Source organism: Jatropha curcas, chromosome 10 (assembly GCF_041381405.1).
Source record: "Jatropha curcas cultivar XTBG-Jc1 chromosome 10, XTBG_Jcur_1.0, whole genome shotgun sequence".
NCBI classification, from domain to species: Eukaryota; Viridiplantae; Streptophyta; class Magnoliopsida; order Malpighiales; family Euphorbiaceae; genus Jatropha; species Jatropha curcas.
Window position 1 is genome coordinate 15,219,415 of NC_143160.1, and position 72,089 is coordinate 15,291,503.

General features: G+C 34.4%; 3 protein-coding genes and 1 pseudogene across 5 annotated transcripts; 2 read left to right on the forward strand and 2 right to left on the reverse strand.

Moving 5' to 3' along the window:
• Positions 1-5,875: 5,875 nt before the first annotated feature.
• On the reverse strand, positions 5,876-12,810 carry LOC149493171 (uncharacterized; annotated as a pseudogene).
• Positions 12,811-26,504: 13,694 nt separating this feature from the next.
• Positions 26,505-37,601, forward strand: LOC105643930 (uncharacterized). Of its 2 annotated transcripts, none has more exons than XM_089715713.1 (4): positions 26,505-26,833; positions 34,703-35,011; positions 35,309-35,351; positions 37,000-37,601. In XM_089715713.1, the coding sequence occupies exons 2-4, from the start codon at positions 34,736-34,738 to the stop codon at positions 37,128-37,130; spliced, it is 450 nt and encodes a 149-aa protein (XP_089571839.1). In that variant the 5' UTR covers positions 26,505-26,833; positions 34,703-34,735; the 3' UTR covers positions 37,131-37,601. The 2 variants fall into 2 exon arrangements, with proteins under 2 accessions (XP_089571839.1, XP_089571838.1); XM_089715712.1 differs by having other exon boundaries at positions 26,509-26,833; positions 34,693-35,011.
• LOC149493172 (uncharacterized) lies at positions 31,472-33,526 on the reverse strand. The gene has a single exon (XM_089715428.1). The coding sequence runs from the start codon at positions 33,524-33,526 to the stop codon at positions 31,472-31,474; it is 2,055 nt and encodes a 684-aa protein (XP_089571554.1).
• Positions 37,602-50,889: 13,288 nt separating the features above from the next.
• Positions 50,890-57,982, forward strand: RAN1 (copper-exporting ATPase / responsive-to-antagonist 1 / copper-transporting ATPase (RAN1)). Of its 2 annotated transcripts, none has more exons than XM_012229174.3 (9): positions 50,890-51,384; positions 52,550-53,164; positions 53,603-54,032; positions 54,135-54,460; positions 55,232-55,290; positions 55,398-55,740; positions 56,113-56,313; positions 56,415-56,672; positions 57,267-57,982. In XM_012229174.3, exons 1-9 carry the CDS (start codon positions 51,058-51,060, stop codon positions 57,741-57,743), a joined length of 3,036 nt encoding a protein of 1,011 aa, XP_012084564.1. In that variant the 5' UTR covers positions 50,890-51,057; the 3' UTR covers positions 57,744-57,982. The 2 variants fall into 2 exon arrangements, with proteins under 2 accessions (XP_012084564.1, XP_012084565.1); XM_012229175.4 differs by having other exon boundaries at positions 51,213-51,394.
• The last annotated feature ends 14,107 nt before the right edge of the window (positions 57,983-72,089 follow it).

Consider the following 72,089-nt stretch of genomic DNA (forward strand, 5'->3'; position numbering starts at 1 on the left):
AGACCTTCCACTGCAGCCACATTCAGATCCTCCTGTGCGTTAATGGTTACCACGTCTGTACCCCACGGGATTTTTACTTTTCTATGCAGAGTGGATGGAACCGCACCTAGAGGATGGAGCCACGGCCTTCCTAACAAAAGAGCATAGTTGGCTAGGATGTCCAGCACAATCACGTCTACCCAACTTTCCACTGCCCCGGTGGATATCTTTGCTTTGAAGGTCCCTTTTGCATTCCGCATAGTGTTATCATAAGCCTTGACCACCATAATTGATGGCTCAAGCTTTGATTCTTCAATTTTAAACTTTGACAGCATTTTCAACGGACATACACACAGTGCGGACCCATTATCCACCATCACATTCCTAGTATCTCGTCCATTGACGGCAATTTGAATATACAGTGGCTTACAGTGGTTTTTTCCCTCTGGTGGGAGGTCTGAGTCAAAGAAAGTGACTTCGCCTATTCTTCGCTGTAGCACATTGATCATATCAACACTTTGAATTCGAGCCGGCACTCTGACGAAAGTCATGGCTTCAAGTAAAGCTTCTCTATGCTCCTTAGATGCTATCAGCAAATCCCATATCGAAATGTCTGCCCTGGTTCTCTGTAATTGACTCAGCACCGAACTGGCAGTGACCCCATTAAGCGTCTTATTCTGACTGGTTTCTCCTACTTCGCCAGCCTTCTTTTGCCCTTTCATTACCTCCTCCTCGTTCTTTTTCTCCTTCGGATTCTCCCCGCCTTTCTCCGTCACTTTCTTCTTTATCCCCTCAACAACAATCTCTTTTCCCTTAGCCTGCATATTATTCTCAGGATTGTACACTCGCCCGCTGCGGGTCAAGCTCTGAACACCTACCTCATTCACTTCTTCCTCACTACTGTAATACCATTGTTCTTCTTGATCGACCAAATTCTTTTGAATGGCCAGCTGGAGTTGCTCATCTTCATCTTCCGGTACGTCGCCTACCTTCACAGTGATACTTTTCTCAATTTCAATTTTCAGTGGCACCTTCTCTTCCTCATCACTGCTACAATCGTCCCATATGTTCAACATAGCGCACATCCGCTCTTCCCATTCCGCTTCGGCTAATACCACTTCTTCTGGTAATCCGCTCCCGATCGCGTTGACCGATCCACTCGACTGAGACTTACGAGGCGGGTAATTGTACTGATATTGGGGAAGCGAATTGTTCTTAGTGCTTGGCTTATTCTTTTCTGAAGGCTTGGTAATTTTTCCACTGTCAATCAAATCTTGAATGTCGTGCCTTAGTTTGAAACATTTGTCAGTTGAATGCCCTTTGCACTGATGGTAATCACAGTTTCGGTCCATATGCCTCCCTCGCACGGGCTTAGTCGGATCGACTGGTAGCTTTGACAACACCCCGTTCTTGATGCAAGATCTTAGTACTGTGCTCAAAGGTCTTCCTAAGTCAGTGAACTCTCTCCTAGTTCTCTCATTAACTGCACCTATCACGGCATTACTGGCTCCTGACTGATTCTGATTACTGCTTCCGGCACCTCTGTCACCATAAGAAGTCCGGTAATTACCAAACCCTCTGTTCTTCTTCTTTTCTTCCTTGTACAATTCCTCGATGTTTAGACCAGCACTTTGAACCAAAGAAAAATCAGTGAGCGGCTGAGTCAGCATCCTTTCTTTGAAGAAGGGCAATAAGCTCCTGCTAAAGATTCTGATCAGCTCTTTGTCCTTTGGCCTTGTCTGAACTCTATACAGCTTAGTCCTCCACCTTCTGTAGCAATCAGAAAAGCTTTCATCCTTCCCTTGTCTCAAACTCTCCAGATCACGCAGACTGAACTCATCACTCTCTTCAGTCTTGAAATGTTTGAGAAAGGCGGTCTGCAGTTTGATCCAATTCTTCTGAACCTCCTCGTCTAAACCGTCATACCACCTCCGATAATCCTTATGTAGTGTTTGCGGGAATGCTCGCAAAACATCTTCTTCGTTATACCGGTTCATTTGGGATACTCGGAGAAATTCAGACAAGTGAGAACAAGGATCATTATCTCCTTCAAATATGGAATGCTTGAAGGTTTTGAAAGAAGCCGAGTTGGTCGGGTGCAGGACATACTCAGTTATGTGAAAATGGTGGTCGGGTCTTTCTCCTTTACTGCCGCCATCTTGTCGAACCTTTCTTTCAGATCGGGGAGTTGCTTGAGCATATCATTTTCAACCGGGATAGTGTTTCCGACAGAAGCCTGATTACTTGACACAGGTTCCGGGATTGGTCTTTCTTCAGCCACAGGTTGGCTACCTGAAGGAGGAGTATTCTGGTTTTGGGCCCTGTCTTGAGCAAGAGCCGCAGCCACAATCTGGGCAATGGTCCTTATCTGAGCTTCAGAAAATCCGGTCTCATTTTTTGTGTTATCCGCCATTTCTGCTGGATCTGAATCGGGTTCTGAATCTGATGAACTGGACTGATTCACGGAGTTGACTGGAGCGAATTCGGGGATTGGGGATGTTCTGATTAAACGCTGACCAGGATGCCGATTCCAAACTCTCAAAGTGGTTTCCCGGGAAGGATCAATTCTGACAAGAAAAATTCTGAGTTACAGAGGGTCCTGCATGTATGCATGTGAAAATGAGAGCACATAGGATGGAGAATGCGTTTCTAATGCGCTAAAGCCGATATGGAGATAAGATCTCGATTTCAACGACCGGATCAAAAATTCGGTATGAATAATGCATCAACAACTTATTTTGTATTTAAACATTTCAAGCATTATCTGTCGTCAATCGTTCCTTTTGGATTTACGGTTGACTATTTTCTCTCGAATCCCTAACTTTTGCCTCGGAATGAAAGAATTTCCGAACGGGATTTTACTTTTTGTTGTTTATTATTTTTTTTTTTTTGTATCCTTACTTTTTGCCTTGGAACATATGGTCCCAAGCAGGATTTTCTGTTATTTTGTTACAGAATTTTATAATCTCTCACTTATTTTCAGATAATACGAGAAATGTTGAAATACAAAAGAACTGCAACCCCCTTATAACTCCCCTTTCTTTTGGGTATTAATTCACTATAAGTGATTGCATTATATTATTCATAATGAATTCGAGATCCGGTCTCAAAATCAAGATCAAATGTCCATACCGAGCATTAGCTCTTATTAATGCATGGCTGAAAAGGAAAGTGTTACATGGTGCATGAATGTCACAACATATGTACAGTTTATATCAAACAGGGGAATGGGAGTTGGGAAATGCATGCCTTCCAACCTTATTTCTCCCACACACGGATTCCATTGGTATAAATTCTGACATCTGTTTCCTAGGTATTGGTCTAATCTCGACAACCAACAGGGGGTTTTGAGATTGACGATATAAACTCTCGGAAATGAATGCGGCATTACAACAGCAAATAAAATCGGGTGCACCTTAGGGGAAGTAACTAAGGTTTTCAACTATATGCATTGGCTTTAGTCTTATTGGGCTTAACAAAGTCTGGGTTCCGCAAACAGGATTCGGGCTTTTGTTGGGCCTACTCCTTTCGACGCACCTTTAAGGTACTAGGCTTGCGGTTGGTAGTAATGTTAATCCTCGGATGGATGCACCTAAATCGCATGGTCTAGGCTAGATCCACCGTCAAACTTAACACCAGTACCGAAGGGTGATACGGGTAGAATGAGGTGAGAAGAGAGAAATGCAAGTGAATGCAAGGACCCTAAAAATGTAAGCAATTTAAAACATATACGGACGATTAATTATTTTCCATCGGCTTTTTCTAACCAATTTTTATTTAGAAATGATAGGCTTTCAGAGTCAATTCCTAATTGCAACCACTACATTGTTTATTAAAAACAACCGGGGATTAGTGGGTGCAAAATCCCCAGTGAAGTCGCCAAACTGATTTCCCCCCGGAGAAAATCGAAAAGGGTCTTTATATTTATTTTGGAAAAGGAGGTGACAAAACCTTTTTTTGGATATGCGATGCCGATAAATCGGTCTTACAAAACTTTTTAGTCGCCACCCATTATTTCGGCAATGGGACCGTTTTTCAATTTTATTTATTGAAAAAGTGACTCCATTTAACCCATTTTTATTCAAGGCCAAATTATTTAAAAGACTGGTCAAGCGAACCAATGCGGTTCTGGGTAAGGGAATTGGGTACGTCGGCCCGTTGGAAGCCGACGCCCGGAAAAACTGGCCTCTTTTAACCTACGATTTCTAATTTGATTTTATTTTAGAAAAGCCAATTATTTAAACCCAACCCGAATAAATCGAACCGAGTTCCTATGTGGAAAATTAATTAACCGTCCCAATTAATTCATCCATTGCATTCATCACAAATAAAGCATATTGTTCACCATCCATTCATAACACATACTAAAATAAAATAAAAGACCCGCTCTTGCCTTATGGTTAAAGGCGGGCCACAAACCGAATTCGATAATATGATAAATAATAAATAAAGAGAAATAAATCCTAAAACCTCATAATCATTAATAATTAATCAATTTGATTTGATTAAATCTTAATTTGCCCATATTTGATCACTTTCTGAGTTGAGATTAAAATCTGCTTAATAATATGAAATTAAGATGAAATAGGGAAAATATACTAAAATTTTAGGACAGTTGCGTCACGCGGGTGTTCCATGAGGAACAGTCGCGTGACGCAGCTCCCCTTATTCATGTTGTTGGAAATAGGCACAGTTGCGTCACGCAGCTGTTCTACGAAGAACAGTCGCGTGACGGAACTCCCAGCCGCGTGACGGAACTGTTCGTGATTTATTGGAATTCTTAGTTTTATTGATTATTCATCCAAAATATCACATTAAATATACAAGTATCCTGGGCATGCGAATAGCTGCGTCACGCAGGTGGTCCAGTCCGGATTAAAGACTTTTGGACATGAACAGTCGCGTCACTCAGGTGGGAGCTGCGTGACGCGGCTGCCCTGATAACTACCATTCAAATTGCTGTTTTTACGTGTTCTTTTTATCAATAGAGGTTTAATACAACTCAGAAACACTCAGAGATGGGCAAAATGTAGCTTAATCAAAACCAAACTAACTAAAATACTAAGAAAATGAGACTTTCATAAATAAGTATCAAAAATGCAAAAGAATGGTTTAGATGATTACCTAACCCTCAGATTTGAGGATTGCATACGATATGGTTGATCTAGGGATGAAGCTTCACGATTCCAGAAATGTTCAATACCCAATCTTAGCAATAAAACCTTTCTTTTTATCTTTTCCTCTCTTTTCTTTTTATGTCCTTTTTATATTTTTTTTTTAAGCTTTCAATCTATGTGCCTAATGGCTTGATCTTCCTCAAGGTTACTCACTGGAGTCTTTGAGGAAAACCCTAGCCGCAATCGTTTCCTTTTTGTCTAAAATGCCTTAGTCTTTTGAGAGAAAAAATGAGGAAAGTTTCAAAAGTCCCGTTTTTGCTGTGTAATGCAGTATTTATATGGCTAGGGCAACAGGGCAGTTGCGTCACGCAGGTAGGAGCTGCATGACGCACCCGCAAACCTGCGTGACGCGACTTACTTTTTGTACAGTTGCCGCGTATCCATACAAACAGTGCAGGCCGTTGCACGGGCGCGCGCCAGAGGTGTCAGTCCTGTTAGAGCTGCGTGACGCAGCTAAGAGTGCCGTCACGCAGGTACTACCTGCGTGACGCAGCCCTAACAAGGGTCAGGCTCCTTTGGGCGGTTTGATTCTATTTTTGGTTCAACCACTCCTGATTTATCGTGATACCCCATCCCTTGTCCTCATATCATCATTGGGTCAGGTGGAGGCATACAACCACGCGTCAACAACTAACTAGTTGCGTATGTCATTCTTCTTTGTCTTCTTCATATCCTTCTTCTTCTTCTTCTTCTTCTTCTTCTTCCGAAGTACCTAAGACCTAGGGCTCTGGTTCAACATCTTCTTCATCTGACATACCAATCTTAACATAAGTCTCATCTTCGTCGTCAAGTCTATTCGTTAAATCTTCAAATATTTGGATCGATACTTTAACCCCATCAACTCGAAATGGCTCAAACATTGATGTTAAGGCAGATTGTTTAGTCTGGACATCTTCTACAACTGATTTGGCTTTTATCTAGCACACCACCATCTAATCCTAGCGATCTCGCTTCATTGATGGGTATGGAACATAATAGACTTGAGCTGCTTGCAATGTAAGAATGAATAGTTCATACTTTGTGTATCTTCTTCTACTATTAATTTCTATTATGTTATATTTTGGAACCTTCATTTCAACATTGGGTGTTGGATCGAACCATTCACAATTAAATAGTGTTGTCCGTTTTATGCGTATGGCTGGATATTCCAGCTCGACGACCTTAAGCCACCTCCCGTAAAAATCGCTTGACTGTTCACTATTAGTTTGATCCTTTTACACATACTCCAGTATTTAATGCTTTTCTAGTTGACCCATAATGCTCAATATGAAACTTGTATCCATTGACAAAGTATCTCGAGTACATATTTGCGATTAGCAAAGGTCCTTTTGCTAGATCAATAATGAATTTATTACCTATAATACTTTTTGAGTTACGCGTCTGTATAAATAAGAAACATTCAGTCGTTTAACTATTACTTTCTTTGAGTGTAATTTAAAGTTTGAACTGATGTGTACATAACATTTCAAACAAGTTGTGAATTCTTCCTCTAGTCTTGCATCAACAACACCATAGGGTAAACGGGGAATGCGTTCTCGCAATTCAGCCATATATTTCCTACAAAATATATCATCAAATCACATCAAGAGTACTACTTATAATGCATCAACTGTCTTAAACTATAAAATTATATATATTTACTCAACGAATGGGTCACCTCTTCGCAGTTCAACAAAATGTAAGTTTGAGCTACACGAATCTCTTACATGTTCAAACGCCTTTTTTTTGCTTGTCCCATTGTTCGTCCCGGATAGGTAAAAATTGAAAGGTTTCCTTCTAAATTTTCTTCCATTCTATTGCCTCCATCATCATTTTGCGAGACTCGTCGATGTTTAGTGTAAACATGGGGTACAAAGTAGTGGGAACAAAAAGTGGAAGCTTCTTCCACCAAGTATACATTGCATATCGACCCTCAACCTTTGCCTTATTGCGCACGTTCTTCCTTAATATGTGAATATCTCTATAATAAAAAACAAAACATAATAAGCATATTAGTGGAAACAAATTTATTGGTGCGATTGAAATGGTGTAAATGCAAAATATACCTTTCAAACGGATACATTCATTTGTATTGCACTAGCCTAGCCTTTTGTGCTTCAAAAGGTAAATGAATTGGTAAATGCGCCATAGAATCAAAGAATCCTAGGGGAAAAATCTACTGTAATTTGCAAAGGATTATTGGTGTTTCACATGCAAGGCAAACCATATCCACTATTCTTAGGACAGTGCTTGTCAAATCCTTAAAAGAAAGACTCGGCTCTGTCAATGCTTCCCACTCTTTAGTTGGTAATAGCTCCCGGAAAGTTATTGGTATTTATGACATCCCGACCTAGCAAGGCGATCTTAAGAGGGCGGTTAGAGCAAAGCTTCTGGCTAGCTTCTAGGATGGCAGACTAGCTATGGGTAGAGAAATGCTGGACATAGGAATGAATCGGATCATATATTGAAAGGAGGAAACTGATTATTAGAGGCGCCTTTTAGTGGAATGGCTTGGAGAGTTGGAAGAACTCCAGGGTTAAGCATGCTCGCTTAACAAAAATCTTAGGATGGGTGCCACATAGAAAGTTTTCCATTTCACATAAGGGACAAAACCGTTCGGGTCTTGCCAATCCAGTGTGGGGTGGAATTGGCCTGATCCAAAGTGGACAATTCCTTTAGTGGTTGGAGTCGGGCGTGATATTTGGTATTAGAGCCGGACCCCCTCTAATAGATGTATGGTTCGAGGATGAACCACGCGGAAGTTGGTGCGCCTGTGACATCTCGACCCGGCAAAGCGATCCTAAGAGGGCAGGTAGAGTAAAGCTCCTGGCTAGCTTCTAGGATGGGAGGCTAGCTATGGGTAGAGGAATGTGGGACATATGGCTAGCTTCTAGGATGGGAGGCTAGCTATGGGTAGAGGAATATCAGACATAGGAATGAATCAGATCATTTATCGAAAAAGGAAAAACTAATCATTAGAGACGCCTTTTCATGGAATGGCTTGAAGAGTTGGAAGAACTCTAGGGTTTAGTATGCTCGTTTAACGAAAATCCTAGGATAGGGGACCACCTGGGAAGTTCTCCATTTTACCTGTGGGACCAAACCGTACGGGTCTTGCCAATCCAGTATGGGATGGAATTGGTTTGATCCAAAGTGGACAATTCCTCTGGTGGTTGGAGTCAGGCTTGAGAATTGGTATCAGAGCCAGACCCCCTCCAATAGATGTATGGTTCGAGGATGAACCACGCAGAAGCTGGTGGACCTATACATCCCGACCCGGCAAAGCGATCCCAAGAGGTCTGGTAGAGCAAAGCTCCTAGCTAGCTTCTAGGATACAGGCTAGCTATGGGTAGAGGAAAGTGGGACATAGGAATGAATCGGATCATATATCGAAAAAGGGAAAACTAATCATCAGAGGCGCCTTTTGGTGGAATAGCTTGGGGAGTTAGAAGAACTCTAGGGTTAAGCGTGCTCGCTTAACGAAAATCCAAGGACGGGTGACCACCTGAGAAGTTCCCCATTTTACCTACGGGACAAAATCGTGCAAGTCTTGCCAATCCAGTATGGGATGGAATTGGCTTGATCCAAAGTAGACAATTCCTCTAGTGGTTGGAGTCGGGCGTGAAAATTAGTATCAGAGCCGGACCCCCTCCAATAGATGTATGGTTTGAGGACGAACCACGCAGAAGCTATTGGGCCTATGACATCCCAACCCAACAAAGCGATCCTAAGAGGGCAGGTAGAGCAAAGCTCTTAGCTAGCTTATAAGATGACAGGCTAGCTATGAGTAGAGGAATGTGGGACATAGGAATTAATCGGATCATATATCAAAAAAGGGAAAACTAATCATCAGAGGCGCTTTTTAGTGGAATGGCTTGGAGAGTTAAAAGAACTCTAGGGTTAAGCGTGCTCGCTTAACGAAAATCCTAGAATATGTGACCACCTGGGAAGTTTCCCATTTTACCTGTGGGACAAAACCGTGCAGGTCTTACCAATTCAGTATGGGATGGAATTGGCATGATCCAAAGCGAACAATTCCTCTGGTGGTTGGAGTCAGGCGTGACAATATTAGCCTATGCATAAAAACATGACAGTCATGGCTTTTCATCCCAAATAATCTATGTTTTTGCATGTCAACACATCGACCCATGTTAGATGCATATCCATCTGGAAAGCGTAACCCACAGATCCACTCACACAATATTTGCTTTTGCGTCTTGTTTAGCGTGTAAAAAGCCTTTGGAAATCGTCCTGTCTCTACTATCTGTTCTAGCTCAGGACGACGACAAATTTCTTTCATATCTGCTCTAGCTTTGGCATTATCCTTTATTTTCCCATTAATATTCATCATAATGTTAAAGATATTTTCAAATACATTCTTTTCTATATGCATCACATTAAGGTTATGTTGGATGAGCAATGTACTCTAGTACGTAAATCCCAAAATATGCTTTGTTTCTTCCATCCATTGCTCCGAGCAATTCTATCGTTTACCTCTTCATGTCCCAAATCAGTTACTTTCATAAGGCCCACCTCTTCAATTTCCAACAAAAGTTCTATACCTGACTTTATAGGTGGAGGGGGGGGGGTCGTAAACAACTTATTCTTCCGAAAATACTATCGATTTTGCCTCCATGCATGGTCAATTGGGAGAAATTTTTGGTGATTATCAAATCAACACTGCTTCCCACCATTTTTCAAAGCAAATGCGTTTGTATTCTCCATGCAATATGGACAAGCAGTTCTGCCGGCAATGCTCCACCAGATAACATTGAAAGTGCAAGAAAGTCACTAATCGTCATAGCAAAGCAACTCAGAGCACAAAATTTTGAGAATTTGAAATGTCATAAGTTTTGACACCTGATTCCCACAATTGATTCAACTCCGCAATTAAAGGCTGTAAAAAAACATCGATCTTATACTTCGGGTTTGTTAGTCCCGGCTCAATAACACACAAGAACATATACTCTTCTTTCATACACATGGAAAATTATATGGTGTCACAATTACAGGCCATGAAGAACATTATTGCCTTGACTGTCCAAACGGTTGAAAACCATCCGTCCGAAGTCCTAATCTGACTTTTCTAATCTCAGCAGCAAATTACGAATGCTGATCATCAAAGTATTTCCATGCATCAGAATCTGATGGATGACGCATAACATCAGCTTCATGTTCAGGTTTCGCATGCCATCGTATTTGTTCAGCTATAGTATGAGATGCATATAGCCTTTGAAGTCGTGAAGTCAATGGAAAGTAATACATTTTCTTAAATGCTTTCTTTTTCTGTTGTCTCCTAGTTCCTTGACATCGCCTTCTATAGACGCTCAATTTTTGCCCCAAAGGACTCAGTGTTGATAACCTTTTTTGTGATAAAATGAGTTTGAGACATCCGAATTTGATTCTCGAACTAATGATTCGAGTTTAAGAAATGTAACCCATCGGGTCATTTTCACGTTTTCAAGGTTCGCATCGAAATAGGGACGAGAAATGCGTCTCGGGTATGCCCATAACACATCTCGATGCACTGTCTATTTTGCGTGCCACCCAAGCTGATTTCATGAAATATTGCCCAACCTATTTTTTAGGCCCATCAGTGGCACTTGCCACCTAAGCCTTAAAAATTAGGACAACATTCCCTATTTCCCTATAAATGGGAAATGTGAAGAGGAGGAAGTTAATTGCCTTAACAAAACTCTTGCAATTTTATTTCTCAAAACTCCTTTAACCTAAATCTATAACAAGTTTTATAGATTGGGCTTAAAGGAGAATAGTTTTTATCAAAGACATTAATGGATTTGCAATCAAACTTTCTCAAAAACACTAATCAAGTAAACAAATCTCAGATCATTGATTAAAGATCAAAGTTTGTTGGGTATCTCTTGCCATTTCGATCTCAATCTCGGGTTTTTTCTTCAAAGCAAAATAAACTTAGAGTCTAATCTCTTTCTCCATCTCTTTTCCTTTTTATTTTGGTGCTAAATCACCATTCTTAAATCTGGTTATGAGGGAAACCCATGATCAACCAAGAAAGGGGCTTTCTAGGTAGTAGTGGCATACGCCACATGCAGTGGCACAAGCCACAGCACTAGTGCCACAAGCCACAGTGGCAATGGCGCACGCCATTAGCAATGGCCTAACGCCACTTCTTCCTAGACACCTCCTATTACTTATTTTCTGATTTTTCTAATTCGAGCAAGGTCTGCACGCCACTTCTAGTGGCGCATGGACCTTCATTTCAGAATCTCAGTAACTTAAAATCAATAACCATGCTTGATTTTGGGATTCAATCGAGTTAAGCCTTAAGCATTATTGCTTAAAGTGCGTATACGATTCACTTTTGGTCTGGATGAGCAAATAAATGATGGAAATGAGTAGTGATGGTCAAAGTTGTTCATCATTCATAAGAACAAAAAATTCTTGAACTCAAATCTCATTCTAAACTAAATAAATAATAATGCTTTATTATTCTGCCCTTTACTTTGCAGTTCTTTAAATTCCAACACTTTAAATTCCAGTCCTTTACTTGTTATGATCTTTACTTTAAATGCTTTTTAGTTTATGTAAATCTAACCCTTTAACTTTAGTTTAGAACATTCTAACATTAACATTCATCATTTCCACCATTATTGAATGAGTGTATGATATGTGGTTTTATGGATGATTTTTATTTCTGTGTCGGTTGTTCTTGATGTTTTGAGATAGTGCTTTATTATTAAGTTTAATGTAAGGTCCTATTATTCCTTGTATGTAATATTTAGGGAATTTGGGAAATTTGGAGGGTTTATGGGTAGATTGTAATTAGGATATGGTTTGTAATATTTTCTCCTTCCCCCGCTTCTTATGGATGATTTAATTTTATATCTAATGTATGAGATTATTTGCATGTTTGACATTTCTTTAAAAATTGCATTAAAACCATTTTTGCATCTCAATTTTAGTTAATCTTATTATTAAATCATTGTGAAGTAATGGACAACAAGGAGGCCGGTTTAAACTGGGCGGTTCGGGTGCCTAACACCTTTCCGACACAGTACCTAACTCCCTTACCTAGTCTCTGGTTTAAAATCGAGTTAACCGATTCCAAAGAATCGATTAATTCTTGAATTTTCCCTAAAGAGGGTGGTAACTCCAAAATAAAACCTTTACCAAAGTAAAAGAACCTTTTTTTCAAGGATCAATGAATGGGTCTAATAACGAAAACCAATTTTTTAAAATAAAATCAATCAAGCCCATTCTGTTTTCCTTTAACGAAAATAATAGCGTCCTCAGCTTCTATATCTAGGAAGGTTGCAAAACTTGCACACCCTTGATTCACTATCATTGCCCCAAAATATCATACAATTATTACGACAACAATCTATCTTCTCAACCACAAGCCTAAGTCCTAAACTAGCTTCTTCGTTTGGTAAAAATAATCAACCATAGAATTATCATCAAGCAACACTTCTTTCATTAATTACACAAAATCATCATAACACCTTTCAGAAATGTGGTGTTCTGATTTGATATGCAACATTCGCGATAATACAAAGAGCAAAGAATGTCTTTGACAACCTTGCCAAACTTCATGATTGGTGGCACTTAACATATCATTCAACTTTTGCGCGACTGTATTTGGTGACTCTTCCATATTCTCCCAATAGAAATCAGGACCAGCCACATCTTGGACCATATCTTGCGAACGCAATATTGGATCTAAATACAAATCTACGCCCTGACTCCGTGATACACTAGACTGTCGCCCCAAACTATTGTCAATTCGTGTTTCACCATGATATACCCACTAATAATAGTTTTCTACAATCCCATTTTTACATAAATGGAGCTTCACTGTTTCAACATCATAAAAAGTCCTATTTTTGCACTTTTTAAGATTGCATGGACACCTTATTTTCCCTACATCCATACAACATGTATTACTGATTGCAAACTGAATGAAGGACTCCGGACCCTCCACTAAATCTCTCTTTAATAAACCATTCAACTCGTACCTTTGGTACATCCACATACGATCAGCAAACATGTTACCTATTTAGTTATCAGAAGCTACTTTGTTATTTTATTACGATGACAGAGGTGTACTATATATGAGTCAAAAATATATAGGTGGGAACCTAGCACATTCAAAAATGCAATATAAGTACATAAGTACGAACAAATACAATAATTTTCATAAGCATCTAATGAAAATTCGGCAGCATATTCCCCTAGTTCTCTAGGTCCACAAAGTGAAACATAACCAATTCACTATGAACGCATAGAACATAAAAATGAGATATACTGCTAAAATTTACCAAAAGATGATTAAGTAACTATTGCATGTGTTCGTACATTTTGTACTTAAAAGACATTTCTAAATTGTCCAACTTGGACAATTTAATGTCTTCTCTTTCATCTGAATTGAGAAAGAAATCAAATACGCAACTGAGGTACTTGTATTTATGTTAATTCAGTTGAACATGGCTCATTATGATATTTTCAAGGAAAAAATTCGGCAGCATTTAAACTTAAAAACTAATAAATCCAAATTTCCAAATGCAAAACAAAAAAAAACACTTCTATAAATCAATGGCCATTACTAGGCCTCATCACATTTCATGCACAAGTAAAATGAAACACTTCTATAAAGCAACATCCACATCAATGGCAACTACTAGGCCTCATCACATTCCATACACAAGTAAAATGAAACACTTCTATAAAGCAACATCCACATCAATGGCCACTACTAGGCCTCCAATCAACACAAGTCGTCGAGAAATCCATAAAATCCAATAAATTGCAATCAAATGCATAATAAAAAAATATGCTAACTAGGCTTTCAATTCATATGAATGTTTAATTAACTTTTATGCTTTTAATTCATATGAATCTTTAAGTTTTATGCTTTTAATTCTTACTTTCTTTAAGTTTATGCTTTTAATTCATATGAATCCTTAAGTGTTATGCTATGAATCTTTAAGTTTTGTACTTTTAATTCTTACTTTCATTACGTTTTATGCTTTTAATTCATATGAATCTTTAAGTTTTATGGCTTTAATTCTTACTTTCTTTAAGTTTATGCTTTTAATTCATATTAATCTTTAAATTTTATGCTTTTAATCCTTACATTCTTTAAGTTTTATGCTTTTAATTCATATGAATCTTTAAGTTTATGCCTTTAAGAAAGATGTTTTTTATGATTATGCTAAGTTTTACTTTTTCCTAATTAAAACTTATTAAGTTTATGCTTTCATAAGTTTTTTGTTAATTACTTTCCTAATTAAAATACTTAGTATAAAACTTAAACTACTGCATAAATTAAGGAAGAAAGAGAAAGAAAATTGGTACTGGATAAATGCTGCACTTTTTTTTAACAAATTAATGTGTTGAGATGCTTGAATCTGCAAAAAATTGACAAGAAAAAATTTTAAAAAACTAACCAAATTAGAAAACTAAAGCAATTAACAACATTTTTATTAACAAATACATTAACAAAATATAATAACAAAATATTTTTTATTAATTATTTTTCTTTTATCTCTAATCAATTATATGTGAAAACTAACCTAATTAAAAAACTTACCTACTTAACAAACTAAACTAATTAACAAAATAACTAATATCTAAAAAATAATAAAAAACAACAACCTAATTCATTACATACAAAAACCAACAAACTAATATCTAAAACCAATTAACATACAAACTAATTACACAAACACATACAACATTTATCATTTGTTTTCTTATCATTAATTAATTTTAAAAAATAAATTAAAATCTATTTTTATGAAATATTATAAGCTATTTGTTTCTTAGTAGTTTTTTTCATTACAAGTTTTTTAAATTTGTTTCTTATTAGTTTTCTTCATTACAAGTTTTTTAATTACTTGAAAAGTTCATAGGCCATTATGAAAATTATAGTTTTTTAACCTGATTGAAGCTTTTTCAAGCTATGGTATGGAGTTTCAAACATGATTTTTTGCCTTTCTTTTTCAATCTTTTGAGTTGTTAAATAACTATTTCAAAAAACATCTATAGAAAGATTCATCACAAGAAATTCTATTAGGGTAAAGGGAATTCATCAATAAGTTAATTCAAATTTTAATATTTACTCTTTCTTATATACCTTAGCCAATAATAACTTAAAAAAATTACACAAATTGCAGATTAATAAGGAAAAGAAAAAAAAACAAAAAACAAATAACTTATTTGTAGCAGAAGGAGGAGGAGACCGGCGGCACTGTTGAATGGTGCTGGAGTGAGACGTAGGGGGAGGGAGAGAGAGACAGAAAGTAAGAGGAGACAGAGAGAGAGAGGCGTGAGACTAATCAGTCTCGCGCTTGAGAGAGGAAGGCGACTAAATTACCCAAAAATTTTAGTGACCAACCATATCAGTCGCTATAATAAGTAAATTGGTCACTATATTAGTTGACGTGACAAATAGGCTCCGTCGCTAAAGTCTAAAATCGGTCGCTAATTCATCGCTGAAAGCTATGAAATTTCGATCGTCGGATCTATCGCCAACTAATCGTTAATTGGTTGTTATTAATTTTCACCAATTTTTGCCAGGTCTATGGCACCAAATATAGCGATCGATTGTGCATTGGTCGTTATGTCATTGCTAATTTAGTCGCTGAATGGTCACTGCTTTGTAGCTCTGGTTGGCACCAATTCTTAGGGCCAAAATTAGCAACAAATCAACAAGCGGTCACCAATTTTGTCACTACATCGATCGCTAATGGTACCAAAATTGGTTGCTAATATTCCAGAGGTTTCACATTAATTATATGTCGTAAGCGGTCGCTGATCGGTTGCTAATTAGCAACAGCTCAGTGTCATTCGCTAAATAGCATTTTTTTTGTAGTTAATATTCAATCATAACAATTAACACAATGGTAATCTAAATGTTAGAATGATTAAATGGTCAAATCTAAAGTTAGGAGGGTTAACACAATAATAAATAAGAGGCATAAATGTAAACTGCTTAAAAATGTAAATGACGGGAATTTAAAGTGCATAAAATTAAGAAGCATTAATTAAAAGTTAATACAAGACTTAGGTTCAAGACTTTGATGTTCATTATGGATGATGAACAAATATGACTTTCACAACCGAAATCTCATTCTTTACTTGATATTTGGGCCATTATGAGTCATGTATGCAATGCAAAGCAAAATTGCTTAGTGCTTGAACTGGATGAAACCCTGAATCGAAGTCGTTTTATTGATGTTTACATACTGAGTTGCTAAAATGAAGGTCCGTGCGCCACTAATGGGGTTGGCGGACCTTTCCTAATTGGGAAACCCATAAAGATATTACAGAACTATTTGGCTTAAATAATGATTGAACATTTTAGCTTATAGCTCTTGCGATATTGTAGAGACGCCTCATCAATAAACTAATAAATTAATATATTATACAATTAATCTAAAAAATAAATTAAGATTAATACTACTGGCATAGTATTACAAAATTTATACTCCTGCAGGCTTAATACTACTGCAGATTACAAAAGGTACATTTTCTGTCAGAAAATATATAATATGTGTTGACCACAGTGCAATCACAAATCATGTAACATCCCTTCCCGGTCCACCTGTAAACCCGAATGAACTGAACCGAGACGCTACAAACTGGTTGACTGTATGGCCTGACATGCTAAAATCATAATGTATATTGAATATAATAGCATGATGATGTTGTTTATATTAATAATGTACTTAATATTTACAAAACATGATACTAGTTTCAAAATGGAATGGGCCCAACTGTGTGCCCTGTACATGCCATAAAAAGGGTAGACAAAAAAATACACATCCAAATGAGTAGCTACCCTGAAGACTGAGTCTTCTACAGATGAACTGCAGCAGTTGCAAGCTGACTCTCTACGGTCCAATCTCAAAACCTGCGAGTTAAACAGGTAACTCGCTGAGCAAATAAAGCTCAGTGGATATCTCAACATATAAAGAAACAATTAAGCACATACATAGATAGAAATAAGCATGTAAATGCATATGGATAATTAAACATATAAGCACATATAGCATGATCCTTTCCTTATACCTTGATTATCTTTCGTACTGTTTATAATACTGTATGATTCATGAAATGTTATGTCAAGATATCTGTATGGCTCCATAAGGTTATAGTGAAACCGAAGTGATAAGAAAAACTGTATGAAACTGGATGAATACTGTATGCTTGGCTGCTATGGCCCATATATAATCATATCCACTCAACGGCCTGTAGCCGGAGTATCAAACTGTATGGGGTGCAGATCTGCTATCCTATGTCGCGACATAGCCTTATCTACATGGTTTCTACCTAACCTCAATGGAGCAAAATGTTGGTATTGTAAATAATATAACACAACATCATATTCATAGTTCATAACTTCATAAATCATAATGTTTATTTGATTTCACATCATTTGCATGCTTGAATGTTGTTTTGATACATGTTCTAATGTTGTATTTTGGTGTTAAAATGATTGGAGGCATACAAATTGAGCAAAGGAATCCAATTGCATAGAAAATGAAGTCCAAAAATGCATGAAAACACAAGTCGCGAGAGCGCCTTGCAAGGTCGCGAGCGCGAGATGCAAAAATGAGAGTCAGTGAGTTATCGGGCACAAGTCGCAAGCGCGCAGTGCAAAGTCGCGAGCGCGTAAAGCACCAAATGAGAGTCAGAGAGTTTCAGGTGAAAGTCGCGAGCGCGCAAATGAAAGTCGCGAGCGCGTAAAGTGCAAAATGAGAGTCAGTGAGTTTCAGGCACAAGTCGCGAGCTCGTCATGCAATTAGCGCGCGCGCGTCGCGTTTTCCAGCCTGTACAGTCTGTACTCTTTTGGTCATATCTCTCAATATACAACTCCGATTTGGATGATTCAAAAACTCATGTAAAGCTAACACATAGAGGAACAAATAACTCTTCTATAACACTTCCTAATTCCATTATTAAATGGGGTCAAAATCAAGATCAAGTTACTGGTAAAATTTCCAGCAAAACCTGTTTCAGCATAAACTCACTATTTACTTCATTTATTCAATTCCTCCCCTGTTTTCTCACCATTACCAGTCCTCCCACTCAACATGAAGCAATATTGTCTCATTAGCAACACACCACACAAATTCTCATGCAAAGAAAATGGTAAATGAAAAGAGATATCAAACCTTTACTCCAAAAAGCTTGAGCTCTTCTTTAACTTCCTTTTTCTACTACCTTTGAACTCCCTTCACTTATAAATAAGAATTCTTATGACTATTCTAAAAAAAAATAGTACCAAATGATTCAATTATGAACTTCAAGAAGGTTTACTTACTTGGATAGAAGAGAAGTTGAAGTTAAGACTTAACTACCATGAAAATGGATGGAGAAAGGAAGGAGATGAAGAAGATGAAGATAAAGATGAAAATGGGAAAGTGAAGTGATAATCACGGGTAGGCCATCAAAAATCAAGGGATTTTATGTAAAACTTCCTAACTGGTACCTCAATTAGCAAAAGGCTATCACTTAATACCCAAGCTTGATCTTTTAATGTAAATAAATCATCACCCATATGCTTTGATCTTTTTCTCTCAATCAAGTAAGTCCACTTATAATCCCATTCTACCCCAACCGGGTTTGGTTTGGCCCGACTCAACTCGACTCTATGAAATGACTCGACTTAGTGCTAAGACTCGACTCGGTAGGATGTCACAATTCTCCCCTCCTAAATAAAAACTTCGTCCCGAAGTTTACCTGTTGTGAACAATTGCGGATACTGTTGTCGCATGGTGTCTTCAGATTCCCAAGTTGCTTCTTCTGTCTTATGATTCCTCCAAAGAACTTTTACCAATGCTATTTTCTTGTTCTGTAATTCTTTAATTTCTCTGGCTAAGATCTGAACTGGTTCTTCTTCATAAGTGAGATCCGGCTGAATTTCAATCTCTTCTGCTGATAACACGTGCGATGGGTCTGATCGATACCTCCTTAACATTGATACGTGAAAGACATTATGAATTCGATCTAAGGTTGAAGGTAACGCTAGACGATAGGCTAATGGTCCTACACGTTCAACAATCTCGTATGGACCAATGAACCTAGGGCTAAGCTTACCCTTTCGTCCAAACCTTAGGATCTTTTTCCATGGTGAAACTTTCAGAAATACCTTATCACCGACCGAGTACTCCATATCCTTTCTCTTTAAATTAGCATAAGACTTCTATCGATCACTTGCTTCTTTCAGCCGTTTTCTGATGATTTCCACTTTTCTTCTGTTTCTCTAACCAAATCTGGACCCAAAATCTTCTTCTCACTCAGTTCTGTCCAACACACAGGTGTCCTACATGGTCTACCATACAATGCTTCATATGGTGCCATCTTAATGCTTGATTGGTAGCTGTTGTTGTAGGCAAACTCCATGAGAGGTACATATTTGTCCCAACTGCCTTCAAATTCTATGACACATGATCTCATCATGTCTTCTAGAATTTGAATGACTCTCTCTAATTGGCCATCTGTTTGAGGATGAAATGCAGTGCTGAAATGCAATTTCGTTCCTAATGCTTCCTGCAGTTTACCCCAAAATTTCGATGTAAACCTTGGATCACGATCAGATATAATGGATGATGGAACTCCATGTAGTCGAACTATTTCGCTAACATAAATGTCTGCTAACTTGTCCAGAGAATAGTCCATCCGAACTGGTAGAAAGTGTGCGGACTTAGTTAATCTGTCCACGATCACCCATACTGCATCATGCTTCCGCTGCGTCTGAGGTAATCCAGTAACAAAATTCATCGTGATCTGATCCCACTTCCATGTTGGCACTGTTATTGGATGAAGTAACCCAGCTGGCAGTTGATGTTCTGCTTTTGCTTGTTGACATGTTAAACATTTTGTTACAACATTTCCGATATCTTTCTTCATGCCCGGCCACCAATAGCCTTTCTTCAAAGCTTGATACATCTTGGTACTACCTAGATGCATTGTATATGGACTGTTATGAGCTTCATGCAGAATCTTTTGTCTAAGCTCCCCTATCTGTGGTACAACAACTCTGTCTTCATAGAATAAGACTCCACTGTTATCCAATCTGAATTTCCCACCATGATCTTCCTGTACTTGTTTCACCCATAGTGCTGTTTGTGCATCTTTCTTCTGTGCCTCTGCAACTTCCTGAACCCAAGATGGCTGTACTTGCATCTGTGCTAGAATAACTCCCTGCTGTTGCAACTCCATACTAATTCTCATTGCTCTCAAAGCAAACAATGATTTCCGGCTAAGGGCATCAGCTACCACGTTAGCTTTGCCTGGATGATAATTAATGACATAATCATAATTAGCCAGAATCTGCATCCACTTCCGTTGTCTTGAATTCAAGTCCTTTTGTGTCGGTAAATACTTTAAACTCTGATGATCTGTGTAAATGTAACACTTTTCACCGTACAGATAATGCTGCCATACTTTGAATGCTAGAACAATGGCTGCCAGTTCTAAATCATGGGTTGGATAATTCAATTCATGTGGCTTCAATTGTCTAGAGACATAAGCTACCACTTTTCTGTCTTGCATGAGTACACATCCCAACCCAATATGAGAGGCATCACTGTAAATCTCAAAGTCTTTACCTGACACTGGCTGAGTCAACACTGGTGCTTCAGTCAACTTTTTCTTCAAAGTGTCAAAACTCTGCTGACATCTATCATCCCATTGGAATACAACTGCTTTCTTCAATAATCTTGTTAAAGGTGATGCAATGATGGAGAATCCCTTTACGAACCTTCTGTAATAGCCGGCTAAACCCAGAAAACTTCGAACTTTTGTGACATTTCTGGGTGGTCTCCAATCAACAATAGCTTCAATCTTCTTAGGATCCACTCTGATACCCTCAGATGACACCACATGTCCTAAGAAAGAAACTTCTTCCAGCCAAAACTCACACTTACTGAGCTTGGCATACAACTGTTTATCCCTCAGTGTCTGAAGTACAATCCGCAAATGTTTATCATGTTCGAACTTATCTTTGGAGTAGACCAAAATGTCATCTATAAACACCACCACAAACTGATCCAGATATGAATGAAACACGCGGTTCATGAGATCCATGAAAACCGCTGGTGCATTTGTGAGACTGAATGGCATGACTAAAAATTCATAGTGACCATATCGGGTCCTGAATGCAGTCTTAGCGATATCTTCTTCCTTTATCCGCAACTGATGGTATCCCGACCTAAGGTCGATCTTAGAAAACATACCTGCACCTTTTAGCTGATCAAACAAATCATCGATTTGAGGCAATGGATACTTATTCTTGATTGTCAGTTTGTTCAGTTGTCTATAGTCAATGCACAATCTAAGTGATCCATCTTTCTTCTTTACAAATAATACCGGTGCTCCCCAAGGTGATACACTGGGTCTGATAAAGCCTTTATCCAATAACTCCTGTAGCTGAATCTTTAACTCTTTTAGCTCTGCTGGTGCCATTTTGTAAGGTGCAATTGATACTGGTGCTGCTCCAGGATAGACATCTATGGTAAACTCCACTTCCCTCCCTGGTGGTAACCCTAGTAACTCTTCTGGAAATACATCTGGATAATCACACACTGTTGGTATATCTTGCACTTTTAACTGTTCTTTCTCTGCTTGCAATGCACATACCAAGTATGCTTCACAACCCTTCTGAATTAATCTCTTTGCTGCCATGGCTGATATTACATTACCCAGAAACTCTCGCCGCTTCCCGACTACTGTAATCTCTTCCCCTGCTGTTGTATATAGTGTCACCCTTTTCTTTGCACAATCAACTATAGCCTGATGTCTGGATAGCCAATCCATACCCAGAATCACATCAAATTCTCTAAATGGCAACTCCATAAGATCTCCTGGAAACTCTTTTCCATGAATAACAATTGGACATCCTTCGACCACTGTATGAGTTTGTACTACATCTCCTAATGGATTAGTAACTAACATACCCTGACTCACATATGCAACTTCTAACCCTTTAACCCAAGGTTTAGGTACACTAATGTATGAATGAGATGAGCCAAGATCAATTAAAGCATAAACTGTATGATCACATAAGGAAAACTCACCAACTATTACATCTGGAGCTTCCTCATCTTCTCTGGCTCGCATAGCGTAAACCCTGGCTGGACCTCTAGTATCGGGTCTGTCCACAGTCTCTGACTGCTGTCTCTGCCCTCCGGAGCTCTCACCTCTCCCTCTGCCTGCTATGAACTGTATAGGAACTTTTGCCCTCTTCGGACAATCCTTCTTCTGATGGTCTGATGCACCGCATATCCAACATTTACCAGTCACCAACCAACAATCTCCACCATGCCGTCTGCCACAATGCTCACAAGGTGGAAAAGTATAACCGGCTGACTCTGCACCTCTACTGGTGCCTCTACCAGTTCCTCTGCCTGAACCTCGACTACCTCCAGCAGAACTAGCCACAACTGATACCGCTGGCGCGTTAGCAACCCTAGCTGCGCCTTGGCTAAAGGAAGGTCTAGAACTAGCTGAACTACTAGCACCTCTGAATCTCTTGCTTTCTGACTGATATGCACTAGGTGCACTCTGAGTTTGGTCTCTCCTCTGCTGAGACCGCTGGCGTCTGGTACGCTGACTGGCCTGAATTCGCTCTATCTCCTGAGCTACCTCTACCAAAGCTGAGAACTCTCTGAATCTGGAAGCTACCACTCCCACTTGAATCTCATCGTTCAGGCCTTCCTGAAACTTTTTACACCTTTCGGCCTCTGTAGTCACTATCCCCTTACCATACCTGCTGAGCCTGGTGAATTCTCTTTCATATTCGGCAACTGACATTCTGTTCTGCCTCAGGTATAAGAATTCTTTCCTTCTCGCATCTAGGTAAGCCTCTGTGATGAACTTTTTCTTGAATTCATCCAAGAAGAATTGCCATGTACGCTGCTCTGCTGATACCCGCTGCTGAACAGTAGTCCACCATGTATATGCCTCATCTATGAGCAATGATGTGGCACAAACCAACTTGTCCTCTGGTGTACATTGTAATTGTTCCAGAACTCTCGATGTCCCATCTAACCAATACTCAGCTATTTCTGGACTATCATCCTTGTTAGCACTGAATTCTTTCGCCCCATATTTCCGAAGCTTCTCTAGTGGGGGCTTTCTTTCTCTTTCTACTACTATTAGTGCTTGAGTTATCACCCCTGCAATCTGTCGAAAAGTATCTGCAAGTTGTTTTAACAACACCTCTTGACCTGGTGCTATTGGAGCCTCAACCTCCACTGCTCTGGCTTGACCTGGTGCTACTGGAGCCTCACCCTCCACTGCTCTGGAGGCGTGTGACTCGCTCTCACCTTCCTGTGACATCCTCATAAAAGAATAACAACTGCTTAGTTCATCAGGGTAGTCATGGCATGTACACTATACTGACTTATGCATGCAAGCCCGGGGAAACTAAACCTAGGGCTCTGATACCAAAATTTGTAACATCCCTTCCCGGTCCACCCGTAAACCCGAATGAACCGAACCGAGACGCTACAAACTGGTTGACTGTATGGCCTGACATGCTAAAATCATAATGTATATTGAATATAATAGCATGCTGATGTTGTTTATATTAATAATGTACTTAATATTTACAAAACATGATACTAGTTTCAAAATGGAATGGGTCCAACTGTGTGCCCTGTACATGCCATAAAAAGGGTAGACAAAAAAATACACATCCAAATGAGTAGCTACCCTGAAGACTGAGTCTTCTACAGATGAACTGCAGCAGTTGCAAGCTGACTCTCTACGGTCCAATCTCAAAACCTGCGAGTTAAACAGGTAACTCGCTGAGCAAATAAAGCTCAGTGGATATCTCAACATATAAAGAAACAATTAAGCACATACATAGATAGAAATAAGCATGTAAATGCATATGGATAATTAAACATATAAGCACATATAGCATGATCCTTTCCTTATACCTTGATTATCTTTCGTACTGTTTATAATACTGTATGATTCATGAAATGTTATGTCAAGATATCTGTATGGCTCCATAAGGTTATAGTGAAACCGAAGTGATAAGAAAAACTGTATGAAACTGGATGAATACTGTATGCTTGGCTGCTATGGCCCATATATAATCATATCCACTCAACGGCCTGTAGCCGGAGTATCAAACTGTATGGGGTGCAGATCTGCTATCCTATGTCGCGACATAGCCTTATCTACATGGTTTCTACCTAACCTCAATGGAGCAAAATGTTGGTATTGTAAATAATATAACACAACATCATATTCATAGTTCATAACTTCATAAATCATAATGTTTATTTGATTTCACATCATTTGCATGCTTGAATGTTGTTTTGATACATGTTCTAATGTTGTATTTTGGTGTTACAATGATTGGAGGCATACAAATTGAGCAAAGGAATCCAATTGCATAGAAAATGAAGTCCAAAAATGCATGAAAACACAAGTCGCGAGAGCGCCTTGCAAGGTCGCGAGCGTGAGATGCAAAAATGAGAGTCAGTGAGTTATCGGGCACAAGTCGCGAGCGCGCAGTGCAAAGTCGCGAGCGCGTAAAGCACCAAATGAGAGTCAGAGAGTTTCAGGTGAAAGTCGCGAGCGCGCAAATGAAAGTCGCGAGCGCGTAAAGTGCAAAATGAGAGTCAGTGAGTTTCAGGCACAAGTCGCGAGCTCGTCATGCAATTCGCGCGCGCGCGTCGCGTTTTCCAGCCTGCACAGTCTGTACTCTTTTGGTCATATCTCTCAATATACAACTCCGATTTGGATGATTCAAAAACTCATGTAAAGCTAACACATAGAGGAACAAATAACTCTTCTATAACACTTCCTAATTCCATCATTAAATGGGGTCAAAATCAAGATGAAGTTACTGGTAAAATTTCCAGCAAAACCTGTTTCAGCATAAACTCACTATTTATTTCATTTATTCAATTCCTCCCCTGTTTTCTCACCATTACCAGTCCTCCCACTCAACATGAAGCAATATTGTCTCATTAGCAACACACCACACAAATTCTCATGCAAAGAAAATGGTAAATGAAAAGAGATATCAAACCTTTACTCCAAAAAGCTTGAGCTCTTCTTTAACTTCCTTTTTCTACTACCTTTGAACTCCCTTCACCTATAAATAAGAATTCTTATGACTATTCTAAAAAAAAATAGTACCAAATGATTCAATTATGAACTTCAAGAAGGTTTACTTAGATAGAAGAGAAGTTGAAGTTAAGACTTAACTACCATGAAAATGGATGGAGAAAGGAAGGAGATGAAGAAGATGAAGATAAAGATGAAAATGGGAAAGTGAAGTGATAATCAAGGGTAGGCCATCAAAAATCAAAGGATTTTATGTAAAACTTCCTAACTAGTACCTCAATTAGCAAAAGGCTATCACGTAATACCCAAGCTTGATCTTTTAATGCAAATAAATCCTCACCCATATGCTTTGATTTTTTTCTCTCAATCAAGTAAGTCCACTTATAATCCCATTCTACCCCAACCGGGTTTGGTTTGGCCCGACTCAACTCGACTCTATGAAATGACTCGACTTAGTGCTAAGACTCGACTCGGTAGGATGTCACAAATCACTAAATATGAGGCTATAATAATCAAATCTAGAATATTTATCTCTCATGCCACTAAAATAATTGAAATATCTATCCAGAAATTTAAAATTTAAAGTTCTAAGAGAATTCTATATTTTTTAATATGTAAATCATCCAAGTGGAAGCCATATATGGTAATAAACCATCCAGTGAGAGGGGAAATTACGAGAAAAGAGAACTTCACAACGATTAAAAAAGACAAACTTATTTTGGGTCAAAGCACCAAAATTTTCTCCTTCTTCTTCAGTTGCCATACTAACAATGGGGGTTTATTTTCACCTCATTTTATAGCAGTAAATTCTTCCCATGATCAGTCTGCAAAAAAAAAAAGAAAAAAAAAAGCTCCCAATCCCAACATATATACATAACTGAAGCATTGTAGAAATTATACCTAATACTGAAAACAACACCAAATGCAAACATTTCATATTTAATATATAAATATTTATAGATGGATGTGAGTATTTTTGTAGATAAAAAATATTTAAAAATTTCAAAGTGATATATACCCATTGACAGGAAAGTTTTTTTTGAAACTTGATATATATATATATATATATATATATATATATATATATATATATATATATATATATATATATATATATATATAATAAAAATATTCAAACATAGAAAAATAAATAAAAAAGTCCAAAATTTTCTAAAAACAGGGAAAATAGAATCTTGAGAAAAGATAGCTTTGTGTAAGCATTTACAAAATATTTATTGCTTCAGGATTATATATTTAGATAGATAGATATATAGATATAGATTATTATGTACAAAATTTAATTAAATTGACATTGTAGAAATGAATTCCACAGCTAAAATTGAATTTAGCCAAACATTGTGGTAGGGTTTTGCAACAAAGCTGATTCGGTTTGGGCCAAGGCTCATTTTTCTTCCTAGATGACACATCTCCCCTTCCTCTTTCGTATCTTTTTATCGAAAGATTGAACCCGACTCACAAGTGGCCATCTCCTCAACCAGCGGCCATCTCCGCAACAATCTTTGTGGCTCGCCGAAGACAACCTCTGTTGCTTGCAAGGCTCCAAGTAGCAGTCGCAATGCAAAATAGATTATCTGGGTTTTGATACTATTATCTCTTTTTGGGTATGGCTCACCTTCCTTTATTTTTAATTTCTTGTTTTAGAAATCATTTTGAGTTAATTGTTATGTGTGTTAATATATATGAACTATATATGAACTATCATATAAAGGTTTTTCCTTTTATTTGTCAATTATAAACTGATCTGCAATGTGCGTTTGAATCATTAGTTCACTAAATTATTCTATTATTAAATTCCATTTTGGTTAGCTAACTATTGAAACACTAATAAGTTTCTGATTCATTTAAGTGTTCTATTCTGATAATTTTATAGTTGCATGAGCTGATGTGCCGAGTTCATTGAATTGTGTAGAGGATGCAGAAGTTGGTCTCTGCTTATTTTACTTAGGTGTTAGACAGCACTCTTTAATCTCCCTGCTCAATTTTTTTTTCCTTTTTTTTTTTTAATCCAGGTTCAGTGGTAATGTTTCTCTTCCAGTTTGTTTTTTTATTTGTAAAACTATACTAACTGGACTAGGTTCCTTACGTTTTGCTACATCTTTTGTCATTAAAATATGGGTGTGCCTTGTATTGTTACACCAATCTCGGATGTATCTTGAGTTGTTTTTCAATATGAATATTTTGTTATTGCGAAAGAATAGCTGCCTGGTGGTGCACAGGTACAGCATTTGAATCACTTCCTTTCTGAGGCTTACTCCGTTTCCTTTTTTTTTTTTTTTTTTTTTTTTTCAATTTTATGCTGCAATATGTTGAATATCAGTAGCTAGATGTACTTGATTGATGCTTTCTTTCAGCTCTTGGACAACAGTTGGAATGCATAAATTGGCATATTGTCCTTGATTGTGTTTTTGGAAGTTAATATTGCAAAAGAATGACTGAATGATTCTTTCTTACCTTTTTTCTCTATTGACAGGGAAAGTCTCTTATTTCTATCTTGAATTGCGTAAAATTTCTATTGGTTCATGCCCAAACAAAATGATGAAATTTTAAAGTATTAACGAACATTAACCTTCATATTAGTGCAGTATGTGCATATATTAAAAAAATCATTTAAAAGTTTTCCACATAGCATCAAACCAAACAAAAAAGAAGAGTTAACTGGGGCTTGTGGTGCTGTCTTTTAATTATTTGAGACAGATTTTGTGCTAGCTATTTTAGTATTGTTGCGTTTTTTAATAGATTTTGATTGTGTAATTCTTTTTTATTGAGATAGTGGTTTGCTTGTGTAATGTATGGATTTAGTTTGAATTTTATATTTTAGTATCACTGTGTTGTATGGACTTTCTTCCTATTTGTGTCCTGTATGAGTTTGGTTCATTTTGTATTAAATGTGTATTTATATAGGTTTGATATTATGTGGGTATTGCTAATTGGTTTAGGTATCTTATTCCAGAAATCGGTTCAGGTTCAGGTAGGGCAGTTTTCGTGGTTACCTAACCATTGCCGACCCTACATGAGTAATGGTATCCCTTCCTATTTTTTGGCAAAAGGAAATTGAAAAATTTTAAATCCAAGGTTAAGGAATCATAGCTATTATAGAAAATATAAATTATTTTTGGCTCTACTATAATTGATTCTAATGGAATGGAGAAGATTGTAGAGAGTGAAATTTTAGATTTCTTTAGAGTCCAAGTATAATATAAGTACTATATGCAATTACATTCAATTCACTTATTATAGTGCAGATACTAACTCAAAAAAGAAAAAAAAAAAAAAAAACAGTGAAAAAGTGACGCAGGGGGAAGATGTAGGGCTGTCAGTTTTCAACAAGTAAGCTAGAATAGGGTTGATTGTAGGTGGAACAGTAATCAGTAATTAGGTTTATAACCTTTGAATTAAAATTATGAGGAAAATAAGATGATTTACAATGCTACTAGTGTTGTCTATTTATAGAGATAAATCCTAACTAGACTAGGAATCCTAATTAAAGAAAGAATTAAAACTGTATTCCTATTCAATGATAAAATAGTAAATCCTAATCAAATAAGGAAACGGAAAACTAATGCAAATCTGAAATAAAACAGTAAATTAAATAAAATCCTAGTTGTGCTAGGAATCCAATTTGGACTAGGATTGCTCCTGCATCATTCTCCCCGGGTTTGAAAAAGACTCGGCTCCGACGAGTAAGCCTTGATATATTCTGCATGTATGGCTGGATCAACTTGCTTTAGCTCTTCTTCAGAAATCCATGTACTTTCACTTGCTGGTTTTCCAAACCACTTAACTAAAAATCGTCTATATTGGTTTCCACGCCTAGAACGAGCTTCCTTGACACCAACACTTCCTCAATAACATCAGCCTTTGCAATTGGCAGCTCTTGTACTTGTGCTTCAATGGAGGATGGCACTCCATCAAATCCATGAAAAGGATACAAGTTTGAAACATTAAAAATTGGGCTGATTTGTAAATCAGATGGAAGATCAATTACATAGGCATTGGAACTGATCTTCTTCAACACCTTACAAGGTCCAAACCTTCTAGATTTTAGCTTATGATAAGTTCCTTTAGGGAAATGTTCTTGTCTTAAGTGGACGAGAACCTAATCGCCTTTTTCAAATTCTTGTACGCGCCGATGCTGGTTGGCTGTATAGGCATATGATGCATTGCTGTCTTTTAAGGCAGCTTTCACCTCTATATGAATTTTCCTGATGTGATCAACAAACAATTCCCCTTCAGCACTTACTCTAGCCTCTTGGGGCAAGGGCACCAAATCGAGTACATTCTGAGGTTTAAGTCTATAAGCAGCCTCAAAAGGAGTCTTCTTAATACTTCGATTGACTGAGTTGTTATATGCGAATTCAACTTGGGGAATAACTAGATCCCATGTCTTTGTATTGCTCCCAACGAGACATCTTAATAGATTTTCCAAACTTCGATTTACAACTTCCGTTTGACCGTTTGTTTGCAGATGGCAAGTACTGGAATATTTCAATTCAGTTCCAAATTTTCTCCATAAAGTCCTCCAAAAGTGCCTCATAAACTTTACATCTCTATCGGAAACAATAGAAGTTGGAACACCATGTCGTCTCACGATCTCTTGAAAAAATAACTCAGCAATATGAACTGCATTAGAAGTCTTGAAACATGGATAAAATGAGCCATTTTAGAGAAACGATCCACTACAACAAATATAGAATCAAATCCCTTTGCTGTCTTTGGAAGTCCCAAAACAAAATCCATACTCAAGTGAACCCAAGGTGCATCTGGCTCGGGTAAAGGAGTATATAATCCTGTATTTTGCGTGCTTCCCTTTCCGAGTAAACAGGCTGGACATCGTTCCACCAATTTTCTTACATCTTTTTCCATCTTTGGCCAATAATAACGGTCGGAAACAATCGCAAAAGTCTTGTCTCTACCAAAGTGTCCTCCCAAACCATTTCCATGAAGTTCTCTAATGATTTGTTCCCTTAAAGATCCTTCAGGAATGCATAGCTTATTCCCTTTGAATAAATAACCATCTTGCAATCGGTATGGCAGACTTTCAGCTTCTGAAGAATGCAGTAAATCAGCCTTTATCTTGCCAAAACATGAATCCGAATCATACTGGTTTTTCAGTTCTTCAAAACCAGTAATTTGAGTGTCAAAATTGACAAAATTAGGGATCTTCTACTCAATGCATCAGCCACAATATTAGATTGACGGGATTTATACTTTAGTGAGAAATTAAATTCATCAAGGAAAGAACTCCACTTAGCATGTCGATTGTTGAGTTTATTCTGAGATTTTAGATACCTCAAGGCCTGATGATCAGAAAAAACCACAAACTCACGATAAGCTAAGTAATGTTGCCAAATTCGAATAGCTCTTACCAAGGCATAGAACTCTAGATCATAAGTTGAGTAACGCTTCTTAGCTTCAGACAACTTTTCACTAAAAAATTCAAGAGGTCTGCCCTCTTGGCTAAGAACAGCTCCAATCCCTTCATGTGAAGCATCACATTCGACAATAAATAATTTCTCAAAATCTGGAAGTGCAAGAACAGGTGCTCTAGTCATCAAAAACTTGATTCTTTCAAATGCCTTTTGTGCAGAATTTGTCCACTAAAACTTTTCTTCTTTCATAGATTCAATTATAGGACTCATAATTGAGCTGAAATTTTGGATAAATCTCCTATAGAAAGAGGCCAAACCATGAAAGCTTCTAACTTCTTTGATGGATTGTGGTGCTGGCCATTCGGTAATTGCACGAACCTTTTCTGGATCTGGTTTTAATCCTTCAGCGAGCACAATGTATCCCAGGAATACAACTTCTGGTTGCAGGAAACTGCATTTTTTTAGGTTTATGTGCAGCTGCTCTTGACGAAGTACTTCTAACACTTGTCGCAAGTGTTTTAAATGATCTTCCTCGGTGCGGCTATAAATCAAAATGTCATCGAAATATACTACAATGAAAGAATTCCAAAAAGGTTTGAGTACATCTGTCATGACTCTCATGAATGTGCTTGGTGCATTAGAAAGGCCAAATGGCATTACTAACCATTCAAATAACCCATCCGGTGTCTTAAAAGCTGTTTTCCATTCATCACCATGCCTCATTCTAATTTGGTGATATCCACTTTTCAAGTCAATTTTGGAGAACACTTTAGAACCCGCTAGTTGATCAAGCATATCCTCCAATCTTGGTATTGGAAAGCGATATTTGATTGTAATCTTGTTTATAGCACGACTATCTACACACATTCTCTAAGAATCGTCTTTCTTTGGTGTTAGTAAGGCTAGGCAGGCACATGGACTTTTACTTTCACGCACCAGACCTTTTTCCAATAATTCCTTAACCTGTCTTTCTATTTCAGCCTGCTGTAAAGGAGGCATTCGGTATGCAGGCAGATTTGGTAAAGCTGCTCCTGGTACCAAATCAATAGCATGTTGGATGCTTCTTAATGGTGGCAAGCTTTTCGATACATCTTCACTAATCAGCTCCTTGAATTCCTGCAATAATCGTTGAATTTCAAAGGAATATTCAACTGATTTTTCAACCTGGTCAGCTCCTATTAGTTTGCTCACTAAGGCATACGTGACTCCCACCTCACTATGCGCAGCTGCAAATTCTTTAACACTTACAAGCCCATTTAATTTACTAGTTGCAGCGCCTTTATTTGCTATTTGCCTTGTTTCTTTCTTGAGAGGATGCAAAGTGTACTTCTTGTTGTCCTTGTAGAACGAATAAGTATTAGGCCTTGTCTTGTGGTCCATATCATGATCATACAACCAAGGTCGTCCCACTAGAATATGCCTAAAATCCATTGGTACTACATCACATAGTGCTTCATCTGCCAAGTCATCTCCCATTGTGAATTGCACTAAGCATTGAGATGTTACTGGTATCTCGTGTCCTTTCTTCAACCAACCTACTTTGTATGGATGAGGATGTTTTGTTGTAGGAAGCTTTAATTTTTCTACAGCGTCCTTTGATATTATATTTTCCATACTTTCTCCATCAATGACTAAATTACACACTTTGCCTTCACAAATAACACGGGTACGGAAAATGCTACGCCTCCTCCAATCTTCTTTTCCTTCTTTGTTCATGGCTGTCATGACTGTTTGAACAACTAAAGACTCACCTTGAGCTGGGTGAACATCAATTTCTTCTACTTCCTCATCATATTCATCAAAAATAGGGCCTTGGTCTTCATCATGCTCGGCTAAATTCACCCTCCTTTGTGGACAGATGAATGAAGTATGTCCCTTTTCTCCACAAGTAAAACAATGAACTTGAGAACTGTTGCCTCTCCTTATAGACGAACCAGAATTGTTTTGTCCACCATATGGTAATATACCTTTCCCTTTACCATTCCCATCAACACTGGTTGTCTCTTCATTGTATTTATTAGTAGCGGCAACCTCTTTCCCGCTTCGTTGAGTTGTTTGAATCTCTCTTGCAGGTCCGAAATTGTTTTGCAAATTGCTTCTGTTTATGGGCCTTCTAGCACCGTAACGAGAAACTCGCTTTTCAGCTGCTAAGGCATATTGGCGAGCATCTTCAAGATTGTGTAATCGGACTATGCCCATTTCATCTCTAAGGGACTGATTCAAACCAGCAAGGTAGCGAGAGGTAATTTGTTCATTACTTTCAGATATTCCAACTCGAATGGACAAATTATTAAATTCTGCAGTGTACTCTTCAACAGACATGCTATTTTGTTTCAAGCAGTGGAACCTTTCATATAGTTCCATTGCGTAATCAGCTGCTAAAAATTGCTTCCTTAGCTTAGTTTTCATGTGCTCCCACGTGCTGGTTTTAAGCTTTCCTTGTCGTGCACGCTGCTCCTCAACTCTCTTCCACCATTGAAGTGCAGTACTCTTTAATTTAAGCTTTACAAAAAGCACTTTTCGGGTTTCAACCATTGGTTTCCATTCAAAATAATTTTCTAAACTAGTTTCCCAATCTAAATAGTCTTCGGCATGCGATTTCCCATGAAAATCAACGACTTCAATTTTAACTCCTCCACTATTTAAATCAAGAGCGTGAAGTAAACGCTCCTCCAATCTGCCTCGTGCTGCTGGGTTTGCAGGTCCAGCTTCATGAAAGGGGTTTACGTCCTCGACTTCCTCTTCACTCTCAAGAGCTTCTTGAAAATCAAGGTTTTGGTGGTTGCCTTCCGGAGTCTCCATTCGGGCTTCCACGGGTTCCTGACGCTGCAAGGCTTGTACAGCCCGGGTCAAATCCTCAATCATTCGCCGCATCTCAGCTATTTCATCTTGTTGGGGCTGATTGCCTCTGCCTCTTCCAACCATGGTTTAATTCAGACAAAAAGAGAATCCTAGGACCTGTTTTTGTGCTCTGATACCAGTTGACGCAGGGGGAAGATGTAGGGCTGTCTGTTTTCAACAAGTAAGCTAGAATAGGGTTGATTGTAGGTGGAACAGTAATCAGTAATTAGGTTTATAACCTTTGAATTAAAATGATGAGGAAAATAAGATGATTTACAATGCTACTAGTGCTGTCTATTTATAGTGATAAATCCTAACTAGACTAGGAATCCTAATTAAAGAAAGAATTAAGACTCTATTCCTATTCAATGATAAAATAGTAAATCCTAATCAAATAAGGAAACGGAAAACTAATGCAAATCTGAAATAAAATCCTAGTTGTGCTAGGAATCCAAATAAAAATAATGCAAATCTGAAATAAAATCCTGCATCAAAAAGAAAGAGACAGAGATAGAAGTTGTCAGATAAGTTATCTTTTAGGCTCTCACTAGCAATCAATTACTAGCTCACTAACCAGGAACTAGTGACGTCGCTTAATCATAACCTATCAAACGTTTAAATTCAGGAAAACAATAACCATCATACAACCATGAAAACTTTAATAGAATTTACAACAATTAGACAAGTCTTACCTAAAGTGGAATCAAACATCAATTTTACACCAAAAACAACTCAATCAACAATTGGACATTAAGCCATGTTCAATGCACATTCAGGTTCCAAACATAAACTATATGTGTAATTCTCAATCATAAAACATAATTTAGTAAATAGAATGGTAGATCACATAATGAGATGAAATGTTATTTGAAGAAATCTTTGATTCTTTATTTTCGATTTCATCATTCATCAACCTAGTCAAAGAGTACACTCATTTTAATAAAAAGAACATATGAAAATGAAAAACTGAAAACAAAATAAACATTCAAGTATTGTTGGTGTGTGTAGTGCAATTAGAGAAGAGAAGAGATGAGATTGGGACTTTGAAACATAGGACAAAAAGGAACTCATTATACTACATTAGGGATTTGGGTTTGATGCTGGTGTCTGGTAGAATGCAGCAGTCTACATTGGCATTATCGTTTCTTCTTGTTTTCCTATACGTCTTTATGTGCAATAAACCTAAAAAGTGATTATTTAACTGATTAGCAGGTGTATTACTTTTTCATCCTCTTATTTACCCCTTTTAGCCAGGAACAGAGTGAAGCAAAATCAATAGCTAAACATCAAAAAATGGCAACGAGCCTCACAAACAGGGCATTGGTTACTAATCAAACCCTAAGCTTATTCAGATTTTCTTTCAACTTCTTCAAAAGCTTCAGCACTTCTTCACCTGCTGCTACTAATGCCTCTTCCACTTCTTCGGCTTCAAAAAAACCCAAACGAAGAAAGAAGAAGAACCTGTTTGAGGTCGCTCAATTTTTACCCAATTGGGGAATTGGTTACCACATGGCTAAATCTCATTGGGAAAGTGTTTCTTATGAGATCACCAAGATCAATCTCTACAAGGTCTCTCCTTTTCTTTGATTTACATATGGAATGAAATCAAATTAATTGCGTGCATTTCTGGTGATATGAGAAGTGGGGAAAGCTCAAATGTAGGACATTTATATTATGTCGTTATCATTATAATGTTAGCATTAAGGGTTTATATTCTATTGATTTCTTAGTCTTTGTTGTTTAGTTTTGAAGGATTTTCGGCTAAAATAGACTAGTGAGTGGTCGGATGGCCATAAAAGATGGAGGCTTTTTATAAAAAGAAAATTGTTGAATGGTTTAGGGTTTAATGCTGTTTGTATGTTGCAGGATGGTAGGCATGGAAAAGCGTGGGGGATTGCTTACAAAGACGGTCAGTGGCTACTTTGCTACTTTTCTATTCCCTTGTTTGTTATTTTATGTTGTTGTTAATAAAAAGACTTAAACTGCAAGACCTGTCCTTGTGCTGCATTTGTCTCTTCAGTTGATTGGAAGTCCAGTAATGTGGATATTAAGGGATTCTCTAATAGTATTACAATTGATTAGTGCGGAAAGATGTGATATCAACAAACTCTAGATTCAATGGGTTGGGAATTGTAAATTTGCTTTACTCAGTTCATGCAATAATAGGTTCTAAAAAATTAGGCTTTGACTTATTTGGTCAAGATAATGATCGTGTCATTGATCTTCTGTTTCTAAATGGAACCATATCAAACATTTAAGGGAATATCGCTGTGAAGTTGAGAGAAACTCATCCATGATATATCAGTATCATGCCACTGGCTGCTCTTTTTCATTTAAAAAACTAATGGCTGCTCTGGTAAGGACCAATGTTAGTTTGGGCAAGTGTATGAAAGCATTGGGCCAGTGACTTCATCTCTTAGGATTTCTTTAGACCTTGAAAGGATCTGGATAAAGACCTCAAGAATCAAAAATCAAAAGAGTTGTCTGTGCTGGTTGATATTGGAGTTAATACACATTCATATCCTACGTAATTAAAGTTATGTCTTCTTTAATCTTAGAGATACCGTTTTCCAAATTTAGTTGACCACGAAAATCACTTTGCACAGTGTGGATGAGACTTTTTCAATTGATAATCTTTTTTTTTTTTTTTTTTTTGCCTTCTGTCTGTTTGTCTCAGATGTATACTTCTTTCTTGATCACATGGCATCACCTCTTCTGATTTTGAACATATATGATACCCAAGGTTAGGGGTGATCATTCAATCTGTCCAGTCAATTTGGATGAAATTTTTAATCGAATTGAATTAATTGAAATTTTTTTTTTTTTTTTTTGAATTAACTGAATTTAAACAAATTAAATTGGCTGAATTAATTTTTGCATTAACCATGTTGAGCCAAATTGGTCAATTTAACCGAATTGGCCGAACCATTTTACTATCATTGAATCACCTATGCCTAATATTTGCTTTCTAACTTGGTTAATTCAGTTAGTTTCAGTTTTAACTGAACCATAACCGATCGCGGAACAAATCCAAATTTATCCTCGGAACTGAAAACCAATTTCCGATTCACCAAACCGAATATGCCGAATTAACCAAATTAGCCGAACCATTTACATTCCCCTACCCAAGGTAGCATGGAGATTATGTTGTTCATAAGAGTCTTGTTCTCAAGTTGTATGCCATTTATGTCCGGTGGTAGCAATCTCTTTAAGAATTATAGCTATGAAATTAATGCTTTTTAATTGTAATTTTCGATTGTTTGACTTGAACAGTAGAATTTCTAAGGTCAGTATAGTAGCAGGGTTTAGATGGGATTATTGGATTCTTGAAAGCTGAATTGAAGAAAGTATCCCCAATCTCTTCCCCGGTAAGAAAGGGAGAAAAGCCTTTTCAAATCAGAATCTGACTCGTTTAGGATTTAGTATTGGTAGTCTTGTATCTTCTCTCAAGTTTAATATTTATAGCATGGAAGAGCTAGTAGTCAAAATCTTTCCTCTTGTTTGAATTAAGTTGTTCTAATATATGGCAAACTTAATCTGATTAATACTTAGTACAGGACTTCCAGCCGCAGATGCTCCCAAGAAGATAAGTGGAGTTCATAAGCGTTGCTGGAGATACATTCCAAGCTTAACAAACTTGTCGGAGAGCAAGGTAACCTCATCGAACTCTACAGAAACTGCACCATAAGCCTGAAGTTCAGGCAAATCGACACATCTTCCTTTTTAGCGAGGACGGACCAATCAAATCCTGTGTCTTTCTTTTTCCCCGGATTGATCAAGAGTTGCATTTGATTCAAACTGAAAGTATGTTTAGCACTCCTTTATGAGCTTGTGTTCTGGATGCTTGATGCTTTTTTAGGTCACCTTCAGTATGCACGGTCACGGTATCGAAAGAGCATTCTCTCTTATTATATATCTCATTATATTATAAGCGATGCTCGTTTGTACTGAAATTCTTAGTTTCTGATCTTAGGCTGCATGTTAGATCCATTGTCGATATTTTTTGGAGAAAATGAGCAGCTTTAATCCATAGATTATATTTTGATTATATTTTGTTTTTGTAGGAACGTTATATCTTTTCATTTTTCTTTTTGGAGAAGGTTAATAATGTTATCTTGATTTATGATATTTCTTTTTATAGTAGCATTGACTTTGTCAATTTATGATCTTATAAAGCTCTATATGAAGAAAGTTGAATCTTGAAAATTAACAAGTGGGCAGTATCTCTTAATTTCCATGATTCCATCTTCACTTAGATGTAAAATAATATATGAATATCGAGTTAGTGGCCTGCCCATTATAAAGGTCAGCAAATTATTTGGTTGATAAAAAAATCAAATCGAACCAATTCAATTTCGGCAATTTGATTCGATTTGATTTTGAGTTTTTCTGAAATTCAGTTAGAATTCAATTATGTATTGTTTTGGTAAAAAAAAATAAAAAATACATTTATATATAATGTTAATGTATGAAAAAATTTAAATATTGACTCTAAAATTACAAAGCTTTTGTTTGGATGAAAGTTTTTTGTTTTTTTTTTTCAAGGAAAATAGCTATGAAAAATATTTAGGTAAAAGATTTCCCTTATTTAGGGGAAAAAAAGGAAAATTTAGAAGTAAACTTTAGGAAAATTTAGAACTAATCTTTCACTTTTTTTTTTTTCACCTAGCCTGTATGTTCTGCATCTCTCCAATCTTGAGAGAAAAATAACGAAAAAATGTGAAAATATCATTTATTTTTATTGAATTGCTAAAATACTCCAAATTAATTATTAATCATTTCTTAAATACCCATTATTTAAGTGAGGATATACTTGCCTTTTTTTTTTTTTTACTCTAAAATTTTGTCATTCTCAAATAAAGGAAAATAAATTTTTCCTTCATTATAGCTAAACAAAAGAGTAAAAAAAATTGGTAATAATCATCGAATTTGTATCTTTCCCCTTTTTATTTGTTTTTTTTAAATAATCTTGTACTTTTTTTTAATACAAATTTGAGTTATTATTGTTTAAATATTAAGATTTATTATTGTCCATGTCTTGAAATTTTATTCTGAAATCTAATGCTGAATTATTATTGTCACTGATATCGTGATTTTATCCTAGGATATTTTGTTATTTGAACAGTTATGCAGAAAGAAGTACATATCTCTTCTTTAATAGAAAGAAAAAATTTGAAGATGATTAAATCAGACGTGTAGGAAGATCATTGAGTCAAATAGTGGGCATGAAATATTATGTTCTGTCAACTCAATAAAATACTTCAAATCAAGATTTTTTTTTTTTTATTCTTTGTATAAGAGGTTTATTATTACGCTTTCCATACAAAAATATAGATTTCATTTGTTTCAGTAAAATAACTTGTAGGAAAATATTTTTCACAATTTTTCGTTGTTTGAGGCATTCAGAAAAATAAGACAACGGAAATATTTTTCTGGTGAAAGAAAGATTAATTCATTTTTAAGGAAAATAATTTTCTATTTTCAATGGAGTAAAACATTTTTCGGATATTGACAAATTTATTATAATCTTATAAAATTCATATTTTTTAATTTATTAATCCATCACCACAGTAACTGTTTACTACTGGCCACCACCATCGGCGACTTTCATAATTTACCTTTTTTTTGCATTCTTCTTATATTTAATAATAAAATTTTTAAAATACGAAATTTCTATTATTATTAATATTTTTATGGTCTTATGAGTTAAAAATTTTAATATTTTTAACTAATTTTCAATATCGCAACCAAACAATAGAAAATAAATCATTTGAAAAATATTTTCAAGAAAAATATAAATTATTTTTCACAAAAACAAATAGAACCATAGAAATATATTGATTTGTATCTCATATAATTTATACATTTTTCTATTAATGAAATTTCTAATTTGATTTTTTTTAAAAAAATAATTATAAAAAGAAAATTGACAGTTTCTTGTTATTTTCCTCAATTCTTTTCTTCCTCCATTGTTTTTCTTTCTTTCCTTTCCAAACAAAACCAAAAGGAGACATCATGATTATTATTAATATTTAATAATGTTGGCATGATATTGAATATGTTTCTTTTTTTTTTTTTTTATGTTGAATAGGATGATAAAGGAAACAAAAGGATTGGATGAGAAATAAAGTTGGTGATAACTAATTTTGGTCATCGACATTGCACCAACTATTTATCTAATGTCACCAAAGGCCCCAACTGCCATTACCTATCCCACACGAAAGCCAAACCAAAATTACACTCTTGCCATCAGACGTAAACCAAGCTGATATTTGTAAAACGCCCTTCTCAAAATTACCAATGTATCCTTCACTTGTCCATTCAAGTACTTTGTCACGTACTCCGTGTCTGAATTACATGCAAATATCCAATAAATTAAATAATAATAAATAGAATAAATGGGAGTTTGAATGACAGGATTAATACATTGACCGAGTTTTGTTGCAATTTATTTGATTTTTATATTAATTTCATCATGAATTTTAATCTTTTATTGTAATTTAACTCTAATTTGATCGTTATATTAATTTCACCTTGAACTTTGACATTTTATTGTAATAACACTTTAAATTATAGTTTGGATTTAAATTGTAAATAAATAATAGATTCACTCTCGACTTTAGACGTGGATTAACTTAATACGTTTATATAGATAAGAGAGTTTGGATTAATAGTAAGAACAATCTTTATTATTATTTTTAATATTTTTAAATTCTTTCTTTTATTGATAATAAGTGATATTTAAAAATTAATTATTTGATACATGAACTTTTTAAAAAAAATATTAAAATATAATTATTATTATAGTTTGATTTTAATATAAATTTAAATTATAAAATCTACAACAAAGCTATTATCAATTTATTTGACTCATAAACTATAAGAAATTGTTACATTTTTCTTATCAAAATAGAATATAAGATATAATTATATTCTAATTAAAAAAACATTCATGTATCAATAAATTAATTTTCAAAATATTATTTATTATCGATTAAAGAAATAATTGAAAAATATTAAAAATAATAATAGAGATTGTCCTTACTGTTAACCCAAACTCCTTTACTCACACAAATGTATTAAGTTAATTCAAGCTCCAAGGTCAAGAGTGAACCTATTTTTTATTTACAATTTAAGTCCTAACTATAAATTAAGGTGCTATTGCAATAAAATGTAAAAGTTTATTGTATAAAGATAAAATTGGAGTGAAATTGCAACAAAAGATTAGAGTACAGAGTGATATTAGCATAAAGGTCAGATCAGAGTGAAAATTGCAATAAAATCTAAAAAACGTTGAGGGTGAAACAATATGTTAAGCCTTGAATGATATTTAGTTTAATTTAAATCGAAGTAAATCAATATAAACTTATAAATTAAAAACCTCTTAAGAAAAAAATTAAATAGTATTTATTCTGTAAAAAAAAAAAAACTGATGGAGTTATGATAAAGTCATAGTTAATAAAAATTAATTAAATAATATAATTACATTAACAAATAGAACTAAATATCAATTTCATTTCACTAAAATTTATTTCATTAAAATTAAATATTCTTATAATTCATTAAGATATTAACAAAACTCCTTCATTCAATGAATAATTATAAAGGTAATCACGAGAAAAATAATTATTTATACGTATAAATTTAAAAACTTTACAAACATTTTGAAATATCTAAAAAAGAAATAACAAGCAAATAAAATGGGACAGATGGGGTAATATTGTGTATATGTATGAGTGCTAATCAGCTTAATATATTACAAAAATTTTTTTCCTATACAATCATGTATTTATAACATTTACAGAATTGGGTAGATCTTTGAATTGAATTAGTGATCGTTTTGATTTGTCCAATATTGCTAAAAGCATTAAAAAACATCATAACTTTTTTTTTTTTTTGGAGTGCCTTTAAAGCTAAAAAATATAGAAATGACATAAATTTCAAACTAAAATGGACTTTATCCAACCAATTCTTGGATTTGTACTCTATTTAACCGATCTAACTAACTGGATGGTTTGGTCCAATTCTCAAAAATAGTAACTAACTAACTTTGGCCCTAAGATGGAGTTAATATAAATCAATTAGTTGGTAGAAATAATTTGTCATTCTATGCATATTTTTAGGCTTCAGCTTTGATACAGAGAGCATTTAAATTTTTTTTTTTTTGCCTTGTTTGATAATTTTAGTCCTTGTAGTAATTATGTCCCACTGGCTGTGAGTAGTTGTTGATATAGTGGTTACAGGACAAGTTTCAATAGAAATAATTATTTAATTAACTGTTAAATTCAATTAATTATTGTCAATCACTAAACGTTATTGAGTAATATTTTGTAAAATATTACTATTTTAACCTGAAAATGCTACCATAAATATTACGTTATTCAACAATATAATTAATAGAGATAATATTTTAAACGCTAAATGCTATTTTAAAAATTATCTTTAAACCAACAATATAACTAACCCCTTCCAATTATTGCATTGGCAGGCAGACATTCAACTATCAACTACTATTTCTCTTACATACAATTCATATTCTATATTATTGTTGGTGTTGGTTTACTTACCAATTGAAGTATTAACTATAAAATCACTTTGGGGAATGTTTTTTTTTTTTTTTCCGAGATATTTCTTACAATGTATATTTTTACAATTAAATAGAGTAATAATTACATAATTATAAACGCTATTATAATTATGAGTCCAGTAAAACAGAATAGGAATAACCTTCCTTTAAATTCACCAATTTGAAAATGTACATTAATACTTAAAATTTAAAATTTTTAATAATTAATAATAGAATTTAGATGCGAATCTAATTGGGAATAAAGCATTTACTATTCTTTTTTTGAAGATGGAATAAAGTATTTACTATTCAAGAAAAAGATAAAGCTATCGCATATTATCATTTCAATTGTATATATATATATAAAGTGGAGCCCCGAAAAAAATCAAGTACCCTAATCAATAATAGCTCACTCGATCATTATATTTCACGTGGAAATAATTAACATTGTAAAAGAAATTAACTTATAAACTAATTGATATTAAACTACTCTAATAATTTCTCATCAACCCACTTAATTATAAAAATGGATTTCAAAAGGAACCTAACAATTACATAAAAGTGATATAAACTCGATTTTTATGTAAACAGAATTCATCGGCCATTAAATTTTAAAATTTATTAAAATAAATACTAATATTAATGTATTCGACTTCTCTCATTTTTAAGCTTATAATAACCAAACTCTTAATAATTTAATATGATATAATCTTTAGTACTCCCTTCATCCCATTTTGTTTACTTGTTATTCCTTTTTTGAATGTTCCAAAATGTTTGAAAAGTTTCTAAATTTATACTCATTTTGTCCCAAAATATAAGTATTTTTGGTTTGTTATTTTGTCCCAAAATATAAGTCGTTTTGTATATTTCAAAAAATAATAAATTATATTTTTTCAATATTGTCCTTGTTTACACTAAATATAATAAGTATTTCACAAGCAACTATTGGTTTTGAAATAAAAGATAATTTTGAGATAAAAGAGAGTATATTTAAGCAATTATTCTTCTCATAGTAACTCTTATGATTGTTTATTAAATGAATAAGTTTTATTAATATATTAATGAGTTAAGGGTAAAAAATGACAAAATAATTTTTGTTGTCTAAATTCTAAATATGCGTGTTTTGTTAAACCATACAAATAAAATAGGATGGAGGGTGCAAACAAAATGGAACGGAGGGAGTAAAATTTTATATGGCAAAAAACACATGCCCTCATTAGATAATTTAAAAAAGTATAGTATGTAAATGGGAGCCAGATCAGTCAACTTTTACAATTGGATTTGTATGTTTTGTGGAGTGGGAAGATGAAAAAACCCATTTTCTTCAATGGTGGTCTAATTCATGAAATTGGTACTTCTTTTTTATCTTCTAACTTTGGTTTCTTTGTCATGGTTAGTGGAGAAGAAGTCATAGTTCCAATATGGTTGTCCACACGATAGAAAAAGGATTTTCCTTTTATTGAGTGTCTTATATTCAATAAGATTGAGATGTCCCCACAAAAAGGTTATGTTAATGAATTATTGTTTTGATGTGAAATAAAGTAGGCAAATGTTTGAAGTGGTTCTAGCTAATTCTTGGTTTGGTTCGATGGTCAACTAGAGACTAACTTCACCTGCTAAAAGTTATTTATTTTCTTTCTTTTTCTAAAAAATAAAAGTTCATTGAGGATAACCCATAATCGGTAAGAAATAATTTAATTATTAAAAGTGGAGATCAAGGGATAGCATCTGGGACCAGAAAGTCCCAACACGTTACTCCTTGCAGCTAGATTAAGGAATTATTTACATAATAATTTAATTATTAACAGTGAAAATAATTTTGAAAATTTAATTAATTATATTAAAATAATAAATTAAATATTTTTTATTTTATATTTATGATTTATTATAAGTGATTATTTATTTATTTAAAATATTATCGTATTATATTTATTTAATATGATATATTCGAGGAGAATATAATTAATTTGAATCTTCAAAATAAATAGTACTTAAAAAAGTAAAGTACTTGAGACCGGATCAAAGGTAGTTTCGACGGCTGCCGCGTCTGCAAAAGACGATATCCATAACATGCAATAAGCAATCATGTGTCGTCTCCTCTGTGCGAATTCCCATAACACCCTTGATGGTGATATAGTATGTAATTTAAAACGTTTATAATTATAATTCCCAAAACACCCTTTATAGTGATTTAAAAACATTTCACAAGCCCTCAAACTTATCCAGTCTTCAACAAGAATTTTACATGCATTCGTCTCGTAACAATTAATTTTAATTTTGAAAAAGGAATAACACGTGGGTCACGTGCCTTCAAAGACAAGATTTATTTTAAAAGAATTGAGATTTTTATTTCCATTCCACCGGAAAAAAACCATTTTTATACTTTTCCGACATAATTTTTTATTTATTTATTTTATTCATTTCTGATAAAATTTAGTCTTCTGCAAAAAAGAAAAAAAAAGTAAAAGAAAATAATTATATCTCTTAAATAATACTCTATCCGTTTTACTTTAATAGCGATATTTATTTTTTCACAAGAATTAAAAAATATTAAAACACATTGATTTTTTTAAAAATATAGTGCAAAGCCTAAATTTTCCTTCTTTTAATTACAAATTCCTCAATTTTTTTACACTGCAAAACACCTAATAAATATGTAAAAAATTAGAAAAAAATCAATACACCATTAAAATCCTAAATAAACACTTAAATTAAACGAGTTAAAATTTACATTTGTTACTATTAAAATGGAACGGAGGGAGTATATTATTTTCTTATTAAGAAAGTAATGGTAGTGCACCAGATATGCGTAGTTCTATTATGCATATTTATTGTTTGGTTTGATTTGATATAAATAGTTTGTGATATAAATAGTTTATACAAACCAATAATAATGGCTTATAAAAATTTAAATTCAACTTAATCATCGAAGTACGAATAGAAATGATACAGATATTTTAGGGTATCCGTTCCACTCCGATCCGTTTAATGATAATACATATAGTTATAAATGAGTTTTAGACGAGTACGGGTAGGATCTTTGGATACTTGCTATAATAAATGATTTTGGTCATGGGTAACCGCGGGTACCCTGCCAATTTATTAATAAAAAATGCATTTGAAATAAATTTGAGTTTGGATAGATACCCTATTCGTTTAAAGGGTACTTTAAATGGGTTATGGATAGATACTCTACTCGTTTAAACATAGTTCAATGTGTGGATACAGGTGGTGAAATTTTAAATGGTTTTGAATACGGATACTTAAATAGTTATTTAAAGGGGTTTGAGATAGATACCGATAGTAAAATTTTAAACAAATACAGTTACAAATATAATTTAGATTTGTCAATTCGACCCAGTTTGAAAAATAATTATTGTTACATAAATAGTTTTAATTTAACAAATACTTGAATAAAGAAATATTTATCCACTTATCAGTATGTTTGATATATATGTAAAGTTTTGAGTATATAAATTAAGTTATTTAATATAATAAATGACTTATTAAAAAAATAATAATTTGGTTAATTTTTTTAGTGTCAACCACCAGTATTCCGGGATTGTCTAATCCGACTTTGGGCTTAGTCACAGAATGTATTTAGTGGGAATCGAATTCGAGAGTTCTTTTCACATGCCCAGTCGGAGCCACAGCCTGTAGATAATTTTTTGAGAACTTAAAATTATACACGTTGTTCCATTTTAATAGCAATATATCAAAATTTTACTTCTCAGTGTTTAGTTAGGATTTAAAGAGGATATTAATATATATTTTTTAATTTTAGACATATTTATTACGTGTAATTTATTTTTATATTTACATTTTTTTTCTTTTTTATCATTATTTTAATTGTAGTTAAATTAAAATTTTAACTACACATATAATTATACAGATGTCAAAAAAAAAATTTTGACTACACATATAACTAAAAAATTTTCATTAGATCAAAGAATGAAAAATGAAATAGAAGTATTACTCTAATAGTGATGCTTTAATATGAGATGAAATTAGTATAGGTTTTGTAGCATAGAGAGTCTATTGGATTAGGATTGTGCAAGATTTTAAAAGAATTATTGAGTTTGATGGAATTAAAAGATTTTCTAAAATTTTCAACGATTCCACTAGAATTTACATAGAGTTTTATGAAATTGATGAGACTTTTTTATAGATTTTAATTAACTTTGATAGAATTACAATGATTTTTATATCTAATAAAAATTAATTTAAGGACCTAGTTGAACAAATTAAAAGGTTTTGGAGCCCAATTCAAAAATTGAAAAATAATGAGGGATCAATAAGTAAAATGCATCATCTTCTCCAAAATCTTTTTTTTTTCTTCATTAAAACCTTAGCCCCGACGACAGTGAAAGGCTTGCAATAGCCAACGTCTCCTGTGCTCCCAGAACAGCCACAATGTGATCAGAAGACCACAGGCTTCTCGCCCCTTGATTGAACGACTACCGTCTTGTCGGAAAATCGCAGATTTATATATATATAAATTTAAAACCAAAAATCAACGACCACCGTTAGCCAGGACCTACACCAATTGCCAGAGCTCATGCAAAGAGGCAGCGCACATCAAGACAGGCCCGATGCATGGCCTGTCACTTACGGCTCATGGAGCCTAGCAGTCAGACATAACAATGACAGATTATACTCTTTAGTTCCTCGACTATTTCAAAGCTTTTTCATTTTTTATTTGATTAAATCATTATCTAATTGCAATCAACCCATAAAAATTTCAAAAAATAATCAAATTAATTCAGAAAATTTGCAGCAACATTAATATTAATTTTGAACAAAATATCAAATTCTCCGCACATGAATTAATTTAAAACTAATCCAATAATTAATACATTATTTTACATCTTAAAGGGTAGGAATAGAAGTGCTACAAGTATTTTAGGGTATCTGTTCCGCTCCGATCCATTCCATTTAAAGAGGATGGGTAATTATAAATGGGTTTGGAACAGAAATGGATAGTGAAATTACTACCTGTAACGAATATAAGTAGTAAAATTAATACCCATAATAACACGTGTATAGATATTTGGATACCCGCTACCTGTTAACTGCTATATTAAATAGGTTCGGTAGTAGATACTCGGGAGTATCTTATCTATTATTACTAAAAATATAATTTAAATAAGTTTGAATTTGGATAGTTTAAGATTCATGGGTACGCTACCCATTTAAGAAGTACTTTAAATGAGTTTTGGACATATAAGGATAATAAAATTTAAACGAGTTTGTATACGAGTACTTAAATTGAGTATTTGAATGGGTTTAGAATGGATACAAGTAGTAAAATTTTAAACGGATAAGTCATTTGTTAGATTTTAAAAGATTTTTGAAATCTTTGAATTAGAGAATGTATTTGTGAATGACTTTTTTATTCATACCTAGCACTTTAAAATCCAATGAAATTAGTAATTTTATAAAATCCTTCCAAATTTGTAAGTTTTTAAATACCATCAAATTTGTATAGATTTTTAAAAATTCATAATTGAATACCATAAGATTTTTATAGATTTTATAAAAGTCTGAATCGAATACCACAAGATTTTAATATACTCCAAAAAAATATAGATTGAATACTATTGAAATTTTAAAATCTTTTAAAATCTAATAGAGTCTTGATCCAATACACCCTCCTAAATGGAGAGTTTTTAATTTTAAGAAGAGAAATTTATGCATTCTACTACATATTTTTATAAAAATCAATATATTTCAATCATTTTTTAAATTGAAATGTTACTATTAAAATAAAACGGATAGACTAATAGATAATATCATAATAAACAAAGATTTCAATATCCTCCTCAGGCCATCCATATAATCTTGTAAAATGAAATTTTCTATTAATAATTAGATCAATATGACGTAACCATGAACTCAGTACTGAATATCAATGTCATTATTCCATTACAATTATTTTACTCAAAACCCAAAAATTAAAAAAAAAAAACTTCTCTTTAAAGAAAATGGAAAATGTTTTTTGTTATATCTTTCCTAGGAAATGAAAAAATTCATAAATTTATATACTAAAAAATTGGTAGAAAACATAAATTCAAAGTATCGCATTAGAATGAAATTCAAGTTAATGCTAGATTAATGGAGTCAATAGAAGGAATGATAGCATTTATTGTTTGTGAGAAGAAAGAGAAATTAATTGAGTTAGATAATTAATAATGTGAGAGAATTAATAAAAGTAGATAATTAATAATATTAGTACAAGTGGATAATTAGAGAATTAATATAAGGATAATTTAGTAAATTACCTTTATTTTTAAAAACTAAGGTGTTTCAATCATTTACTTAATTCAGATATTCCATAATGAAATTGCTACGAGAATTCAGATACATGGAACGGATCAGAACGGATTGAGTTGAAAATTAATCAGGATTTTCCATAGTGTTATTAAATTATTTTTCACCAAAAAATATAAAATTACTATATTCATCAATTACAATTAAATAAAATTCATCAATAGAAATTGGAATTAAAAAAAAGAATAAGTTAAATAATTAATTTAATCATTGATGATCTACTACTAAAGTATAAAATAGAAGATTTGTTAGTTGTTACTTTCTAGTTAATAAAAGCATATAAATAATTAGCCTAATATATAATTTTGCCCCTGAACTACTGCCGTTTCACCTAGTGGCCCCTCGAACTTTGCAAGGGTTCTATTGTGAGCTTATACTAACAAATCTTTTAATAACCATGTCTCCTTGCCAAAATGTAAGAAGCAATTGAAGCATACATGACAATGACGTAGGCCGAGTAATAACACATGCAATGCACATAGAACAAAAATATTGAATGAATAAAAATAAATAAAAGTAAATTTAACAAAATGATGACTGGAAAAAAATAAATAAAATGATGTTAATCAAGGAACATTCCTCGTTTTGTTAATCTGTTTTCTTCTTCTTCTTTTTTTTTTTTTTTTTTTTTTGGAGATCATTCGTCAATTTGCTTTCTTTCACTGTGCATGGAGAACAGCATAGAACTGGGTGAGGCAAAGCAAGAAGCGAGTCAAAGACCAGATAACTCATAACTATAGGCTTTTTGCTATTGATCTATAGAGCAAGCCGAAGAGATGTTATTATGGTAGGGAGATGGGACTGAGTTGGTAAAAAGGAAAGAGGAATGAGACTCTTTGAAGCGATTCAATCCAATTGCTAGGTTTTAGATTGATTCTGAGTTAGAACAACCACACTGTCATCTTCGGCATCGTTGTAGGAATCTTCGCTCTGATTTTTTGTCAGTAAGTCTTGCTCATGCTTTTGTTCTTGACGTTAATGGTTCTTCTTTGGGCTTTGAGGGTTATGTACAAGGGTCATAGCCCGTAGAGAGAGTTTTTAATCTAACGGCACTGAGAAGCCACGTTGGACATGCACATGGTGAACAGAATCAATGTTCACTCTCCCAAACACTATTGAATGCACCATCTCCTTAATCTACACGACGGACATGGTTAGCGAAGGATTTATTAATACATGATCACAGTAGAACCCCCTACAAAGTTTAGGAAGCCACTAGGAGACACATTGATAATTCAAAGGCAAAATTATCATTAGGCCAAAAATAAGTCAAAAACTATATACAATTTACCTTTATTGCATATTTTATGATTTTAACTCATCACTGATTTTAATTTTGAATATTTACTTGATTTAATCATGAATATCATTTAAAAAATAAATAATGATTACATTCAATATAACCAGTAATTCAATAATCAGATTAATTATATTTATGCTCCATTTGGTATAAATGATTCAAAATGTGGAATTCATTTTATAAATGAATTCAAGACAAAATTCAATTATAAATGAGTTTCTCATGTTTGGAATAAATTCAAAAATTAAAAATTTATTTGTTTTTATTCATAAAATATCCTTGGCATAATAATTTTAGAATACTAAGAGAATGAATAGTTTTGTCATAAAGTTTTGAGTTGATTAAGCTTGTGGAATTAATTTGGAAAATTCATCTTTTTTGGTTGAATTTGGTTTATTTATATTCAAATCCATAGAATTGAATTTGTACAATTTAATTCTTCATTTTTTAGATACCAAACAAAAAAAAAAAGGATTTATAAATAAATTATACAAAATTTTGTGGGAATTCATTTATTTTAACAAGAAAGTTAATGTTTTCTATTAATTTTCCTTTTTGTTAATAGAAAAAAATTATTCAAAAAGATTTACTCAACATGTAGTAAAATAATAAAAGAAATATCTATATAGAAAAACATATTTAATCAATTAATTAATTTTATATTTTAAAAAATGCATATTATATTTTTCATATTATTATTACCTTAACAACTCATTGGTGTAAAAAAAAAACTAAAAAATAAAAAGGATGAAAGTGATTTTCATGGACATGATTTGAAATTCATAGAAAAAGAGAAAAAAAAACATAAATATTTGAATTTTGGGACGGAATGAAATTTAGATTGATATGATTTTAATCAAAAATTAGTCTTATCTCAAAATTATTTTTAGAACCATATTCGAATAAAATTATTAAATTAATATCAAATTTTTTTAAAATGAAAAATGTGGGATGGTTTTGAAAAACGGATTGAGCGGTCCGTGCACACTTCTATTCAGGATAAATCTAACTAAAAGGGTCTTTTACTATTTACGTGAAAAGTTAAGAGAGGTTCGAACGAAACGGGACAGCTCCGACACATTGTGTAACAATATTCTTACTGCTTAAGCTTAAGACGCACATGGCACGAATTTGTAGTACAAATTCACCAACTCTGCAAGTACAAAGGGCAATAATGTAATTGCGCGCAAGCCCCCTCCTAATCGTCCACCAGCAAATTTCAAGTTAAAAAATTGCCGACTCTCGCTAATTTTCTCCCTCGAAAGCCTCTCTCTCTCTCTCTCTTCCTAGAATCTCTGTGTCTATCTAACTTTCTTCTTTCCTTTTTCTTTTTCTTTTTTTTTTCTTTTTAAATTAAAATTTAATTTTCTCTTCTTCTTCGGTCAGAGATTGTGCCTTGTCTCTTGCTCGGTGGTAAGAATGTCGCCGAGCTTAAGAGACCTGCAGCTGACTCCGGTCGCTGGTGGCCGGAAATCTCGGCCGGCGATTGTGGCTGAAGACGATGCCGGTGACTTGGAGGATGTGAGACTTCTTGATTCTTTTGAGGATTCTAATGATTCCCATACAATTACGATTGATGATGAAGAGGGCATGAGGAGAATTCAGGTCAGAGTAACAGGAATGACCTGTGCTGCTTGTTCTAATTCTGTGGAATCAGCTCTCCAGAGCGTTAATGGTGTTTTGAGAGCCTCCGTCGCGTTGCTTCAAAATAAGGCTGATGTGGTCTTTGACCCGTCCTTGGTCAAGGTTGGTGATGGTACTTGACTTTTTTTCCCCCCTTTTTGATTGGATAAAATCTTTTCTATTTGCTTTTTGATGGTTTAGATTGGATTCTGTGCATTGGGAAAATAATTGGTATTTTAGTTTTTGGAAATTTGAGCTATGTATCTTGTTTTCAGTGTTTTTTGATCATTGGAGTTCTTTTGTACATGTGTCTTCAATCTTCTGTTTCATTTGGTGCATTCGCTAATATTTGGTGAAATAGGTAACTAAGTTGATTAAAGAATAGCTTTTTTGATGTTCTGAACAGTGGTAGACTCATGTTTTTGGATATCCAGCAACCATATTTTCTGATTTCTCTGCATTTATTCACATGTGAGTTTCTAACTATGTGATTCTATTCTATGTTGCTTAGTTGTTATCATATGGGTTATAACTGAATTATTAGCTTGTGCTGACTTTGGAAAGGAGCTGAATGCGTTCTTTTGATGTTGAAGCTCTGAACTGGTTATGTTTCTGTATTTCCAGTTCAAATATTTGAAATATTAGTGGAATAGTTTGGGTCTGAGTCACGCATTTATCATGGATCAATGAATGTGATCATGAAGATAAATATATTGAGAAATTTGTTTATCATAATACAACTACTGAGTTTTGGCGGTGGTAAAGAAAGCAAAATGAATGGCTTTCTTACACAGTGTTAAAGTCTTGCGTTGACATTAGTATAAAGATGTTGGTTAAAGCTTTCTTGAACATAATCGCATGCTGAAGGTTTGTTATAGAATTTTGGTTCTTGAATTACTTTTTCATTTGGCTTGGCTGGGGCTTCTTGTATGATTGCTTGTCTAGTAAATTGAATTGAATCCGGAAGTTCTCTTGGAAATGGTTAAGAAAAAAGTTATTTCTGCTTTTGTCTGGATTGGTACTTGTGTTGGTTACAAGTTCTCAATTAATTTTGATATGTTATTTTTATTAATTAATTTCAAGTATCTGGGCATGTATTGATAACCGTGATATGGAAGTTGGCTAGATTGCAGATTCTACGAAACATTTATATGATTGTAAGAAATTTATTTGCATACTTGTCTTCTTCATTTCAGCACCAATAAATTGCTTGGCTAATAATTTTGCATCTCTTTACTGTTTTTTTTGCAGTTTTGTATTTATACATCTGAAATTTGTGCTAATGTAGGATGATGACATCAAGAATGCAATTGAAGACGCAGGCTTCGAAGCTGAGATTCTATCTGAACCCAGTACATTTAAAACAAAGCTAAATAAAACCCTTTTGGGGCATTTTACAATAGGAGGTATGACGTGTGCTGCCTGCGTGAACTCTGTTGAAGGTATTTTAAGAGATCTTCCTGGTGTTAGAAGAGCTGTAGTTGCATTGGCTACTTCGTTGGGTGAAGTTGAGTATGATCCTACTGTAATTAGTAAAGATGATATAGTGAATGCAATTGAAGATGCTGGCTTTGATGCTTCACTTGTACAGAGTAATCAGCAGGATAAAATCATACTAGGAGTTGCTGGGATATTCACTGAGATGGATGCACAAGTTTTGGAAGGAATAATTAGCACTTTAACAGGTGTGCGGCAATTCCGTTACAATAGGATGTCTAATGAACTAGAAGTTCATTTTGATCCTGAAGTCATCAGTTCTAGATCTTTGGTGGATGGGATTGAGGAGGGAAGCAGTGGGAGGTTTAAATTACATGTTATGCATCCTTATGCAAGGATGACTTCTAAGGATGTTGAAGAAACATCCACTATGTTTCGACTTTTCATTTCAAGTTTGTCTCTCAGCGTGAGTTTTTTTCCTGACATGCTTATGGTTTTGAACTCATATATGTTTCATTCCACTGTTTTTTGTCATTTTTATAAATTATTTTGTTTCTTGACATTCAGTTTATTGCATTTTTTCTCAGTTCTTTTCTCCTTTTAATTTTTGTCTGTGCATGATTATCTTTAAATGCTGATTTTCACACAAATACATGGATTTGATTGTGTTTTGTATTACTTTATGTCTGATTTTGCCTGTTCATAATTACACTTACTATCTTCGCTGAAAACCTTCTTTAAGAGGCATATCCTCTACTACCTTCTATTTAAAGACATGAGATTCCTTGTATGTAGATCTTTAGAAAAATTTATTATTCTCCCCAGAATATGAGAAGCACCTATAACATGCCGTTTGGTTATTATTTTTGTATTATTCTATTAATTATTGGTAAATTGGATCCAGATTCCTGTCTTTTTCATACGAGTTATATGTCCTCATATCCCACTTCTATATTCGTTGCTTCTTTGGCGATGTGGGCCATTTCTTGTTGATGATTGGTTGAAGTGGGCGTTGGTGAGTGTGGTTCAATTTGTAATTGGGAAGCGTTTCTATGTAGCAGCTGGCAGAGCACTTCGAAATGGTTCAACCAACATGGATGTTTTAGTTGCACTAGGGACTTCAGCCTCGTACTTCTACTCAGTCTGTGCACTACTATATGGTGCAGCCACTGGATTCTGGTCTCCAACTTACTTTGAAACTAGTTCCATGTTGATAACATTTGTACTGTTGGGTAAGTATTTGGAGTGTCTTGCAAAGGGGAAGACATCAGATGCCATAAAGAAGTTAGTAGAACTTGCACCAGCAACAGCACTGCTGGTTGTCAAAGACAAAGGTAGTTTTCAATTCTTTTTCTTTTCTGCTAGTAAGACTTACAATTTTTACCTGAACCTATGATAGGTATTCAACAGATGATAATATTTGGTTGGTTTTCTAGGTGGAAAATGCATTGCAGAAAGGGAAATAGATGCCTTGCTAATTCAGCCTGGTGACACATTAAAAGTTCTCCCAGGCACAAAAGTTCCTGCTGATGGTGTGGTTGTATGGGGTTCAAGTTATGTTAATGAAAGTATGGTAACTGGTGAATCTGCGCCTGTTTTGAAGGAGGCTGATTCATTGGTTATTGGAGGTACAATAAATTTGCATGGTGCTCTTCAAATACAAGCTACCAAAGTAGGATCTGATGCAGTTTTAAACCAGATAATTAGTTTGGTTGAGACAGCCCAAATGTCCAAGGCTCCAATTCAGAAATTTGCAGATTTTGTGAGTGTCATTTATGTTTGTGCTTTAATTGGCCCCAATGTTTTTAGTAACATATTCCTTGCGTTTGTTTTTAGTTGATAGAATGCAATTCTTGTTGCATTTACAGCCAAAAACTTAAATATGATTTTTATTTAGACTAGGTAAACGTTATCTTTTTCAGACATTTTCAACTATGGTTAAGATATTCATTGCAGTCATCTATTCTCATTGATATACTAATCCATACCCTTGAGTGAAATTTGTAGTATTTGTATTTTTTCCTAGCTCTGTCTATAAATTTTTTCTGTCAGATTGTTTCTATTCTTAGTTATGATTTGCCACCTTTTGTTACATTATTTTAGAACGGGGGATTACACGTCTGCTTAAGCCTGTTTCCAATCACACTGTCTTGGTGTTCGTTGTCTTATGTTTATAATCACATACTCTTTGTTTAAAAGAGCTTTCGATTACTTGATGTATCATCAATAATGGAGTGTTGCATACTTGGCCTTTTTTTTATTTACATGCCAGCTTTTCTTCTGTTGTTTGAATCCTCTGAATTTTTAAGTATGCTTATATCTGGGATGAAAATAATAGAGAGGGCAAAACTTCAGTTGAAATTATCAATAATTGAAACCGCCACGATTATGTATGTTTTGATTTTTGTATATGTGCTCCAGTTCTTTCTCTTCTCTTTGTCCTTTACTTCTGGTCTGAAATCTCTGATTGCTGAGGTTATGCATGCAGACTTATACTCCCTTCTTGTCTAATGTGCATCTTTTTGACTTGCAGGTGGCAAGCATTTTCGTTCCTACAGTTGTTGCCATGGCTTTGTTAACGTTGTTGGGTTGGTAAGTTCACAAGGCCTGTTTTGCTATATTGATACTGTTGCGGTACTTGTAATGTTAAAGTTTCTATATGTTTCTTCTGCGTGATTGTTGGTCATTACTGCTGCTAGGTATGTTGGTGGAACTATAGGAGCTTACCCAGATTATTGGCTTCCAGAAAATGGCAATTACTTTGTTTTTGCCCTCATGTTTGCAATTTCAGTTGTGGTAATTGCATGTCCATGTGCTCTTGGCTTAGCAACCCCAACTGCTGTCATGGTTGCAACTGGAGTTGGCGCTAACAATGGCGTGCTGATAAAAGGCGGAGATGCTTTGGAAAGGGCTCAGAAGATCAAGTATGTCATATTTGATAAAACAGGCACTCTAACCCAGGGGAAAGCCACTGTTACAACAGCAAAGATTTTCACTGGCATGGATCGTGGAGAATTCCTCAGATGGGTGGCTTCTGCAGAGGTGATTCCTTATGTACTAAGTAATATCCAAGTGTATGCATGCCTGCCTTCAACTGTTTGTCAACTGTGTGATGCCTATGCATGTATTTGCCCATACAGACCTCCTCTTGTTGCTTGTGGCCCCAAATCTTGTCCATCAATTTTTTCTGCTGTCTTATCTATCATTTCATAAATAAAATACAAGATGCTACAAGTTAGGCCTTTAATTTTTGGCTACAGGAAAAGAAACCACAAAATTAAAGCCAAGATATCTTGTTGTAATAATTGCATACTGGAGGTGTTGCCACTTTAAGTTTCTCCTTTTCATGGTATGCATCATAGTAGGATTTTACTGACTGATCCCTTTCCCTGTCCTTTTCTGTACATGGTGTAGGCTAGCAGTGAACATCCATTGGCAAAAGCAATATTGGAATATGCACGGCATTTCCATTTCTTTGATGAACCTTCTGCAACCAAGGATGACCAGAACAAGAGTAAAGATTCCATAATATCTGGATGGCTACTTGATGTCTCAGAATTCACTGCTCTTCCTGGAAGAGGTGTCAAGTGCTTTATAGATGGAAAACGAGTTTTGGTGAGCTTAAGGGCACAAATTTTAACCTTTCATATGCTTAATTGTTAAATATTTTATTTAATTACTGCTGGGATACTTATAGGAGGCACTATCCTTAATAGGTTGGTAACCGGAAGCTGATGACTGAAAGTGGAGTTAGTATTTCAACAATTGTAGAAAATTTTGTAGTGGAATTAGAAGAAAGTGCAAAGACAGGCATACTTGTTGCATTTGATGACAGCTTGATAGGTGTCTTGGGCATTGCAGACCCATTAAAGAGAGAAGCTGTTGTGGTCGTAGAAGGCCTTCAGAAAATGGGTGTCAAACCAATCATGGTGACAGGAGATAATTGGAGGACTGCTCGTGCTGTCGCTAATGAGGTTTGTCAAGATTTCTCTAATCCACTGAACACTATTTGGAAACTTCATACAGTTGCATACACATAAAAGAAAGCATTCACTTGACGACCATTCCTGTGAATACCATTTGTAACACAATAAAAATGTTGGTATCAATCTTTACCCTGACCAATAATTACTTCAAATGCCTCGATATGAAGTAGAATATTGAGATCCAAGCAGGAACATTAGTGAATCTTTAATCAAATGATGTACTTAATGGGCTATTCGGAAGCATAGATAGTTTTTTAGTCTCTTTACTGGAACCTACAGTCAAGTGAACTATAAATTTATGGTTTAGTTATATTATTTGTGCCATGTTGACGCCTCTTTTTGAACTGGATTATCTGTTGATCTAATACTTTCCCTTGGCTGCTATTGTCATATCATATGGCTCTGCATGTTTAGTCAGAATTATTTGTCACCTTTATGTGTGCATTTTCAATCTGAAAGGAAGCCCGCCTGCTTTTTCCTGTGTGAAATTTGTTTTCCTTGGCTTTACTATTTTTTAATGCAAAGAACTGGCTTTGTGATATTTTTCGAAAGGTTTATGACAAAATATGTATTGCTGAGCAGGTTGGCATTCAAGATGTGAGGGCTGAAGTAATGCCGGCAGGTAAAGCTGATGTCATCCGCACATTTCAGAAGGATGGAAGTATAGTTGCAATGGTGGGTGATGGTATCAACGACTCTCCCGCTTTAGCTGCTGCTGATGTTGGTATGGCAATTGGGGCTGGGACAGACATTGCCATAGAAGCTGCTGACTATGTCTTGATGAGGAATAACTTGGAAGACGTAATCACAGCAATCGATCTCTCAAGAAAAACTTTGGCTCGCATTCGATTGAATTACATTTTTGCCATGGCATATAATGTAGTTGCAATACCCATTGCTGCTGGAGTATTCTTTCCCACATTAGGGATTGTGTTGCCACCATGGGCGGCTGGTGCTTGCATGGCTTTATCATCCGTAAGTGTTGTATGTTCGTCTTTGCTTCTTAGAAGATATAAAAAACCAAGACTTACCACCATATTGGAAATAACTGCAGAATAGTTGATAGAAAAAACTAAGAAATAAAAAGTACTTTTGGGTCAGGCTTTTGTTGGAAGGAAATTGAAAGCGGGGAGATAGTGAGAGGGGGAACTTGGAAATCTCAATTTTGTATATTTTTTATTTTTCTTTTTACAATTTACACGCGCTGGGGTGTAATTTTGCCGCCCCATTTCATTGTAAATGCACTTGCTGTACAATATTCTCTTTGTTATGCCATTACATTTCTTTTCCTTGTTCAATGGAATGATTTTGTTGTATCTCTAAATCTCTCTATCTCTGCCTCGTGTGTGTGTGTGTACATTTCTGCAGCATTCTGAGTAAAGTAACACGACTCAATTTTGGGAAATTATAACAAGTGAGGAAGGAGAAGCTATCTCTTGTACCTTAATTGGTAAAATTCGTAAATATCATCGGTAAGGGAGGGGAGGGAAGAAAGTCCATTTCAACCTTTATGGCCTCCATCTATATATATGCTGGTAAGCTAGGAACGGAAAACTCTCAACACGAATCTATATAACACCTGCGGAATTTGGAGTTCGTGTTTAATTTAGTGAATAGCATAGTATAATAATAGGATTCACTTGTGCTCAAGCGACATAAGATGTACAATTTTCAATGCTTAGACACATATGCATATAGGTCATGCAAACCATCACAAGCAACTAATTGAAACAAATTAACTGGGAGCCAATCCCCAAATTCCCAAATCCCTATTCAACTCGGCATCAAACCTTCCATAACTATTATCTCAATCACATTATCAATCCCTAAAGCGATTTTATCTTATCCTTCATCCATTAACACATTCATATAGAAGCATCAAGAACAATAAACATAATGCATCCATATCATTCACATACATCATGCTCCTAGTTGCTAGTGCAATGCATATATGAGAATATAGATACTTCATAATACATTAACATGTTAAAAATGCATAGGAAGTAAAAAATATTATTAGAGTATATGTACTAGCATAACTTTGGTCCTTTATGCACAGGTCCAACCCTTTTGCCCAAGCACAAGCCAACCGTTGGTGCTACTTGCACCTCACAAGACAAATATGTACATTAGCATCAAACCAACTCTTGGCCTTCCAAACACTTGCTAGGGTGACTAACACATAGGTTCCACCATTCTAGCTATATGACATGAATGCAAGTGGGTCCCACATGTATAGCTGCTGTCCAATTCTATGTAAGGAGAATGTTGTGATACTTTTTAAAGTAAGAAGGATAAATATGTAAGTGCAAGAAAAAAAAAAAAGAAGGGTAAATTTGTAAAATATATGGTTATTGCCCACATCAAACGCAATATAGAGAGGAAGAAGGTTGAGGACGTTTGCGAGTTTTGGAAGGCTAAAAGAAGCAGAACCCATCCATCGATTGCAAGAAGTTTAATGGATTGAGTCCATAACTTTAAGGCATCGATGTCGTGACTTTGTCTTTCTTTTATGAAGGCGAGAGGTAATTTAAGGATAGACGCTGTAGCCTCTGTATGTAACACCCTTACACCATATATCCAAGGATAAATAGTGTTAAGATGCTACATAATATGTCATACATATCCATTAACAGAAATATAAGTTGCACCATGTGATAAACAGTAAGAACTAGTGTTAGAAAATTCATTACTTTTCGCAACAGACATATAAATATATACATGACCAAACATAATTTAAAAGTTACTTAGTACATGGTGGACGTTAAGAAGTTCTAAACTCCTATAAGACATATTTACAAATTGAAGAGGTGACATAATTTAAAAGTTACTCAATACATAGTGGACGTTAAGGAGTTTTAAACTCCTATAAAACATATTTACAAACTGAAGAGGTGACATATATAGACACAACTGATCCCGACCTTTGTTCCATTTCTGTCAGTCTGAACAGATGGAATGCTGACTGCTAATACCTCTTAGTACTAAAATCTGGAAAAACATTAGCATTTTATATGAGATGGAATTCTGACTGCTAAACCTCTTAGTACTAAAATCTGGAAAAACATTAGCATTTTATATGAGATGGAATTCTGACTGCTAATTCCTTTCTGTTAGTCTGAACAGATGGAATTTTGACTGCTAATGCCTCTTAGTACCAAAATCTGGAAAAACATTAGCATTTTATATGAGAAGCCACTCAGTGAGTTAAAAACCATCATAAATGATTATTTGACATAACATAGCATATCATGAGCATTTCAAATAAAGCACATAGTGCACTCCCAATAATCCAATCATCTCTAACTCCTCGGGCCACCAATGCTCGACATCAACAATTATCGGATAATAATAGTCATTCGTCAAATCATTCACAATAATCGTGTGCAAATATCATATCATTCCCATTGACAAAAATTTAGATTATAGTCATTCAAGGCATCACAGTTACGATGCTACAGAGATATATTTTAGAAGTATAATGCAGATGATTGTTAGATTATTTATGTTATGACTTGTCAAACCAAATTCGCTCCGAGTATCAGATAACAGATTTAGTTGGCCAGCTTTTAGATCAGATATTTTGAGCACGCAACTCCAGATTCAAATTTTGAGCTTATAACTCCAGATATCAAAATTATGAGCATACAGCTCCAAATAACAGATTTATGAGAACACTGCTTTAGACGACAGATTCATGAGCACGTAACTCCAGATAACAGATCAAATTCACGAGTTGTAATGACAGTCATAACTTCCTTTTATCTCAGATGTAGATATTATAGAATTACATTCACAGATTAAGCTCATTGGCCTTAGAATAACACATACCTTTTTGCTTAACTTACCTCTTTTTAGAATGAATCATATACTTTGCATTCATAGATTAGGCTCATTGGCCTCGGAATAACACATACCTTTTGCTTACTTGCCTCTTTTCAAACAAATCATTTCCTTTTCAGATTATAATAAGTATAAAATAATATCATCACTGACACATAAAACAAATCATTCATCACATACAAATAACCATCATAAGCTTTTACTCATAGTACATAGAGCTGTAGCTTTAGGGCTTGGAAGAGCTTGCTTCTTCACCTTCTCCTATGATTCTTTTACCTACATGAATAAGCAAGCACCTTAATACTCATCTTGGCATTTAATCAAACATTTGGTGTGCATGACTTAAATGCTTAACATTTGTATTCCTATTTGGATTTTTGAACTCTCGGAGAATTCCATGTATTTTCCAACAATTAGTAAACAATCCTGTAATCTCAATTCAATCAATTACTTATCAATTAAAATTATTAGAATTCACCATAATATCACAATTTAATGAATATTTCTTTAACTCTTTGACTTCCATAACCATATAAATATGGTAACTTCAATTTAAACACCATTCTTTTGAAACTAACACTTGATAACATCATTAGAATGCTTAATCAACTAATTAAACTCATCAATCAAAACGAAATGATCATTTCCATGATCATTTTGAGTTGGCAGAATCTCCATCCTTGGCCTTAGTTAAGATTTTCTCAATTCAATCAAATTAAAGCTTAAATCATGGTTTATATAATCAATACTAACTAATTAACACTTAAAATCATGTTTACTTCACCTATTTTCCATCAAAGATCAATCTTTCCCAAAATCTCTTTTTGAAACCCTAACCATATCTTCTCCAAATCATACAAATAACTTAGATTAAATAAAGATTAACTCACCTTTGATGATTTCTAGCAAAACCCTTTTGATTTCAAGTGCTAATTTCAAGAGAAATCAACTTTTCTTCTTTTTCTTCTTCTCCTCTCCTTATATTTTGGCCCTCTCTCCTTCTCCTTTCTTTTGTGTTTTCTCACCTCTTATTTAGACTAGCATATGCTATATAAGCAATAAAGGTCATGTGCAAGTCACATGATCATCAAATCTTTCTTAACCTCCTTAAAGTCCCACTTATTCATGCTTTTACCCATGCTTGTTATCATAACTTTCTTTTATGCTAATCAAGTTCATAATTCTCCATTAACACTTAATTAATCTCATTTAGGCCTTAGTTATATGTCTTAGATGATTTAACATATATCATTAAATACTTAATCAAAACACTAATTGAGGTGCTTCACGTACTAGCTTCTCATTGCTATAACTTGAGCACATTTAACCTTATCCTAATTAATCTCCATAATCATTTTCTAGTTTAATTAACTTATGATTTTGTCACTAACAATCTCTTTCTAACATATTAAGGCAATCTTATTAACTTAATCATCAATACAGACATAAGTCTCTATAACAGTCTCACTATTCTCACTTGAGTTAACTCATTCATAAACACCATTTATAAATGTACTAAAAGGCTTTAAAGAACATATATGCACCCTCTGTGTCTAAGGTAGAGTGCCAAGCTTTTCGGGTTTAGAGCTTATTCAGATTATGCATTTTGCATATTCACATTCTTATCAGTTGCTTATGTGCATAGTCATGTTTAGGCATATCATTGCCCAATATTTATCTCAAGCAATTGCAAATGCATTTATATATATACATTCATGTTACATGTGTCATGTTTCATTGCAACACCCATTATTCGGTCCCATAAGACTAGATAATAAGTGTCACAATTCTATGCTGAAGGCACAGAGCCTCTACATAAATCTTAGACTAAAACCTTCCTATAATATTATATCTTAACATCCATAAATTTAAGAGTCTCCAAATATGACGTAGAAAATTTATCGAAAAATACTACTAAAGGAATTCTATATTAAAAAAATCATATGACTTATAAATATCTCATTATATCAGAAAAATCATTAAAGCACTTCTATAAATCATCCATGATTCAATTATAATTTGTATATCAATTTCTCCAATATAATATTCAACATCAATTACATAATCGATAATCCATATAGAATTCGCAATTCATTACTGGTAATATTTTCTCATAAGTGAATTACCTCAAACATAATATTCAAGAATTCCTTCCTTCTAGCATCAAGGTAAGCCTCTGTGATGAAATTTTTCTTGAATTCATCCAAAAAGAATTGCCAGGTACGCTGCTCTGCTGGTACTCTCTGCTGAACAGTATTCCACTATGTGTATGCCTCGTCTATCAATAATGACGTGGCACAAATCAAACGGTCCTCTGGTGTACACTGTAACTGCTCCAGGACTCTCAAAGTACCATCAAACTAATGCTCAGCTGTCTCTGAACTGTCATCCTTGCTAGCTCTGAATTCTTTTGCACTGTATTTTCTAATCTTTTCTAGTGGCGCTTTCTCCCTCTGTTTACTACCACTGGTGTCTGAGGTACCACCCCTGCAATCTATCTAAAGGTATCCGCAAGTTGTTTAAACAGCACCTCCTGCTCTGGTGCTACTGGAGCCTCACCCTCCACTGCCCTGGAGGCGTGTGACTTGCTCTCCCCTTCCTGTGACATCCTCCTAGAAGAATAACAACTGCTTAGTTCATCAGGGTAGTCATGGTATGTACACTATAATGACATATGCATTCAAGCCAGGGGAACTAAACTAGACTCTGATACCAAAAATTGTAACATCCCTTCCTGGTCCACCCGTGAACCCAAATGAACTGAGTCGAGACGCTATAATCTGGTTGAACCTATGTCCTGTCATGCTGATATCATCCTGTATGCTAAATATTATGTGATGCTGTTGCTTTATACAAACATTTATTTAATATATACAAGACATTACACTATTTTCCAAAATGAAAGAGGCCCAACTATGTGCCCTGTACATGCCACAGAACCAAAATATCAAAATGAGTAGTTACCCTGAAGACTGGGTCTTCAAAAAATGAACTGCAGCAGTTGTAAAGATGACTCTCTACGGTCCAGACCCAAAACCTGCGAGTTAAAACAGGTAACTCACTGAGCAAATAAAGCTCAATGGATATCTCAACTTAATAAGAATTAAATAAATAAGCATGTAAGCACGCATATCATTATATTTTCATGGTCTTACCTGCTGTTTATTATGCTGTATGAATTATGCAATATTTATTAAACATCGTATAATTTATAAATAACACAATTTCATAACTGTATGGCTCCATAAGGTTACAGTGAAACCGAAGTGATAAGAACGACTGTATGAAACTGGATGAATACTGTATGGCTAGGCTGCTATGACCCGTATATAAATCATATCCACTCAACGGCCTGTAGCCTGAGTACCAAACTGTATGGGACGCAGATCTGCTATCCTATGTCGTGACACAGCCTTATCTACGTGGTTTCTACCTAACCTCAGTGGAGCATATTATCTGTATTATTCATAACATGCATAAACCATACTGTTTACCTATATGCTGTCTCATTCTATACGTTGCTAACCTATTTCATGCTTTAAAAGGATTTCATAGACAACTACAAGTAATATCAAATGAGTAATAATGCAAACAATTGATAACTTGTAAAGGAACTTGCATGAAATTAATCTAACTGTTGCACCCGCGACGCAACTCTAACTAATCTTTATGTACCTTAATTTAGAACATTCAGATTAAGGAAATTTTTGATTTTAATTTAAGTACTAATCTTAGGCTGAATGAATCTACATATGCATTCCAACAACATTTCTAATGTAGCCTTAAAATCTGCCAGGGCAGCCTGTACATGTTTCACAAATTCTAGCATAACTCTTTCTTCTTAAGTCCAATTTAGGTGATTCTAAATTCTATGGTTAGCTAACAATTAGGATACAAATATATCTTCTACCATCTCTCTGAAAGATGTTGGTAAAGTAGTCAAAGATTGAATTAAAGTAGCAACTTCCAGTCTGTCCAGCTGTTGGTTTCCAGCCTGCACAGTTTGTACCATTTTGGTCATATCTCTCAATTTATAAGGCCAATTTAGGTGATTCTAAATTATATGGTTAGATAACACAATAGGGTACAAATATGTCTTCTACCACCTCTCTGAAATATGTTGGGAAAGTAGTCAAATATTGAATTAAAGTAGCAACTTCCAGTCTGCCCAGCTGTTGGTTTCCAGCCTGCACAGTTTGTACCATTTTGGTCATATCTCTCAATTTATAAGGCCAATTTAGATGATTCTAAATTATGTGGTTAGCTAACACATTAGGGTAAAAATATTTCTTCTATGAAATCTCTGAAATATGTTGGTAAAGTAGTCAAATATTGAGCTAAAGGAGCACCTTTCAGTCCGCCCAGATTTTGATTTCCAGCCTACATAGTTTGTACTATTTTGGGCATATCTTTCAATTTATAAGTCTAATTTAGGTGATTCCAAAGCTCCTAGACAGATAAAACATAAAGGAACAAATAACTTTTCTATACCACTTCCTAATTCCACCGGTAAATAGGTTCAAATTCATGTTGAAGTTACTGATCGGTTTTCCAACAAACCTGTTTCAGCATGAAATAAATAGCCACTTCATTTATTCAATGCATCCCATGCTTAATCAACATTCTCAAACCTATTACTCAACTTTTAGAGACATATCTTATCACTATCATCACACTACACATATTCTCATGCAAGAAAATTTGTTAAACTAAAAGAGATATCAAACCTTCAACCAAAAAGCTTTAAACCTTCTTCTTAGCTTCCTTTTTCTTCTCACTTTGAGCTCACCTCTCCTATACATAATAACATCTTATTAATCATCCAAAATCTCACTAAATTATGAAATTCAAGAAATTCAACTTACTTGGAGAGAGTTATAGGTTGAATTTAATGCTTGAAAGGTTGAATATTAAGTTAGAAAATGGAGGAAGATTTAGGAGAAGATGGAGAAGGTAAAGTGAAGGAAGAAGACAAAGGAGAAGATGGAGAAGGTAATGTGAATGGAATTTTCGGGTAACCTGCAAATATATCTTCTAGTATGTTAAAAAAATTACCAAATAGTACCTAAATTTTTAATATTTTACCTTTTAATATCTAAACTTTATACTTTATTTCAATTAGGTCCTACTCCTTATACTTTTATTTCAATTGAGTCTACATCTTTATGTTTCATTCAATTAAGTCCAAGTCTTTGATTTATTTAATTTTTATGGCTCGAACCGGGTTCTGGTTCATTTCGACTCGACTCGACTCGCTAAATGCAATGACTCGATTCACTTTACCTTCTCCATCTTCTCTTAAATCTTTCTCCATTTTCTAACTTACTATTCAACCTTTCAAGCATTAAATTCAACCTATAACTCTCTCCAAGTAAGTTGAATTTCTTGAATTTCATAATTTATTGAGATTTTGGATGATTAATAAGATGTTATTATGTATAGGAGAGGTGAGCTCAAAGTGAGAAGAAAAAGGAAGCTAAGAAGAAGGTTTAAAGCTTTTTGGTTGAAGGTTTGATATCTCTTTTAGTTTAACAAATTTTCTTGCATGAGAATATGTGTAGTGTGATGATAGTGATAAGATATGTTGCTGAATGTTGAGTAATAGGTTGAGAATGTTGAGTAATAGGTTGAGAATGTTGATTAAGCATGGGATGAATTGAATAAATGAATTGGATATTGATTTCATGCTGAAACAGGTTTATTGGAAAACTGACCAGTAACTTCAACTTGAATTTGAACCTGTTTACCGATGGAATTAGGAAGTGGTATAGAAGAGTTATTTGTTCTTTTATGTTTCAGCTGTCTATGAGCTTTGGAATCACCTAAATTGGACTTAGAAATTGAAAGATATGCCCAAAATAGTACAAACTATGCAGGCTGGAAATCAAAATCTGGGCGGACTGGAAGGTGCTGCTTTAGCTCCATATTTGACTACTTTACCAACATATTTCAGAAGGAGAAGATGGAGAAGGTAAAGTGAATGGAATTTTCGGGTAACCTCCAAATATATCTTCTAGTATGTTAAGAAATTACCAATAGTACCTAAATTAAGAAATTACCAATAGTATGTTAAGAAATTCCCAATAGTACCTACATTTTCAATATTTTACCATTTAATACCTAAACTTTATACTTTATTTCAATTAGGTCCTACTCCTTATACTTTTATTTCAATTGAGTCTACATCTTTATGTTTCATTCAATTAAGTCCAAGTCTTTGATTTATTTAATTTTTATGGCTCGAACCGGGTTCTGGTTCGTTCCGACTCGACTCGACTCGACTCGCTAAATGCAACAACTCGATTCAGTAGGATGTCACATATCACATCATTCTCATTGATAAAAATTTGGATAGTAGTCATTCAAGGCATCACAGATACAATGCTACAGAGATATATTTTAGAAGTATAATGCAAATGATTGTCAGATTATTTATGTTATGGCCTGTCAAACCAAACTCGCCCCAGGTATCAGATAACAGATTTCATATATTAGATTTAGCTAGCCAACTTTCAGATTAGATATTTTGAGCATGCAGCTCTAGATAACTGATTTATGAGCATGCAACTCCAGATACATTTAGATTCACGAGTTGGTAATGACAGTCATAACTTTTATCTCAAATGCAGATATGAAAAGAATTGCATTCACAGATTAGGCTCATTGGCCTCAGAATAGCACATGCCTTTTTGCTTAACCTACGCCTTTTTAGAATGAATCATACGCTTTGCATTCACAGGTTAGGCTCATTGGCCTCGGAAAAACACGTACATTTTACTTACTTGCCTCTTTTAAGACAAATAATTTCTTTTTCAAATCATAATATCAAGTATTGAATAATATCATAATTGATATATCAAAACAAAACATTCATCACATACAAATAACGATCATAAGCTTTTACTCACACTATATAAAATAATAATATCAAGGCCCGAAAGAGCCTCCTCCTTCACCTTCTTCTAAGATCCTTTTACCTATATGGATGAGCAAGCACGTTAATACTCGTTTAGACATTCAATCAAACACTTGGTGTGCATGAATTAAATGCTTAATATTTTTATTCCTATTTGTATTTTTGAATTCCCGGAGAATTCCATGTATTCTCCAACATCATTAGACAATCTTGTAATCTCAATTCAATCACTTAGTCATCAATTAACATTATTAAAATTCACCATAATATCACCATTTAATGAATATTTCTTAACCTCTTTAAACTTCCACAACCGTATAAATATGGTAACTTCAATTTAAACACCATTCTTTTCAAACTAACACTTGATAACATCATTACATTGCTTAATCAACTAATTAAACTCATAATTCAAAAAAAATGATCATTTCCAGGGTCATTTCGAGTTGGCAGAATTTCTATCTTTAGCCTTGGGTGAGATTTTCTCAATTCAATCAAATTAAAGCTTAAATCATGGTTTATATAATCAATACTAACTAATTAACACTTTAAAACATGTTTATTTCACTTATTAGTGTCAAAATCAATCTCCCCTTCAAAATATCTACTTTGAAAACCTAGCTCAATCTTCTCTAAATCATGAAAATAACATAACTCAATAGAGATTCAGTTACCTTAGATGATTTTCAACAAAAACCCTTAAAAAATCAAGTTGAATCCTGAGCACCTTAAGCTTTCTTCTTCTTCTCCTTATGCGTCGGCCTCTCCTTCTCTCTTTTGTACTTCCTTTTTGTTCTTTGATTTTTGCTATTACTTAGCCTTTTATAAACTAACAAGTCATGTTCAAGTCACATGACCTATTAATCTCCCTTTAACTCCTCAAAGTCTCATGTATTCTTATTTTTACCCACATTCCATAATCCTCCATTAACACTTAATTAATCTCATTTAGGCCTTAACTAAACATCTTAGATGATTTAACACCAAGTCATTAAGTACTTAATTAAAACACTAATTGAGGTGCTTCTCGTGCTAGCTTCTCATCACTTTAACTTGAGCACATTTAGCCTTCTTCTAATAATCTCCATTATCATTTTCTAGTTTTATTAACTTATGATTTTATAATTAACAATCTCTTATACCATATTAAGGCAATCTTAATCAACTTAATCATCAAAATAGACATAATTCTCCTTAACAATCTCACTATTCCCATAAACACCATATGTAGGTGTACTGAAAGGCTTTAAAGAGCATACACAGATATATATACACCTTTTGAGTTTAAGACAGAGTGTTAAGATTTCTGAGTTCAAAGCTTATTCAAATTCATGCATTTGCTTATTCACATTATTATCATATTCTTATGTGTATGGTCATGCTTAGGCATATCTCAAGGGTCAAAAATTTAATCTCGGGATTTTGATGATTAATACAAAAACAAATAAATTTAAATTATATTATTTGTGCTAATATTATTTTATGCAGAATTCTTTAGAAAGAAATCGTACAAGGCAAGTCCTACATCGAGTGTGAAGATATTCGAAGACCCCAGTAGCTAGGTATTTAGGAAACTTTGTAAGATAGAGAGAAAATTCATATATGAGCACATAAATTAAATTTTTTCTCTCATTCAAAATATTTTTCGGAAATCAGATTTTCCAAAATAAACTCTTTTATTTGTTTTCGAAAAAATATTCTTTAAAGTTAAAATGATTTAATTTCCTAAAACTAAAGAGATTACGCCTCTAAATGTTTTTGGTAATAAATCATACACTTTACTTTTCGGAAATATCTTATGAAAATCTAAATAAACTTCAATTTTTTCTCTTACCTTAAAATGAAGGGAGAAATCTTTTCATTTTTAGTAAGAGCATCTTATTCGAAAAATATTTTCCAAATAAAAATGCTTTCGAAAATCTTTTTGATTTTAGGAAAAATCGTCTTTCATTCTTCTTACCAAAAATGATAAAATAAACTTTTGGGAACTTAAGATTTTCGTATCTTCTAAACAAGGAAAGCAAATATTCTGATTTCAAATGAAATATCCACTTTCCAAAAGCAAGAGACACGATGCTCTCTATAAATAGGAGCTTTCACGTCTTGAGCTATGAGGAAGTAAGAGTATTCGTTTTAAGAGCATTCTCTCATTGATCAAATCTTTTTCTCTCAAAACTTACTCTGTACCCCCCATTTTTCTTTTCATCTTTACACTTCACGTTTTTATCTTTAAAGTGAAAAGAATTTTGTTAACTACTTTTGAAAAACGGTTCTGTGTTCTAAACGATTTTCTAATCTGATCAACTATTTTTCCTGTGCTTATATGTGCATTTCTTTCTGTCTATTTAGATTTTGTAATCTATAGTAGATAGGCTTTTATTTGATAAACATTTGTGTGTAATAGCTTAGGTTAGAAGCTATTGTGAAAGAGGTTATCAAGCGACCTTCTCCTTGTATGAGATTCTAATGTCTTAAATTGAGTTTCTGTACTCTGCCAAAAACAGAAAGGGTTGAGGTTAACTAGAACCTTTGAAAAATCTAGTGGGATAAAAGGGTAGATCTAGGTGTTGATCTATTGCCTTGTACTGTTGGTTTGTCTCTTATACTTGAAAAGAGATAACATAGTTGAGGATCTCAAGATGAGTCTTGGGGAGTGGATGTAGGCGAGTTAGTGTCGAACCACTATAAATCACTGTGTTGATCTTTTTGATTTCTGAAGTTTGCTTGATACTGCTTTTATTACACTTCTGTTTATATTTTAGAAATGCTAAAATTGTTAATGATTCAGATGTTCTAAAACTGTAATAAGTCTTATCTTTTCTGAACATTAGAACTCTGAAATTCTGATAAGTGAATATACCAAGTTCTAAACAGTTCTTCTATTCACAGTATATTTCACTGCTTGGGTTTCTAATTAATTTTCTAAACTTTATGAGGAAGTTCTAATTTCAATAGCTTTCCATCATAAAGTAGTTCTGTTACTTGATTAAGTCTTTGTGAAGTAGTTCTAATTTCTATAACTGTCTCTCATACAGTCTTATATGATTTTCTAAACTTTATGAGGAAGTTCTAATTTCAATAGCTTTCCTTCATAAAGCAATTCTGATATTGAATAAGTCATTGTGAAGCAGTTCTAATCAATAGCTGCACTTTGCACAGACTTTCTATCTTTTGTGAATAGAACGTTGTGAGGTGATTCTAATCCATAATCTATTTTCACAAGTTCTATATTTTTCCGCTGCACTTAGAATTCTATATTTTGTTTTAAAATTCTAAAATTTATATCTGTTTTTAGAAAACCCAATTCACTCCCCTCTTGGGTTGTGCCATACATATACGGGACCCACAATCTGGTATCAGAGCCTTGGCTCTTGACTTACCGAAGCTTAACCGCTTAAGAGATAAGATCCCATGGCAACCCCACTTCCTTTTACTTCTTTAGAAGGTCAATCTGTTTCTAGACCTCCTTTGTTCAATGGCTCTAATTACTCTTACTGGAAAACTAGAATGGAGAATTTCATGAAATCAGTTGATATACACTGCTGGAGGAATGTTATCATTGGTCCTCGTATTCCCATAAAAGTTGTAGGAGATGAGTTAGTTAGAAAAATAGAAGAAGAATATACAGATGCTGATTGGAATGACATTGCTATAAATACAAAAGCTATTAATATTCTTCACTGTGCTTTAGATGCAACAGAATACAACAAAGTGTCTGGATGTAAATCGGCGACAGAAGTATGGGAAAAACTTAAAGTTACCTATGATGGTACAGATAGAGTAAAGGAATCCAGAATAAATATCCTTTGGAGAGAATATGAAATGTTTAGTATGAAAGAAGGAGAAACTATTGCAGAGTTAAATTCTAGATTTACTAATATAGTTAATCCTTTGAGAACTCTCGGAAAGGAAATTTCAGAAGATGAGCTTGTTAAGAAAATCCTTAGAATTCTACCTAGAAAATGGGATTCTATAGGAACTGTCATGAATTACAAAGAGACTCCCGTCACTTATGATTATCTTATAGGAGCTCTTGTTTCAGAAGAAATGAAATCTTCTTTGACAATAGAAGATAAGAAAAAGAAAGGACTGGCTTTGAGAGTAGATTCTAGTGAAGAAAGTTCTTCTGATCTTGATAGTGATGATTTAGCACTAGTTGCTAAAATATTCAAAAAGTTTTATAGAAAGAGTGGAAGGCCACAGAAAAAGTTTAACAAAAAGAACTTTCCACCCAAAAATAGTAACTTACCTAAGAAAGAACCTTCTGAAGTGGTTTGTTATGAATGCAACAAACCTGGATATATCAAGCCTAATTGTCCTAAATTGAAAAAGAAGTCAACGAAAGAGAAGTTGAAGCAGGCTTTCGTAGCGGCTTGGAGTGATTCAGATGATTCTAATCCTGAAAGCCACAGTGATCAAGAAGAAATTGCTAATATTTGTCTAATGGCTACTATCGATTCTGAATGTAAAGAAATCAGCACTCTGACTTCAACACAGGAAGCTAGAATCAACGAAACAAATGCAACGATCCATGAGAATGATGAAAGCACTGTAAGTATTTCTGAACCTGAATCAGAAAATGATCTTCTAAATACTTACAATAATCTTTGCAATGAGTTTGAAAAACTTGTTAGAAAGCATAAAGT

Coding starts and splice junctions, on each gene's coding strand:
- LOC149493172 (XM_089715428.1), bottom strand. CDS start 33,526: ATGGTTGGAAGAGGCAGAGGCAATCAGCCCCAACAAGATGAAATAGCT.
- LOC105643930 (XM_089715713.1), top strand. CDS start 34,736: ATGGCAACGAGCCTCACAAACAGGGCATTGGTTACTAATCAAACCCTA. Junction 35,012..35,308: donor CCAAGATCAATCTCTACAAG/GTCTCTCCTTTT, acceptor TGTATGTTGCAG/GATGGTAGGCATGGAAAAGC. Junction 35,352..36,999: donor GGGGATTGCTTACAAAGACG/GTCAGTGGCTAC, acceptor TACTTAGTACAG/GACTTCCAGCCGCAGATGCT.
- RAN1 (XM_012229174.3), top strand. CDS start 51,058: ATGTCGCCGAGCTTAAGAGACCTGCAGCTGACTCCGGTCGCTGGTGGC. Junction 53,165..53,602: donor TTTCAAGTTTGTCTCTCAGC/GTGAGTTTTTTT, acceptor AATTGGATCCAG/ATTCCTGTCTTTTTCATACG. Junction 54,461..55,231: donor TTCAGAAATTTGCAGATTTT/GTGAGTGTCATT, acceptor TTTGACTTGCAG/GTGGCAAGCATTTTCGTTCC.